This window comes from Pyrus communis, chromosome 11 (genome assembly GCF_041283825.1).
Source record: "Pyrus communis isolate YQ-2024b chromosome 11, ASM4128382v1, whole genome shotgun sequence".
Classification (NCBI taxonomy): Eukaryota; Viridiplantae; Streptophyta; class Magnoliopsida; order Rosales; family Rosaceae; genus Pyrus; species Pyrus communis.
This window is the reverse complement of record NC_142575.1, coordinates 31,194,419-31,265,525: the sequence shown is the minus strand read 5'-3', so window position 1 is coordinate 31,265,525 and position 71,107 is coordinate 31,194,419. Positions and strand designations below refer to the sequence as shown.

General features: G+C 36.8%; 7 protein-coding genes and 1 pseudogene across 7 annotated transcripts; 2 read left to right on the top strand and 6 right to left on the bottom strand.

Annotated features, from left to right (window-relative positions):
• Positions 1-14: 14 nt before the first annotated feature.
• LOC137741485 (aluminum-activated malate transporter 13-like) lies at positions 15-2,534 on the bottom strand. Its single transcript, XM_068481191.2, has 6 exons — positions 2,144-2,534; positions 1,892-2,038; positions 1,250-1,522; positions 1,033-1,139; positions 643-786; positions 15-523 (listed from the first exon to the last, which is right to left on the bottom strand). Exons 1-6 carry the CDS (start codon positions 2,439-2,441, stop codon positions 200-202), a joined length of 1,293 nt encoding a protein of 430 aa, XP_068337292.2. The 5' UTR covers positions 2,442-2,534; the 3' UTR covers positions 15-199.
• Positions 2,535-21,370: 18,836 nt separating this feature from the next.
• LOC137741627 (aluminum-activated malate transporter 13-like) lies at positions 21,371-23,732 on the bottom strand. Its single transcript, XM_068481323.2, has 6 exons — positions 23,351-23,732; positions 23,060-23,206; positions 22,480-22,752; positions 22,258-22,373; positions 21,942-22,085; positions 21,371-21,829 (listed from the first exon to the last, which is right to left on the bottom strand). Exons 1-6 carry the CDS (start codon positions 23,646-23,648, stop codon positions 21,506-21,508), a joined length of 1,302 nt encoding a protein of 433 aa, XP_068337424.2. The 5' UTR covers positions 23,649-23,732; the 3' UTR covers positions 21,371-21,505.
• A 13,562-nt stretch (positions 23,733-37,294) lies between these two features.
• On the top strand, positions 37,295-45,052 carry LOC137742722 (transcription factor BHLH42). Its single transcript, XM_068482661.2, has 7 exons — positions 37,295-38,004; positions 38,124-38,381; positions 41,122-41,218; positions 41,458-41,529; positions 41,925-42,486; positions 43,614-44,557; positions 44,660-45,052. The coding sequence occupies exons 1-7, from the start codon at positions 37,895-37,897 to the stop codon at positions 44,744-44,746; spliced, it is 2,130 nt and encodes a 709-aa protein (XP_068338762.2). The 5' UTR covers positions 37,295-37,894; the 3' UTR covers positions 44,747-45,052.
• Positions 45,053-45,439: 387 nt separating this feature from the next.
• Positions 45,440-50,123, bottom strand: UVH6 (RAD3-like DNA-binding helicase protein). The gene is given in 15 exon segments (XM_088680452.1): positions 45,440-45,856; positions 46,329-46,437; positions 46,551-46,627; positions 46,720-46,798; positions 46,955-47,041; positions 47,290-47,414; positions 47,542-47,722; positions 47,909-48,102; positions 48,427-48,629; positions 48,632-48,829; positions 48,931-49,016; positions 49,171-49,225; positions 49,228-49,320; positions 49,323-49,380; positions 49,513-50,123. Coding segments are annotated over 15 exon segments (2,226 nt in total). The 5' UTR covers positions 50,047-50,123; the 3' UTR covers positions 45,440-45,709.
• Positions 50,124-50,797: 674 nt separating this feature from the next.
• LOC137743911 (non-structural protein) lies at positions 50,798-52,921 on the bottom strand. Its single transcript, XM_068483839.2, has 5 exons — positions 52,239-52,921; positions 52,095-52,152; positions 51,563-52,006; positions 51,369-51,484; positions 50,798-51,107 (listed from the first exon to the last, which is right to left on the bottom strand). Exons 1-5 carry the CDS (start codon positions 52,334-52,336, stop codon positions 51,047-51,049), a joined length of 777 nt encoding a protein of 258 aa, XP_068339940.2. The 5' UTR covers positions 52,337-52,921; the 3' UTR covers positions 50,798-51,046.
• A 149-nt stretch (positions 52,922-53,070) lies between these two features.
• LOC137742613 (preprotein translocase subunit SCY2, chloroplastic) lies at positions 53,071-58,320 on the bottom strand. Its single transcript, XM_068482524.2, has 14 exons — positions 58,146-58,320; positions 57,443-57,955; positions 57,273-57,361; positions 57,029-57,108; positions 56,813-56,902; positions 56,402-56,493; positions 55,713-55,796; positions 55,400-55,541; positions 55,064-55,180; positions 54,812-54,941; positions 54,277-54,400; positions 54,052-54,158; positions 53,488-53,609; positions 53,071-53,395 (listed from the first exon to the last, which is right to left on the bottom strand). The coding sequence occupies exons 1-13, from the start codon at positions 58,207-58,209 to the stop codon at positions 53,520-53,522; spliced, it is 1,722 nt and encodes a 573-aa protein (XP_068338625.2). The 5' UTR covers positions 58,210-58,320; the 3' UTR covers positions 53,071-53,395; positions 53,488-53,519.
• A 692-nt stretch (positions 58,321-59,012) lies between these two features.
• On the bottom strand, positions 59,013-62,040 carry LOC137741384 (uncharacterized). The gene is made up of 5 exons (XM_068481103.2): positions 61,769-62,040; positions 61,526-61,576; positions 60,209-60,383; positions 59,955-60,044; positions 59,013-59,495 (listed from the first exon to the last, which is right to left on the bottom strand). The coding sequence occupies exons 1-5, from the start codon at positions 61,859-61,861 to the stop codon at positions 59,344-59,346; spliced, it is 561 nt and encodes a 186-aa protein (XP_068337204.2). The 5' UTR covers positions 61,862-62,040; the 3' UTR covers positions 59,013-59,343.
• A 5,521-nt stretch (positions 62,041-67,561) lies between these two features.
• On the top strand, positions 67,562-70,108 carry LOC148693281 (PKS-NRPS hybrid synthetase cheA-like; annotated as a pseudogene).
• Positions 70,109-71,107: the final 999 nt, after the last annotated feature.

Below are 71,107 nucleotides of genomic sequence, written 5' to 3'. Positions count from 1 at the left end.
AAGATCACATCATATGATAAAGTAATCATAGTTTCAGTTACTCGGTTAATTAATATATACCATACATCTAGCTAGCTACGCATCCTCTCCAAACTCCCATAATTTCAGAACATACGTGGAGTTTTGTAGGCCAAAAATGGGAAAATGTTTATGCACCATAGTTAAGAATATTAAAGTCTATATATAGGCATAGCTATAGCTATTTAGCATGAAAACCAGCAAGCTCTCCAAGTTCTTCAATCTCCTTCGCCAATTCTTCCAACTTTTCAATCATCTCTGTCAACAAGAAGACAAAGCTTGCAATTGCAAGTCCATCAACATTCTCTATTGGTCCAAACTTTGAAGGAGAAACAATCGAGCTCAGTTCTAGTCTCATTGACTTCAATTTGGGAATTATCACAGCCTCCCGGTTGCATCTTCTCATCTTCACAAGGCTCTCTCCAAGCTCTCTTAGGCTCCAAGCAAGTGTCAATCCTACAGCTTCACTAGGCTCTTCGATAGACTGCCTCAGACTCCACGACGGCTAAAATCACACATAATTTGAACCAGCTTAAGAATTTTTCTTGGAAAGAAGATGAACCAAAATTAATTCAAGCAAAGGCCAAGTGTGCATGTTATATATGTACATATGTACATGTGTACCTGTCTAGGAGATTGAAGACAACCTTTGAGGGAAATGACAATGGTAGCTAACTCTCGAAGAAGCTCTCCAACTTGTAGGTATTTTGTCCATGGGTACTTGAGACCAAACTTTCCATGCCATGGTTCCCATTTCGCAAAATTTGCCTGTCATACATAATTAATTATAGAACACCGTGAGCTCATGTTTTTGTTTATAAATTTAACAAGGATAGTGTTATTCGTATCATATTTGATGAACTACTTTTTTTTTTTTTAATTTTTTTTAATAAGAAGTGAATTACATACATGTGAGTTATATTATTCCATTAGTAGAGAGACCGTCAATAACTATATGCTGCACAAATAACAATATTGTTCTCGCTAAAATGTGTATGGAAGTATTATATATACCAGTGTCTCATCCTTTGACTTGGAGTTCAATACCGACTTGCAACTACTAGAAATGGAATCATCCTTCATATTTTCCTTGTCCAATCTGAAGTAATTCTCTAAGCATCCTGCAAATCAATCATTCAACAAATTAAGATGGTTAACTATTCACTTAATTAGATGGGTCATGCGTTTACTTTAATCACTAACACAACTTAGTGCATGCTTTAATTATTACCTTCAATTGAGTCAGCAAGGAGTTGAAATTTATGAGCTGTAGAGTCATGAAGTTCATCACTAGTCCATGTTGGGAAGACTAGCAAGCTTACGAATATGCATACTGCAAATCCCATTGCGATTGTTGAAAGACGATCACGAGCTATTTCCAACACTTTACCGGCACGTAAACCCGATACAATTACTAAGTTGAAGGTTAAGATGAAGATCAGGACTCCATAGTCGTATCTTTTCTTGATGCTAGGCACTAATCTAAAATATGTCGATATTGCACCTGAAATATAATATAATGTAAGATTTACTTAGTAAACAGTTTATCTTTTTTTGCTCTCATTCTTTCATTTTTCTTATTCAATAAAATTTTTGTTCATTTTGTCCAAAATTTCTAATATATATGTATGTATGTGTATGTAGTATTTGATCACAATTCATCATCAACCATTCAAATCCGCATAATGCACGGCACGTTGATAATGCGCCATAATCTTCTAGACTTATAGGGATGGAAGTTCCAAATTCTCTGGGACCAACTTTGTACAATATTAGACTATATATGCATTATAAAAGTTCTTTACGAAATTATATATGAGCATGACTCTTGAAAGATCAAAATTAATGGATGGCCTAACATTATATATCTTACCCATGACAAACACCCAACAGCCGATCATTACGGCGTTGCCCTTGCCCATTCCACCAACTTCTTGAGCAAAAGTTGCAGCTGAACACCCCAATACACCTCCTAAAATTGTACCCATTCCACGGTTTAAGCCCTTACTAAGTGTAGCACCTGAAAACAAAAAAATGTTACCATACACAATAACTTAATGAATTTTTTTTCGTTGGATAAAAAAGAGCGAAACTCTCCAATGTAACCCAGAAAAGTAGAGCAAACCTGCATAGAACTCAAAAATGACGACGACGGTCATGATAGCCCACATGGCATTCTCTCCAACTTGTTCATAGAGAGGGTCGAGAAGATAGAGAAGTGAAACCAAAACTAGGGCAACTCCAACCTTGATGCAGTGAAGCAGCTTTCTCATATCTTGCTTGCTTTTCTGATCAAGTACTCTAAGTGTAGGATTGGAAATAATTCCAAAAATAGAAAACTTCTGCCTCTCATCTTTGTCTTGAATATTTTTGGGAAGATCAAGCTCCACATCTGCCGGAATAGTTATCACGGTCGAACCCATAATCACTAATAAGAAATATTAATAGAAATATTCTCTTAGTTTATTTTTTCTTGTTTTAGACTAAATAATACAAATCACTCACTTTGTAGTTGTGAAACTTGGAAGGGAGATATCGTGTTTATATATACACGGCTTTCCCATGAAAAGTAGCCAAAGTGGGAACATATATGGTACCTATTGACCTAAAGTGGGCCTAGCTACCAGGGGTTTTACACTTAATTTAATAGAAACATTAAGAAGACTCTCTCAAAAATAGATTCTCTATAAATTCTTTACTACCACATGTTTATGGCCAAAATTATAGTCACCTTAGTGGAACACGCTTGCAGGCACGAGAGTACCTTCTATGCAAGGTGCAATGCCAATTCAGCATATAATATATATGGAGAGAATTGTCTTTTGGCAACAACATATTTCTACATGCAATATATATTGTGCCAATGCCAAATGAATTATTATCGCATTTTCATTGTGGTGGTTGATCACCAAGCTTAGTGCTCGCAGCTCACAAACATATATGCATGGTTCTTTACCAAAGAAAAAAAAGACATGCATGGTTGCAGTGCCATATCATGCAGGGTTGATCAACAAATCGTGAATACATGTAGACTTGACAGTAAAATTCATGTATTCATTTCACAAAAGAAAAAAACTCATGTATTATTTCAGAGTTATTATTTCTATGCATGAGTGTCTGTCATTGCATATATTATTATTTTATTTATAAAATTTATACTTATATGCATTTGAACAGTAAAATACTTAGAAAGTTAGGTTGGAATCAGAAAACGTGTGGCTGATCTTGTGATGAAGTATATTAATTGGATATCATAAATAAGGGGAGAAATAATGAACCAATTATTCTTAAAAAAATGTCTGAAAATGAGTAAAACAGGATAGAGAAACCGGAAAATCTGGAACATCTTAGATTTAAAAAAGGAAAAATTAGGTTGAAAAAAAAGAAGGAAAAATTAGATTTTCATCATCATTTTCATATTACATTAATTGAAACTTTATTGTTTTTTATTATTTATCATTAATTGAAAATTAGATTTTCATTAATTGAAAATTAGATTTTCATCATCATTTTCATATTACATTAATTGAAACTTTATTGTTTCATATTACATTAATTGAAACATATTAAAAAAAAAATTATATTATATTTTTTTTTCCTATAACTTCATAAGCCATTAAACAACATTAAATAACATTAAGTAACAGGAAACAACATTAAACAATGTTAAACAACATTAAATAACATTATACAACATTAAAAAAAAACATTCAATAACATGAAACTTAAACAACATTTTTTCCTATAAATTTAAGTCGTTGTAGTTTTTAAATTTAAGTTGTTGTAGTTTTTAAATTTAAGTTGTAGTTATAGTTTCTAAATTTAAGTTGTACTTTTTAAATTTAAGTTGTTGTAGTTTTTAAATTTAAATTATAGCTTTTAGATTTAAGTTGTAGTTTTAAACTAAATTGTTGTGGTTTTTAAATTTAAATAATAAATTACATTTGGCCCTATGACCCTTTAGCCCTCGGTTGTAGATGGTTTTTTGTCACAGGGATATGTTTAGCCCTACGGCCCTTTGGCCCTCGGTTGGAGATGGTAAGAAATATGGTGTCTACACTGTTCATTAAAATATTAATTTCTTGGAGGGTTGGCCCTTCTTCGGTTGGCGATGGCCTTAGTCTTACAATGGGCTAGCAATAATGTGATTCAAATTCGTCCTTAGCGAGAATCGAACTTAAGATCTCTCACTTACAAGTGAAGAAGAATATCACTAGACCGTTGTAGTAAGTGGCTATTACAGAAAATAATTAAGTGTTCAAGTTGTAATCCAAAATTTATATGAGATTATTAAAGAATTTTGAATTTTCGAAACCCTTTATTTTGAACTGTATCATTTAATAAACGTCCCTAAAAATTTGATTAATCAATTGTAGACAAAACTGAAATATCTTCTTGAATCGCATGGATTGAATTCATAAAGCCACTCAGTGTCTCTTTGATTATAACTATACTAGTACGAGTTCTCAAGGGACAAAACATATTTTGTTAACCTTTTGGACTATGACACCTCTTGACTAAAAATGGCAAGACAATGCGTGGAGCTCTTCCATTAAAGACTTGACCTCCACCAAATTAATTAAATCGTTATTGTCCAGCACTAGAGGAGAGTAATGAGTGAAAGAGGGAAGATGGGGGTAAAATTTGAAATGACCATGCGTTCAAAATTGAATTGATCATGTCCATTTTTCTTTTTTTAAGGTTGGAGGGTTTTCAAATTCTAGAACTAGCATGCTCATACTCATAAATCATCATTCTGCGTACCCACTCTCATCATTGAGCTGGCTAACCAGAGCCTTTAATTTACAACGTCATTTGAATGCACACTATCCTCTCTGTTGGATAATAAAATCTCACATCGAAAATTTAACAAAATGACATATATGAGAAATTTCACTCCTAATATCATCGAAGTTTTTTGTTATAATTAAAATCCTACACCTAGTAATAAGTGATTAAATTAGAGACAATATTGATGTTGATAGTGAACCATACGCTAGGCCTAAAATTTTTATCACTCATATAAATAATCTTAACATCCAACCACATATTATCACAGATGAATTGACTAGTGAACAAAAGGTAAAACTATATTTAGCTCTAATTAATTAAGTTTTGGAACCATATATAGTACGATTGGCGCTCTTAATTTAAAACTAGTTTTGTTGGAAAAGTTTGAACTTTGGTTGGAATAATGATGCATGCACCTTTGATATTTGTTCAAGTACGATTGTTGTACCTTCCACAAGAATCACTATCTATAAGATAATTGGACACGAATCCAACGCGGGGTTGAAGACGATTGACAAGTGATGATGGTCACAACCACTGATGAACTTTCTGTGATATTTTTATATTGTAATGTTAGTAGAAGTTTTAAGTTTGAATTCCTATGTTATATAATTTTTCTTGAAATCATGTCCCGAATTTGAATTCAAATTAACAAGAAATGTATGGCTTCCAATCATCACAAAGATTGATATATATTTCAAGGAATACACATCAGATATATCTTCATGTATTATGTATACATACTCGTGAATATCAAATTTACGGTATATACATCTTTGTGTTTATCGCTCTCATGTAATATAAGAATATAAACCTTATAATATAAGTTATTTCAAAGCTATTCAATTGAGTGAATATGAATCCTTAATCTTTTTTATTTTGGGCATGTTTCAATCACTTACATTGTATAAAACACAAAAAGAGCAAATAAGGAGGGGCTGGAAAAGCTTATTCGAACAACAATTTCGGGCTAGTTGCGGTAAATAGTCTTTTGGATTTTTGGTGTCTAATTTGGACTCACTTTTTCGGTATTCAATTTTGACGTTTTAACAACGTATAAGGGTTAAAAACAGATTTTATGTTATAAGGTGTTTTTAGGCCTTTTGTAATATCCATTTGCCTGTAGGGTTTTCCCTAAAACTATACAAACACCTTTAGGGTAGTATTTTCATTCATCTTTCATATGATTAATCAAAATTCGAGAATTTTTCTTAATTCTTTGGTGTTTCAGAATTCTATTAAAAAATGACCATTCGTAATCTCTTTTATCTATAACTTCTGATGCGTCAACAAAGCAATTAGGATTTGGGAGACATGATGAAGATACTTTAATAAGTTTTGGTGGCGACAGGGGACATGAACCAACCAAATTACCACTAGGCAAACAACTTTTTATCTTTTAAGTCCGTGCCGCGGAAACCATCAGCCGTACATTCATTTGAGTCGTACGTCAAACTCTTATCTCTTTCTTTGCCTTTTGTTCTGATTTCCTCTTACTGGTACATCGTCATCGGATGGAAAGAGATCCTTTCCAGAGATCCTTTCCATATCTCTTTTATTAAGATTATTGGATTAAGTAATCCGGATCTTTGAAATTTCATTCAACGATTCATCTGTTTTGATCCCTTAAAATCTATACTAACTTTTTATCTTCGGATGAAAGTTCAAAGGTCTGAATCACTTGATCCGGTGGCCAGTGACCTTGATGAAAAAGATCTAGGAAAGATCTCTTTTCTTATTGGATGATGCACTATCATCCACCTTATAAAGAAAGAAAGAAAGAAAGATAACCTAAGGTTATTTCTAGTATGCATGCACCGAGATCCTTGATCGCTCGATTTTCCTTTATGAAAATTTTGAGCACACATCTCATAATATTTGCTCCAGTGCATGTCATGTATTAGATGTATACAATTTTCGATTAGCTTAAGCAGTTTTTATTTAGTATTGAATCATGAAAAAGTAACTTGAAGTTAAATTAATTGATTATCAGGTTGTTATTTTCGTTTTTTTTTCTTGAAATAGAACTTGAATCTTAGGTTCAAATCTCTTAAGGGAACAGGAAAAAAGTTTGTTTTATCTCTTTTTTTTTTATAATCTTTTTTGGTTACTCCGTTGGAAGGAAACAATGGGAGTCTCTTCTCAGTATACTGTCCTCTGCAGTTCCTAACAAGACTTCAATCTTGGAAGGGAATCGAAGTCCAATCACAAAGCACTCGGGTTTCTTGGTGTTCAAGTTTGAAGACTTCAACTGCACCGTCGAATAATATAAATCACTGTTTCTAATATGTTTTAATTAATTTTTCCCGTGGATTTAATAATTATTTTGTTGAAATAAAACTCAAAGATGTCATGTGGAGAGTATGAAATTGCATTCTCTGGTGGGGGTTGATACTTCCAAGAAGGAGAGGAGGTGACGATGTGAATATGACTGTCGAAAGTGCATACAACCAGGGTCGGTTCAGAGATTTTGAGGTCCGAGGTCAAGTAAAAAAATGTGCTCTCACTTTATATAAAAAAAAATATTTGTTTTTACACGTAAGACATTGATAAAATTATATTTAGAAAAACACTTCAAACTCAATAATTTAGAAACACGGAAAAACTAATTTATTTTGTATAAAAAAAAGTAAACAAAAAAAACTTCAGGCTTACAAGCAGATAGATTATGAGTTTTGTTTTCCATCTGAACTTTTAAAGTGTTTTTATATAAATTGTGAGGTGTTTTTTCTTATTTACTAACCTAGTCAATATTAGACTAAAAAAATAATGATATTTTCGAGTCTTTAAAGATATGTATAAGTAATGAATGGGCATCAAATTAAACCTTTTGAATCTTGATGACATATTATATGATTTGCAAATTTGGTCTAAAAATTTAATCTGTGCATTATCCTTTGTTGAAGATTAGACTTGAATTGGAACAAATGTTTTAAAATAGCAACCCACATAGTTACTAGCTAGTAATTAAAAATAAGGGTAAATTACACTTTCATACCTCAGGTTTGGGGTCTATTTCAATTCCTTACAACATCTTCAAAACATTTCACTTTCATACCTTAAGTACTATTTTATTTCAAAATAATACCTCTGTTACATTTTATATCCATTGATCTGTTAAATGCTGACGTGGCAGCCACATATATGTCACATGGCTGCCAAATGTCTACCATGTGGCAAATAAAATAATTTTTTAATTTTTTTTAAAAAACCTGAATTTTCTCATAAAAAGAAAAAAAAATTGAAAAAAAGAAGAAGGTAAATTACACTTTTATACCTCAGGTTTGGGGTCTATTTCAATTCCTTACAACTTTTTAAAAACATTTCACTGTCATACCTTAAGTACTATTTTATTTCAAAATAACACATCTGTTAGATTTTCCATCCGTTGATCTGTTAAATGTTGACGTGGTTGCCACATATATGCCACGTGGTTGCCAAATGTCTGCCACGTGACAAATAAAATATTTTTTAAATTTTTTTGAAAAAACCTGAATTTTCTCAAAAAAAGAAAAAAAAATTGAAACCAGTGCCTTCCCCCGCCCCTCCCCCAGCAACACTAATCTAGAACCCAAAAACCTGCAAGAAGAAGAAGAAGAGGGAGAAATAAAAAAAAAAAAAAAAAAAAAAAAAAAGCCCCAGTTCGTCCCACCCCGAGCCACCCCTTTCTCCCATCCCCCATCGCCTCTCCCAAAAGTCCCCATCACCCACAAAAATTTCACCCGAGATTAGGTGGATCTACCACAAAACCAGTCCAAAAATCATCTCAAACTCAAAGTATTTTCAAAACCCACCCATACTGAAAATCACGAGATCCTTACTCCAGGGGGCGAGGAAGGGGGGAAGGTCACGCGGCGCCGGTGGGGGGGGGGGACTCCAGGGGGCGAGGAAGGGGGGAAGGTCACGCGGCGCCGGTGGGGGGGGGGGGAGGTCACTCGGGGCGAGGGAGGGGAAGGGAGGTGTGTTTTGGGGGGGGGGGGAGGGATAGGGATGTGGGTCGCTGGGGGGGGGGGGGCGTGGGAAGGATAGTGGGTTTCATTTTTTATTTTTTTGAGAAAATTCAGGTTTTTTTAAAAAAAAATAAAAAAATTATTTTTATTTGCCACGTGGCAAACATTTGGCAGTCACGTGACATATATGTGGCAGCTACGTCAGCATTTAACAGATCAATGGATAGAAAATGTAACGGAGGTATTATTTTGAAATAAATAGTACTTAAGGTATGAAAGTGAAATGTTTTGAAGATGTTGTAAGGAATTGAAATAGATCCTAAACCTAAGGTATGAAAGTGTAATTTACCCTTTTTTTTTCAATCTTTTTTTCTTGGGTAAATTACATTTTCATACCTCAGGTTTGGGGCCTATTTCAATTCCTTACAACATCTTCAAAACATTTCACTTTCATACCTTAAATACTATTTATTTCAAAATAATACCTCCATTACATTTTCCATCCATTGATCCATTAAGTGATGACGTGGCTGCCAAATGTCTGCCACGTGGCAAAAAAAAATTAATTTAAAAAAAAAAAAAACCTGAATCTTCTTAAAAAAAAAAAAAAAAAAAACCAAAAACAAAAGCTAAACCCGCAACCCCCATCGCTCCCTACCCCCCAACCCAACCTGCAACCTAGAAGAATAAGAGGAAAAGGGAAAGAAAAAAAAAAAAAAAAAAAAAAAAAAAAAAAACACGCATCTTTCATCTTCCTCCCCCTCCCATCTTCCTCGGGTCGGGGCTCTTTCATCTTCCTCGCTTATTTTGCCATGTGTTTTATGTCTTCTCCAATCTTCCTCAATTTTCTTTTCCGTTAAACCCAATAAAAGCCTCTGATCCTAAACCCTACCAAATCCCTTTAACTCCCTCCACACTCCCCCTCCCCAAACGACGCTGTCTTTCCTTATCCTGCTACAGTGGGACCTATGAATCCCTCCACTCTCACTTCCCAGCGCTCCATTCTCCGCTCGCCGTTCCTCAACCCCATCTCTCTCCCTGCCGCAACCTCTGTACAATCTCGAAGACGCCGTTTCAGGGTCTCATTTCCCAGGAACTCTGCCGCCCCCTCAGAACAATCAGCAGAAGCCGCCTCACCGTCGCCTCACGCTTTCTTCAGCGGCAAGAGAGAGCTCACCGGCGTACAGCCCGTTGTCGAGAAGCTGTCGTCACCTCTCCAGATAGTGACCTTAGCAATTATGTTCGCACGGAGCTGTGGCTGCTGGGTACAGGTTAGGTCTCCGGTTGAGGAAATCCCAAAACACAGCGTATGGTGGTGCAGCGGTGCTCGGAGCCACCGATGGGGTATCAATCTACACTTTGAACTCTTGCGCTCCCGAGGTCGCCGTCGTCGACTTGCACAATTACGTTGCTGGGTTGGACGACCCAAAAGCTGTTAAGAAGGAGGACATCGAAGGCATTGGGAGAAAGTGAGAATCAATGAGTGAAATTTTCTGCGGAGGAGGTGGATGATGGGTGCTAACAACGGATGGAAGATGATGAGGCTCCGACGCCCCCGGGGAGGGGAGCGGAGGTGCGGGGTTTGACGAGATCTGGGGAGGAGGGTGTGCGGGATCTGGGTTTTCTATTTTTTTTTTTTTCGGTTGAAGGTTTACGTATAGGGGTGTTTCGGTGGAGGGAGGGGGTGGGGTGATGAGATCTAGTTTTCTAACTTTTTTTTTTTTTTTTTTTTTTTTTCTGGGTTGCAGGGAAGAAGATGAAGATGGGGAAATGGGTTTGGGGGTTGTGGGGAGAAGAGAGGAGGATGAGGGGGATAAGGTTTCAGCTTTTTTTATTTTTTATTTTATTTTTTATAATATTTAGAAGATTTAGATTTATTAAAAAATAAAAAATAAAAATTGCCACGTGGCAGACATTTGGCAGCCACGTCAGTACTTAACGGATCAATGGATGGAAAATGTAACGAAGGTATTGTTTTGAAATAAAATAGTACTTAAGGTATGAAAGTGAAATGTTTTAAGATGTTGTAGGGAATTGAAATAGGTCCCAAACCTGAGGTATGAAAATGTAATTTACCCTTTTTTCTTTTTTTGAGAAAATTCAAGTTTTTTAAAAAAAATTAAAAAATTATTTTATTTGCCACATGGCAGACATTTGGCAGCCACGTCAGCATTTAACAGATGTCACATCCCGGCCCGGGGCGGATCACTTCCCGGGCCCACTCCACCACCGTAGCACGATATTGTCCGCTTTGGGCTTACCATTCCCTCACGGTTTTGTTTTTGGGAACTCACGAGCAACTTCCCAGTGGGTCACCCATCATGGGATTGCTCTAGCCCCCTTCTCGCTTAACTTCGGAGTTCCTACGGAACCCGAAGCCTGTGAGCTCCCAAAAGGCCTCGTGCTAGGTAGGGATGAGAATATACATTTAAGGATCACTCCCTTGGGCGATGTGGGATGTTAATATTGTCCGCTTTGGCATTCCCTGCCCTGGACTAGGTCGCAGACAGCAGGGCTACCGCACGGTTTTGTCTTTGCAAGCCACAGCTCCAAAAGGCCTCGTGCTAGGTAGGGATGGGAATATACATTTAAGGATCACTCCCTTGGGCGATGTGGGATGTTACAACAGATCAATGGATGGAAAATGTAACGGAGATATTATTTGGAAATAAAATAGTATTTAAGGTATGAGAGTGAAATGTTTTGAAGATGTTGTAAGGAATTGAAACCCCAAACCTGAAATATGAAAGTGTAATTTACCCTAAAAATAAATTAACAACCAAACAAAAATTCGTAAAAATTGAAAAAAAAATAAACATGCACATATCATTTCGAACTTAGGACCTCTCGTTAATTTTAACAAAAATCATTACTTCTAATTAAATTTCTAATCATTTAGCCAAATTTTATAAATTTAAACTATTATGAACCCTAAACCTGAAATATGAAAGTGTAATTTACCCTAAAAATAAATTAACAACCAAACAAAAATTCGTAAAAATTGAAAAAAAAATAAACATGCACATATCATTTCGAACTTAGGACCTCTCGTTAATTTTAACAAAAATCATTACTTCTAATTAAACTTCTAATCATTTAGCCAAATTTTATAAATTTAAACTATTATGAAAAGAAATTTGTAAAAATTGGAATTTAAATAAGCACACATGGTGTTTTGAACCCAAGATCTCCTCATTAATTTCAAACAACAAAATCACCGGTTCTAGTTAAATTTCTTCATCATTAAACCAAATTTTATAAATTTATATTCTTATAAAAACGTATATAAATATGTCCACACTAATAATTTTGGTAGTGGCCGGCCCTGCATACCACAGATCAATCGAAACTGTGATTGATTGGATTAGCAGCGAAGTGAACGTGAGCAAAACTTATGTCCTTTTTCGATCTTATGCTCCTGTGTATTTCAGGTTTTCCAGATCACTTCTCCCACTGATTTCATTGATATCAGTATTGTTTGCTGCTCGGTCACGCCAAGTTTCGGTTTGCTTTGCTCTTCAAAGGCTGTGTGTGTTTTTTCACATATTTCTATAGGCTTCACCACATACATGATACATCAATATCGTAGGCAGTTACACGTTACAGTACTCCAACGTTTGCTTCACGTGATATGTTCAAAGAATTTAGTTACCAAGTGTACAACTGAGCAACTAATAATAGGCTGTGGATGTAACAAATGCGGCAATTGGAACAACTGCTGGTGATTGCCACTTGGAAACTCTACCTGACTTGGCTTCATTGCCTGTCTTTAGGCGAAAGCCATTATATGGACATTTTGACGGGCCGAATGAGTCACATGTTAAGAAATTGAGACCAGATCGACATGCGTCCGTGTACTATACAGGACCTGAGAACAGACCAGCCTCTATCCGGTATCAAGACTGCACCCACTGGTGCCTACTGGGTGTCTCCGAACGAGCTTCTCTGTGCACTCTTCCTTGAACATGAATCCGTTCGTGCAGCTTCCCAAGTATGCCAGCATGGTAATCACCGAAAGGCTTACCGAGGGAAAATTAACAGAACATCTTGTTCAACCGTATTCTGCTCAAGAACCGGAGGGATTGTTATTAACAAGGGGAACATGAGAAAGGAGGTTGAAATGATATGAAATTTTGGACCTTTCGAGTCGTGATGACAGATTCGCTAGGCTAATACAGGCAAGGGGAATTCTTTGCATCAAATTTATCATTGCAAGACACTGAAGCTAGAAAAGCATGCCACGATTTGGGGAGCAAGTAGGCAGAGGTGATGGCATGCCGATGAAACTCTGTTTTGGTTATGTTATGAGCTCCACTAGTGTAAATATCGATTTTTATGTTTCCAACTTAAAAATTCAATAAAAACTACTTCTGTGACTAAATAAATGTTCGGTTCCTAATGACGGATCTGGATCCTCTCCTGAGCTAATGGAGAGGATCCTCCTCATCAATCATCGTGGACCGTTGGATTTTTATCCAACGGCTACAAACAGGAGGTCCCTCTAAAGTTATAATGATTGTAGCCGTTAGATAAAAATCCAACGGCCCATGATGTTGATGAGGAGGATCCTCTCCATTAGCTCAAGAGAGGATCCAAATCCCCTAATGACTTGTTACATTGTCCTTTTTGTTCACACAAGATATTATAAAAACTCAACTATCACGTTTTTTCACAAAAACTATGAGCTATAACCTCTATAACCCAAGGTTTTTGATCGGTTTTAAGAAAATCTACCAAAATCCGTCAAAAACATTTTCCCATGGTACTTTTGCCCTACAATTAGCTTCACAAATTCATGTTAGACCATTTTTCGTGTTAGGATTGTATTTTGCATAAGAACTGTAAGCTAACCCACAGGTTTTGATCGGTTTTGCTAAATTCTACAAAAACATCGAAAACTTGTTTTCCTGTTTCTTTTGTTCCACCCTTTACATCTTAAAATGCATGTTGATTTTTTTAAAGATGTTTTCGTTGACGAAAATCCGTTCTGGCTATATTTTAGGCCCTGCTACAAAGGCACATGCAAGTGCCGTTCTCATTTCTGGTTTCTTGATGGAATAAATGTGCCTAGCAAAGAACTAATGGTGCCTTGATTTGTTGAATACCAATCACTGCACCCATATATATCTTCATGTCCAACAACCACAAACGCAAAATTGCAATCTCCGAAGGGTAAAGACTGAATCATGAAAAGCTAGCTATCCCATTCATTCTTCACAAAAGGAAAATTTTTAGTACGCTGAAATTATATAATGTTATTGCAGCAGAGTAGCTAGTGGAAATCAAACTCATTGAACAGACAGTCTAGCTATAGTTAATGTGTTGAGGCTGATCGGTCCTTGCTGCACAATGACCAAGAACTGCTCAACCGCCCATCGCATTTTGACACGTCACTGACATGTCTGTATTTGCAGCACCAAGACAAGTAGTGTAAACTGGGGCTGTGATGTTTTGGTTACAAGAAACATGGCCGTGCGCAAACGCATTAGGGTAAGGAGATATGTTGTAGTAATCATAGTTCTTGTGTTCTGGTGCGGCAGTTTCCAATTCTTGAAGAACATAGGCTAGGCTTACAGCAAAAGGATCACCAGCTGTGTACAGCCCTCCGTTGCATAGAACGCTTGTCACGTTTGTGTTTGGAGTGCTTCTGGCTAGAGCGGGCCCTGAGGGTGTGCAAAAGATGCCACCGCACAGGCCCCCGATTGGGAAGGGTCCCCAAATTTTCATTACATGTATACAGATGCATATAAGATATATTAAATGCGAGTGATAATATTAATCATGGTTCTAGCGCTAGTGGATTGGCCCTTCTATTTCATGACCCATGAGGTGGGTTCAAATAGTAAATGCGGGTGATAATATTAATCATGATTCTAGCACCAATGGTTTGGCCCTTCTATTTCATGGCCCATGAGGTGTATCAAACTCAGGACCTTTAAAGATAAGGAAAAAACTCTGGGACAATCAAACAAATGTATTTTCCTTGCACTATCTTGTAATATTTTAATTTTATAGATAAATTGAAAAAATAAAAAAATAAAAAAGAAAATATGACATTAAAAAGATGAAGGGTATGCATCTAAGTTTTGCACATGGCCCCTAATTAAATACTTAGGGCTGGCCCTGCTTCTAACCACACTGCAGAAGAAAAACCCTACGAATCCGAATAGGGGTTAGGGTTACATCAAGTTTCATGAGATGAATGCCCATTTTTCCTCCATTTCTTCTTGTTGTGATGTCTCTTGATTTTATCCACTGTTCTAAAAATTTATGCCTAGGGCGCTAGGCGGCTGACCACCGCCTCGAGTAGTCCCTAGGCGTTTGAAGATTAAGAAAGTTTTCCTAGACCCCTTAGGCGTCCACCTCGTGCCCATCTATGCACCATCTAGGTCTTGACTCTCAGTTAGATAGAAAATCGATAACTTTCATTTTGCATTTTATTTTTTCTATAAAATGTAAGACTTTTTGAATACTTTGGTGAACACTCATTGTATACTTGTTCACCATGTTTTCAATATGTTCTAATACTTTATAACCTATATGTTATTTTATTTTGCAATTTATTTATACAATTATGTGTTTTTTAAGTATAAATAGGCCCATGAGGTGTATCAAACTCAGGACCTTTAAAGATAAGGAAAAAACTCTAGGCCAATCAAACAAACGTATTTTCCTTGCACTATCTTGTAATATTTTAATTTTATAGATAAATTGAAAAAATAAAAAAATAAAAAAGAAAATATGACATTAAAAAGATGAAGGATATGCATCTAAGTTTTGCACAGGGCCCTTAATTAAATACTCAGGGCTCGCCCTGCTTCTAACCACACTGCAGAAGAAAAACCCTACAAATCCAAATAGGGGTTAGGGTTACATCAAGTTTCATGAGATGAATGCCCATTTTTTCTCCATTTCTTCTTGTTGTGATGTCTCTTGATTTTATCCATTGTTCTAAAAATTTCTGCCTAGGCGCTAGGCAGCTGACCACCGCCTCGAGTAGTCCCTAGGCGTTTGAAGATTAAGAAAATGTGCCTAGACCCCTTAGGCATCCACCTTGTGCCCACCTAGGCACCATCTAGGTCTTGACTCTCACTTAGATAGAAAATCGATAACTTTCATTTTGCATTTTATTTTTTCTATAAAATGTAAGAGACTTTTTGAATACTTTGGTGAGCACTCATTGTATACTTGTTCCCCATGTTTTCAATATGTTCTAATACTTTATAACCTATATGTTATTTTATTTTGCAATTTATGTATACAATTATATGTTTTTAAAGTATAAATAGGCACTTATTTATACAATATATAATAAATTATTTATATCGGCCTAGTCCGCCTAAGGCCCCTCCTACTCGCCTAGGCGCTAGGCCTCAATCAACCGCTCGATTGGAGCATAGCGTCTTTTAGAACCTTTGTCACATCCCGGCCCAAGCCCCCACCACATCTCGGGCTCGACTCTATTGTAGCACGATATTGTCCACTTTGGGCCCTAACCACGCCCTCACAGTTTTGTTTATCGGAACTCACACGAGAACTTCCCAGTGGGTCACCCATCCTGGGAGTGCTCTCGCCCGAACTCGCTTAACTTTAGAATTCCGATGGAACCCAAAGCCAGTGAGCTCCCAAAAAGCATCGTGCTAGGTAGAGATGGGAATATACATATAAGGCTTACATGATCCACTCCCCTGAGCGATGTGGAATGTTACAACCTTGATCTTATCAGAGGTGAGGTTTTTCAACTTTGGATTATCTCCTTTTTTTATTGATCATCTTAATCATGATCACTACAGATAATAATGTTTCTCGGTAAGCATCCTTATTTTTATACTTTTTATTTGTCTTACGTGAATGGTCTTACGTTGATTATCCTATTGAATTGTTTATATATTTGTTTATCTACCAGATATTTCGCCTCAAATTATATGTATTGCTTCTGAAAACTGAATTTTATAAGAATCATGACATTATTCAGACCTGAGCATGGATGCCGGTTGGAGTGGTCATCATCCTATTTATCTTACCTTGGCCCGCAGCTTTGTGAAGGGACCTTGGTAGAGATTAAAGCCAAACCTATTGATCTATTTTGTAGATATTTTCTATGGTGTGATGATGAAATTAAGTTAGAAGAAAATTTTATGTGCATTGAGCTGTTGTATGCGATAACACATTTATAAGGTGTGAAATTTTACATTGGGCAAATCTTTAACCATTTCACCTCTTATATAATCGGACTACAAAACGTTCTTATAATTTATTTGCCAATAACAAGAATGATTTAAAACCTAGAGGTTAAACATGCTTTGGCAACTCTAGGTAAGACAGCGTTTGCTTTTTTAGGGTGATCATAACAAAAAAAGTTGACAAATAAGTCACCTTTACTTCACTTCAGTCCATAAAACTTGATTATATATGGATCCTAATGATCCTAGTCCTTATGAGTGTGTTGCCGTATAAAGATTTCTCGAGTACTAAGTTAGCTAGGCACAACATGTCTAGATCCAAATTCTCTTTATCTTTCCCACACAATATGCATGTATAAGATCAATCATAACATATAACGAAGTAATCTCTGCTAATTAGAGCTTATCTTTGGGGCTTAATTTTCTGATATCATTCTTCTAACCAAGGAGGAAAATATATAATGTACAAGAGTGTTTTATAAGGAAAGAAACATCAAATAACCTAATTACAATCTAATTACAAGGACTCAAATAGGTAACTAAACTAATTACAAAAGGTCAACTCTCTAACACTCCCCCTCAAGTTGGTGCATAAATGTCGTTCATGCCTAACTTGACAAGAGAGTTGTAGAACGCTTGACTTGCAACAACTTTAGTTAAGTTATCCGCAATTGATCCTCTGACTTTACAAACGGGAATTGAATAATATTCCCATCCAACTTCTCCTTAATGAAGTGTCTGTCAACTTCCTCGATCATGTTGAATTAGGTTGTGTGAGATATCGATAGCCGCTTTATTATCACAAAATAAATCCGAGGCTCAATTCGAAGCATACCCGAGTTCACCAAGTAACCTCTGAAGCCATAATATTTCACATACTCCTTTTGCCATACCCCTATATTCCGCCTCTGCACTTGATAAAGCAACCACTTTTTGTTTCTTACTCAGCCAAGTCACTAAGTTTCCTCCCACAAATGTAAAGTAACCAGATGTGGACCGACGATCAGTAGCGTTGATTGCCCAATCTGCATCGGTGTAACCCTCTATTCGGCAATGATCATTCTTGGAAAACATGATGCCTCTACCCGGTGAGGACTTCAGGTATCATAGGATACGTTCAACCGCACCCATATGTGCCTCACTTCGAGAATGCATAAATTGACTAACAACACTTACTGCGTACGCAATATCAGGCCTGGTGTGAGATAAATAAATTAACCTCCTAACTAACCTTTGATAACGATCTCTGTTAGTGGGAACTTGATTAGGGTGCACGACAAGATGATGATTATGGATTATGGGGATGTCAGCCAGTTTACAATCAAGCATTCTGGTTTCAGCTAATAAGTCTAGAACATATTTTCTTTGAGACAAAAATATACCCTGTTTAGATCGAGCTACTTCTATCCCCAAGAAATATTTCAAACCACCAAGATCTTTCATCTCAAACTCGGTTGCTAGGTAATCTTTGAGCCTTGAGATTTCCTCTTTGTCGTCACCTGTAACAATCATATCGTCCACATAGATGATAAGTGTCGTCAATTTCCCCATTCGACATTTCAAGAAAAGTGTATGATTAGAATTGCTCTGCCTTAACCTATATTTCCTCATAGTTGTCCGGAATCTACCAAACCATGCTCGAGGTAATTGCTTCAACCCATACAACGCCTTATTCAACTTGCACACTACTCCAGGTTGTAAAACAGATGCATAACCAGGAGGAATATCCATATATACTTCTTCCTTAAGATTACCATGAAAAAAAGCATTTTTCACATCAAATTGCTGTAATGGCCAATCTAAGTTGGTAGCCAATGAAAGCAATACTCTTATCGTATTAATCTTTGCTACCGGGGCAAATGTCTCTGTATAATCAACACCATACATCTAAGTGTATCCCTTGGCCACCAATCGTGCTTTGTATCGTTCAACAGGCCCATCAGCGTTGTACTTGGTGTACACACATCGACACCCAACTCTCTTATTTCCTCGGGGAAGCGGAACTAAATCCCACGTTTGATTTTTCTGAAGTGCAGTCATTTCTTCCTCCATTGCCTTGGTCCATCGATCATCAGATAGTGCCTCCTTTAATGAACTTGGTGTGCTATCATTGGATATTTATTGTACAAAAGCTTTGCCGGGTTTTGATAACTTATGTGATGACACATAGTTGGCAATGGGGTATTTAGAGCCTTTCGTTGTGTCCGGTGAATATCGATTGGGTGGCTTTCCCCTGTTGTGCCTAAAAGGTAATTGATAATTCGGAACAACGGTATCATCAATAGGGATAGTATAGCTTACCTCAGGAATATTCTCAGGAGTATGGTTATTTGGTGGTACTATATTTGGAGATGAGGGGGAGTAGTATCAATAGAAGTTTCAAGATCGGCAAGTGGCAGCACTGGTGCCATGGGTGAGGACGGCACTGTCGTGCTTACCGCTGGTTCTGTGGGCAGCGATGTTGCTTCTATTGGTTAGGCTGGCAGTGTAGCCACTGCAAGCTTGGCTAATAGTGGAAGCAGAAGATCAATGCTAGCAACCATGGTCCAAACTTGCTCGTTATGTAGTGTCTCCCCCTTAAGAGAAGGGTTGGAAGAAGCCAAAGTGTAATACATCTCAAACTCGAAAAAAGTAACATCCATGGTAGTATACATCCGATGTGAAGGAGGGTGGTAGCAATGGTACCCTTTCTGATGTAATCCATACCCTATAAAAATGCAACGGATAACACATGGGTCAAGTTTTTTCTGATAATTTTTATGTAGATGAACAAAGGCAACACATCCAAAAACTTGCGGTGGGAGCACTAAAACGGACGGTAGAGGCACGAATGTAGCAAGAACTTGCAAAGGTGTAAGAAAGTTCAACATTTTAGATGGCATGCGGTTGATAAGGTAAGTGGCAGTCTGAAGAGCAACATCCCAAAAGGAGCGGGGAACATTCGCCCCAATCAATAGCGATCGAGCCGTTTCTAATAGATGGCGATTTTTGCGCTCAGCCACCCCATTTTGTTGAGGAGTCTGAGGACAAGATCTTGTGGAGGATTCCGTGATTAGTTAAATAATGTGTAAAATCATTATTAACATATTCACCGCCATTATCAAAACGCAAAATCCAGATTGTAGTAGAATACTGTGTTTGAACCATGGTGTGGAATGTCTTAAACGCCAGAAACACATCACTTTTATGCTTAAGAAGGTATAACCATGTCATCCATGTGCAATCATATATGAAAGTTACAAACCACCTAATACCATAGTAATTGGAGATGGTCCCCAAACATCCGAATGAACAAGACCAAAAGGAATAACACTTTTATTAGAATTCAACGAATAAGAAACACGGTGACTCTTGGCAAGTATACAAGTGTCACATTTAAAGTCTGAAATCGAACAACCAACAAATAAATCCAGAAACATATGAAGTAAATAACTGAAAGACAGATGACCCAATCGATGACGCCATAACCATATCTGATGCCGCTTGTGATCAACAGCTCTTTGGGCGAGATTGACCCGTCCTGTTCTGACATCGTCCACAAAATAAAGATCCCCCCTCTTAGTACCACGACCAATTATCTCCTTCGTGAGAATATCCTGAATAAGACAAAACTTCGGATACAATAGTACACAACATTTCAATTGCTCAGTAGCTTAGCCAGGAGACATCAATTTATGCTTTAGTGAAGGTACAAGTAGTGTATGCGGCAAAGAGAGGGTAGGTGTGAGGCGTATAGTGCCAGCGCCAGTGCTAATTACCGGTGAGGTGACACTATTAGCATTAGTAATATTTCGTTGAAGTGAAACAGTATCACAAGCTAAATCAGTGAGGTCATAGGTCATATGGTATGTGGCACCGAAGTCAATGATCCAACCGGACTGAGGATCACCATTATTCATATTAAAAGCATAACCACAGTTACCTGAGGACTCCAGAGGCATGTCGGAAGAACTCGAAACAAGAGGAGGATTCATGGTAGGGTCGGTTAGGGTAGTAGTGTTTAGTATAAGGGTATGATCGGTTAGGATGAGGTTGTTTTTACCGTGGAGTGGTGGTAGGTTCTCCATGGGAGGGTCGAGTTTGCTTGAGGGAACGGGCATAGTAGAAATCCTAGGATCTCTGCTATGATACCATGCTAATTAGAACTTATCTTTGGGGCTTAATTTTCTGATATCATTCTTCTCACCAAGGAGGAAAATATATAATGTACAAGAGTGATTTACAAGAAAAGAAACATCAAATAACCTAATTACAATCTGATTACAAAGACTCAAATAGGTAACTAAACTGATTACAAAAGGTCAACTCTCCAACAATCTCAACCATCTATTATATGAAAATCTGTCATAGTTTCAGTTACACGGCTGATTAATATATATATATATATATATATATATATATATATATATATATATATATATATACGTAAATCTAGGTAGCTACGCATCCTCTCCAAAGTCCCATAATTTCAGAACATACATGGAGTTTTTTAGGACAAAATTTGGAAAATGGTTATGTACCACAGTTAAGAATATTAAAGTATATATATAGACTTAGCTATAGCTATTTAGTATGAAAACCAGCAAGCTCTCCAAGTTCTTCAATCTCCCTTGCCAATTCTTCCACCTTTTCAACCATCTCTGTCAACAAGAAGACAAAGCTTGCAATTGCAAGTCCATCAACATTCTCTATTGGTCCAAACTTGGAAGGAGAAACAATGGAGCTCAGCTCTAGTCTCATTGACTTCAATTTGGGCACTATCACAGACTCCCGGTTGCATCTTCTCATCTTCACAAGGCTCTCTCCAAGCTCTCTTAGGCTCCATGCAAGTGTCAACCCTACAGCTTCACAGGGTTCTTCGATCGACTGCCTCAGACTCGACGATGGCTAAAATCACACATAATTTGAACCAGCTTGAGAATTTTTCTTCGAAAGAAGATGAACCAAAATTAATTTAAGCAAATGCCAAAGAGTGCATGTTATATATGTATATATGTACCTGTCTAGGAGATTGAAGACAACCTTTTAGGGAAATGACAATGGTAGCTAGCTCTCGAAGGAGCTCTCCAACTTGCAGGTATTTTGTCCAGGGGTAGTTGAGACCAAACTTTCCATGCCATGGTTCCCACTTCGCAAAATTTGCCTGACATACATAATATATTATAGAACACTGTGAGCACACTTTTTTGCTTATAATTTATACAAGAATAATATTATTTATTCATATTTGATGAACCACTATTTTTAATAAGAAGTGGATTACTATGCGGTACATACAACGCTCCCGATAAAATGTGCATGAAATAGTATTATACCAGTGTCTCATCCTTGGACTTGGAGTGCAACACCGACTTGCATCTACTAGAAATGGACCTAGGCTGGTCATCCTTTATATTTTCCTTGTCCAATCTGAAGTAATTCTCCAAGCATCCTGCAAATCAATTATGGGCGCACAATGGTTAATTTTTTACTTAATTAAATGGTTCATTCGTTTACTTTAATCACCAACTCAAATTAATACATGCTTTAACTATTACCTTCAATTGAATCTGCAAGGAGTTGAAATTTATGAGCTGTGGAGTCATGAAGTTCATCACTAGCCCATGTTGGGAAGACTAGCAAGCTTATGAATATGCATACTGCAAATCCCATTCCGATCGTTGAAAGACGATTACGAGCTAATTCCAACACTTTTTCGGCACGTAAACCCGATACGATTACTAGATTGAAGGTCAGGATGAAGATCATGACTCCATAGTCATATCTTTTCTTGATACTTGGCACTAATCTAAAATATGTCGCAGATGTACCTGAAATATAATAAAATGTAAGATTTACGTAGTTACTAGTTTATCTTCTCTGCCCTCATTTTTTTTCTTATTCAATAAGATTTCTACCGTCCAAAATGTCATATATATATATATATATATATATATGATGACAATTCGTCATCAACTACCATTTAAAATCTATAGTAATGCATGGCACGTGGATAATGCGCCATGATCCTCTAGGTTAAGATGGAAGTTCCAAATTCTTTGGGGGGCAACTTTGTACAATATTAGACTACGCATTATAAAAGTTACGTCACGACATTATAGCCGAGCACTATCTTACCGATGACAAACACCGAAGAACCGATAATCACGGCGTTGCCCTTGCCCATTCTACCAACTTCTCGAGCAAAAGTTGCCGCTGAACACCCCAATACACCTCCTAAAATTGTTCCGAATCCACGGTTTAAGCCCTTACTAAGTGTAGCACCTGAAAAAAAAAATTGTTACCATACTTAATTATTAAATGTACACAAAGTTAATTAAAACATGAATTAGTAACTTAATGACATTTTTTTTTGTTGCATAAAGAAGAGCAAAACATTCCAAAGTAACCCGGAAAAGTAGAGTGAACCTGCATAAAACTCAAAAATGACGATGACGGTCATTATAGCCCACATGGCATTCTCTCCAACTTGCTCATAGAGAGGATCCAGAAGATAGAGAAGTGAAACCAAAACTAGGGCAACTCCAACCTTGATGCTGTGAAGCAGCTTTCTCATATCTTGCTTGCTTTTCTGATCAAGTACTCTAAGTGTAAGATTGGAAATAATTCCAAAAATAGAAAACTTCTGCCTCTCATCTTTGTCTTGAATATTTTTGGGACGAGCAAGCTCCCCATCTGCCGGAATAGTTATCACGGTTGAACCCATAAATCACTATAAGAAATATTAATAGAAATATTCTGTTAGTTTTTTTTTCTTGTTTTAGCTAGACAAAATGACGCACTTTGTAGTTGTGAAATTTGGAAGGGAGATATCGTGTTTATATATACACGACTCTCCCTAGAAAAGTAGCCAAAGTGGGAACATATATTATATGGTACCTATTAACCTAAAGTGGACCTAGCTAGCAGGGGTGTTGCACTTCAATTTAAAGGCAGTGCCCTATAAATTTGTGACGTGCCTCAAAACCAACATTGACTGTACGTGCGCATTTATCAGAAGTAGGGTTTTGAACTCTTGAATGAAATTATTAAAATTATAGTCACCTTAGTGGAGCACGCTTGCAGGCACGAGAGTCCCTTCTATGCAATGTGCCAATGCCAATTCAGTATATAATATATATATATATATATATATATATATATATATATATATATATATATGGAGAATTGTCTTTTCGCAACAACATTTTTCTATGCGCAATATTGTGCCAATGCCGCAGATAAATTGTTATCGCATTTTCATCGTTGTGGTTGACCACCAAGCTTAGTGCTCACAACTTGCAAACATGCGAAGGTTTTCAGTGTCGCGTATCATGCAAGGTTGATCAACAAATCATTGATACATGTAGGCTTGATAATATACTTAATGTATTCAGAGTTAATTACATCCGTGAGCGAGTGACTGTTTTTTTTTTTTTTTTTTTTTTTGGATAAAATATATTCTTGTTTGCATTTGTACAATAAAATACTTAAGAAAGGTTGGAATAAGAAAACGCGTGGCAGATCGTGTGATAAAGTATATTAATCGGATATCACAAATTAGGGGAGAAATAACCAATCAATTCTTCTTTAAAAAAGATGTCTGAAAACAAATAAAAAAGGATATAAAATCTGGAATATCTTTTTTTTTTTTTTTTTAATACATAGATATTTTTACACTAAGAGGAGGTGTGTTCGGTTAAGCCACACAATCGACAACTCAATTTGGTATCGAATTCGTCATCTATGAAATTCAAATCTATAGACATCTCACTTTCAAATAAAAAAAAAAATACCATCATACCGTAATATTAAGCGACGAAAATCTGAAATATCTTAGATTTAAAAATGCTAAAAACGTACACTGACGCCTATTAAGTCACCCAGTGATGATCAAATAGAAAATGACACCACGTTTTACTCATAGTGGAGATGCCACGCTCTATTTTCTATGGTTCTTATAGCATTTTCTTGGTAAACATCTTTTTATGTTGGCCATAGACGATTTCGTTGGCTGTTACGTGATCATGTTGGCTAGCTTCTCCTAAGATGATTTTGTTTTTGGAACAAATGATATTATCTACATTAAAGGGATGGGGAAGTGGGATAAGCTTTAAAATGGACTAACAATAATGTGGTTCAAATTCGCCTTCGGCAAGAATCGAACCTAAAATCTCTCACTTACAAGTGAAGAGGAATATTATTAAATCGTAGTACTAACCACTAGACCACAGTACTAAGTGACTTCTTCTAATATGATTTGTTTCCCTTCAAAATTAACAGAAAGTTGGGAACTATTTGTTGGAGAAAGTTAAGGTTCCACCATAAAACTAATTGGCAATATGGGGAATAACCCAACCTCTTAAAGTCATTCCAAGGTTTCTCCTTCACCAATGTGGAATAACCCAACCTCTTAAAGTCATTCCAAGGTTTCTCTTTCACCAATGTGAAACTCTTTTTACCTTCATAGCCTCACATGCCCCTTCACGTGTGGTGAATTTTCAAGCCAAACACCTAGACAACACGAATTGGGTGACGTGGAGCATGTGTGGCCATTGAACTTCACACATGGGCCAACCTGCTCTGATATCCTGAAGAAAGTAGAGGTTTCACCATAAAACCAATTAGCAATACACGTGGACAACACAACTCAGATGATGTGAAACATGTGTGGCCGTTGAGCTCCGATGATGTGGAACACGTGTGGCCATTGAACTTTATACATAGGACAACCTACTCTGATACCATGAAAAAAAAGTTGAGGTTCTACTATACAATCGATTTGCAATATTGGGAGTAGCCCAACCTCTTATAAGCCCTTGCAAGGTTTCTTCTTTCACCAATGTGGGACTCTTTTTACCTTCACATCCTCACATATGTTATAGTTTATATGTTTTTAGTTACATTGGTGGTTTTGAACTCTGTGGACATAGTCCACGTATATTCTGCATTCTTCATATATGAAATCATATGAATTAAGAGTATTGAAGAACCATCAATCACTACGATTAATTTTCATAAAGGATGTTGTGCAATTGATAATTATATGTATACGTGGTGCATGACTCTGCACGCATGTATTCTAAGAAAGAGGCAAGAAATGAGAAGCACAAACCAATAAATTGGGCTGAAAAAGAAAGGATGAACTAATGAAACTATGAATAAAAAGCTTAGAAATTAAATTAAGAAAGTAATGACCTAATTTTAGTTAGATAACATGAACATGACCTTATGCCTAAGCTTGACAGCATACATTTCAACTGTCAACAATTTGCTTACGTTGAGCTAGCCAGGAATTTTTAATTTCTGAATCTGTTCTTATACTTAATTACAGGATAAATTAGCATCATCCTGATCAAATTAATGCATATACAGATGTGCATGTACTCTTAATTCTTTTAAATGGATCTTTCAGTGAACAACCACCTGCGTAGGATAGAGCATCAATTAATAAACGTCACTAATTAAAATTTTGATTAAGCAACTGTAGACAAAAACGAAACAACTTCTTGAATCGCATGGACTGGATTCATAGAGCCACTCAGTCTCTCTTTGATTATAACTATAGTACTAGTACAAGTTCTAAATAAAGTTTCAAATCAAATTTTGTTAACTTGTTGGACCAGGGAACCTTACATTTTCTTGGCTAAAAATGGCAAGACAATGCGCCATACGTGGAGCTCTTCCATTAAAGATTTGACCTCCACCAAATTAATTAAAAATCTTTCTGTCGTCCAGCACTAAAAAAGAGTAATGAGTGAGGCAGGGAAGATGGGGTAAAATTTGTAAATGATCATGAGTCATGTGCATTTTTTTTTTCTTTTTTTAGATTAGAGGGGTTTCGAATCCTAGATCTAGCATACTTATACTCATCATTCTACCCAGCCTCACAACTTAGCTTGCTTATACAAGGTCATTTGAATACACACTATCCTTCTTGTTGGAGAATAGAATCTCACATCGAAAATATAACAAAATGACTTGTATATGAGAAAATTCTACTCTTAGACCTGGTTTGGTACTGAGGTGATTCTGAAAAAAGCTAGTATCAAAAAAAGCTGGGAGTTGTTTTTGTGTTTGGTAAACATTCAGCTTCAGCTTTTTTTCACAGTTTTGGGTGAAAAAAAAGCCAAAAACAAGAAGCTGCAAAACCCAGCTTTGAAAAATCGGTTTTTTTTTTCACATCTATTTTACATAAAAGTTTACCAAACACTATAATACTGTTTTTTTTTTTCCAAAAGCACTTTTACAAAAAAGTTTACCAAACACACTGCTGTTTTTTTCACAGCCGCTTATTCTCACAGCACAGCAGAATCAGCTTTTTTTCAAAGCACAGCAATACCAAACCAGCCCTTAATATCATCGAGACTTTTTGTGATAAAAGCCTACACATAGTAATTGGTGATCAAATTTAGAGACAAAATTGATAATGTTGGTAGTGAATCATATGTTGGGCCTAAAAAATTTATACTCATATATACATATTTTTAACATCCAACCATATATTAGCACAATCAATTGACTAATGAACAAAAGGTAAAACCTAGATTTAGGTCTAATTAATTAAGTTTTGGAATAATAGACCATAGCACGATTGGCGCTCTTAATTTAAAACTACTTTTGTTGGAGAATTCGAATCTTGGTTGGAAAAATGATGCATGCACCTATCATCTTTGTTCAAGTACGATTAGTACCTTCCACAACAAAGCTCTATCTATGAGCTAATTGGACACGAATCCAACGCGGGGTTGAAAAATATTTACGAATGATGATGGTCACAACCACTAATGAAATTTAATTTTAAGTGTCATACGTAAGACCATCCAAATATATAATTTAAGTCTTTCTTGTGATACTTTTATTTTGTAATGTTGGTAGAGATTTCAAGTTTAAATTCCTCTTTTTATAGAAATATAAAGAAAATTGAAGTCAGTGTTCCAAATTTGTCTTCAAATTAACAAGGAATATAGGCTATAGCTTCCAATCATCAAAGATTAATATATATGTTAAGTTTTGAACCTTGAGCACTATTTATAGGCATAAAAACATAACATGAACTGTTGTGAAGCAAAACATTAAGTAATACAAATCAGAACATATCTTCGTGTATACATCCTCGTGAATAATTAATTTATGGTGAATACATCTTTGTGTTTGTCGCTCTCATGTAATATAAGAATGTAAACCTCATAATATGTAAATTATTTGGAGTGAATATGAATCCCTAATCTTTTTTACATAGGGCATATTTCAGCCATGTACATTGTATACAACACAAAAAGAGCAAATGATGAGCGGCTAGAAAAGCTTATCGAACAGCAAGTTCGGGCTAGTTGCGGTGAATATTGTTTTCAAGGTTTTCGGTATCTGATTTGGCCTCATGATACATTTTCGGTGTTTAATTTTGATGTTTTAACAACGTTTAAAGGTTAGAATAGCTCTAAAGTTTTAGGAGTGTTTTCAAAACTTTTGTAATCTTGAATTAGTTTTTTTTTTCATTTGCATTTAGGATTTTTCCTATGACTACATAAACAACTTTAGGGTTTTTTTTTCATTCATCTTTTATATTATTAATCAAATTTTGAAAACGTTTCTTAATTCTCTAATGTTCCAGAATACTATTAAAAAATGACCGTTCGGGACCCTTGAAATGAGTGGATAACCATAACTTACCACTATTTGTCTCCCTTTAAAAAAATAAAATAAATAAATAAAAAATGACCATTTGGGTTTGTTTTTTGGGAACTTCAAAAAGCTTATGGTACTGTTCACTTTAACAAAAAACCACATTTTTACACTAAAAAGTCAATTATAGTACTATTCACTTTACCTTTTACATTGTTCTTATTGTTAAACTCAAAGTTTTTAAACTCTTTTCATTATTTTTTTTTATTTTTATATATAACTTCCGATGTGTCAGCAAAGTAATTAGGATTTGGGATAAATCATGAAGAGTTAAACTATTTTAATAAGCTTTGGTAGCGACAGGGGACATATACCTAAACCTACCAACTTAACAATAGGCAAACAACTTTTTATCTTTTAAGTCCGTGCCACGGAAACCATCACCCGTACATTCGTTTGACTTGTATCACTGTATGTCAAACTCGTCTCTTTCTTTCGCCTTTTGTTCTGATTTCCTCTTACTTTTACATCGTTATTGGATGATGCACTATATCGATAATCATCCACCTTATGGCCCACGCTCTCGGACTTAGAAAAGAAACAAATAAAGTTAACCTAAGGTTATTTCTAGTATGCACGCAGCGAGATTCTTGATCATTCAATTTTTTGTTAAAAATTCTTGAGTACACATCTAATAATATGTTACTCTAATGCATGTCATTCATCGGATGTATAGAATTTTCAATTTGAGCTCAAAAGGTTTCGTGTTAGGTAGAGATCCACCGTAGCACGATATTGTTCACTTTGAATTTGATCACGCTGAACTCGCTTAACTTCAGAGTTCCGATGAACTTCGAAGCCAGTGAGCTCCCAAAAGGTCTCGTGCTAGGTAGAGATAGGAATATACATATAAGGCTTACAAAATCATCATCCATGGACGATGTGGGATCTTACAACGCCCCAACCAATGCATGGGCTTTATTTCAGGCCTCAAGGGAAGTCTAATGGTGGTGGTAATTAGAGGAAAACATTTCAGGATTTGAGGAATTTACACACGAACCCGCCGCACCCACCGTGCGGGTTTCTCATTTTTAAGGTCGAATTCCATCAAACTTTGGGTGGAATGAAAAGAGGGAAGGTCTTAAAGTGTTTCCCAAGTGGGTAGGTGGTTTGATTTGCCGGAAAATCAATGGAAAAGGCCCGAGAAGGGGCTACACGGGTCGGGTCCGAAGGTTATGCGGGTCGGCCCACCCCCCTTTTTTTTATCCTTTTCTTTTTCTTCTTCTCTCCTTTCCCCTTCTTTTTTTCTTTCTGATTGGTCCTCCCCTTTTTCTCCTTTCTTCCTTCTCTCCTTTCTTATTCTTTACTTTTCATCCCAGTCGTCCATCTCTCCTATTGCTTTCATCCCAGCCACACACATGGCATAACTCTTTGCTCCAGATTTTCTGGAGCCTTCTAAAATAAAGTAAAATTACCAAAATATTCCTGACTTTAAACGTTAATAACTTTTTCATTATAACTTCGTTTCACGAACGGTTTGCGCCTACACGTTCGTGAGATTGAGTTCTATTCAAAAATATAAATTGTGACCTCAAAAGGTCTACAGATTTTAAATAATTAATCTCCAAACTTCAAACTTCGTAACTAGCTTAATTTAAAACTAAATTCAAATAAATTAATATAAATTCTCGATTCTTTCCTCATATTCATAATTATGAATATCCAATTCATATATTTAAAATTTTTTTCCCACGTTATTACAGGTCTATGGATGCAAATGGGTCTTGTCCCCCACCGCTTTGACTCTTAGCTTCACGCTTCCCCCAGATCCGGGTTATGCCTTGCTCAAGGCCATTTTCCTGCCTCAGGGTATGGCGCGTGATCTGTGCTTGGAATTGCAGTTGTTGGTGGGTTGGAGCCACGTTTCGTCACCCTGCTTTGGTGTTGTGGACTTGTCGAAATCCCCGCTTGAATTAGAGCACAGCACCTCCATGGTGGTGCTGCTTTGGTTTGGGCATGCAAATATTGCGGTGGCTCTGTTTGGGCTTCTTGTCGGTGGTCACATTTGGAACCTTTGTCGCATGCGGTTCATTGTTTCTGCTCTGTTGGATTTGTGGATGTCAACCAGACCCGTCTTGTGTTGTGGCACCGCTATAGTCCTTGCCTGAGGGTCCTATCTTTCCATCGTACGGTGTCCATTTTGTGGTTCCATTAGTTTATTTTAGCCTAGTTTAGTTTAATTTTAGTTAGTTTAGTTTTGAGCTAGTTTAGTCTAGCTTAATTGTCTCACCTAGTGAGTGTTGTGGCCGCGCCACAACGATAGCTATATTTGGCTTTTGCTTTAAGCGTTGTATTATGTGGTCTCGTCTACTAATGATGACTTCATGTGGTCTCACTCACAAGATGACTTTATGTGACCGCACTATTTGGCGGCAACTATTTGCAATCACCTATACAAATCTGTTATATGTTGTTTCTATGACAAGTTTGTATGGGTGTTGTAGGAAGTTCTCGTACATGTGGTAGCTGCTTAGGGGTTTACCATTATTATCTCATTTAAGCAAATTAATCTCCAAATCTTTTTTTTTATTTTTTTATTTTTATTTTTATTTTTTTTTGTTACTAGAGGATTGTACCCAATTGATGCTTATGTATTGCTCTCGGTTGAGTAATGAAATACCAAATATTGTTGCTTGTCAAAAAAACTATCTAACGCATTGAACTTATAAATAAAGGTTGATAATGTTGATTACGTACCAGATTAAAACTCCATTCACTATAAATTTTGAGTATGTTTATGCCTTTAATTTCTTTCGCCGTTGAAGTTGTTTTTACGCCTTCTAAAAGATCATGAAGGCTTGAATAATGGACACAATGCTTTGTCTAACACCAAATCAGAAGCTTCAATCTAGTGCTTAAGAATCACACACGATGATGGTTAGGGAGATACTGAAATGCTTATGTGGGTTTTCCCTATCTTCAAAAGAGTGACTAGTAGCCGCCAGCTGATCTTTAAAAAAAAAAAAACTACTTAATTTGATATGACCAAGTTACTTGTCAAAACATTTTTCAGAATCATGCCCTAAAAGTGGAAGGTAAATAATTTTTCATGGTCCATTTATTTTTTAAAAGGTTTAACTGAGATAATGGGTTGGTACCAAATTCGTACCGAAAGATGAGCTCCTTATATACTTTTGGCTAAGGCAATATAAATTTCTAAATCATAATGATTGATGGTAGGAAAAATTAATCACTCGGTGATGAACATTATGAAAATGCAATAGTGGTCAAAATATATTATCATTATATAGCAAGTGGTCATTTTTCACAGTCATAGAAATATGTTGAGCTTTTGCATGACGGTGTAGATTTAAACCTCGTTGTTAGCTAATCTAACAAAATCTATTAGTTGACAAAAAAAAAAAAATTATCATTACATAGATCATTCACACATCATATTCCAAACATAACGTTCCCCTCAACTTTATAGTTTAATTATTTTTTAGTTTATTTAATTAAAAAATTATTTGAATTAAAAGAAATTAAATCGTGATCGTATTCACTTACAAAAGTATGCATGAAAAAAAAAATCACTTTGTATTAGAAAGAAAATAATGTTGTGAAACTAATTATAAAAGTGGGTGCAGAGAGGGGACGACAAAGAGAGAGAGAATGACTCATGTGTATGAGAATTGTGTCCTCATCCATTGACCTTGTACCTTTATTTATACTAATCATGATAAGCTCTTTTTCTTGCATTGCAAGTAATACAAACCTATGAAGATTTGATCTTCAAATGACATTCTTAATTAATAATACACAATCACATTCTTAATAAAAATTCTATTCACAATAAATAACATTTCTTAAATTATAACTAAATAATTTTCATAAACAACATTTAAAAAAAAAAAATTATAACTACTTATTGACATGATGATATGATGTTAGGTAGAGAAAGTGTGCATATCAGGAGTTTGCCAAATCACAAATAGTGATATAAGCAGTAACAGATATATTCCACCACAATTTTCAAGTGCATGTCACACATTTATGATAAATAGTGATATAAGCAGTAACAGATATATTCATATCATATATTCCACCACAACTTTCAAGTTCCACCACAACATTCAAGTGCATGTCACACACTTATGATAAATAGTGATATAAGCAGTAACAGATATATTCATATCATATATTCCAAAACAACTTTCAAGTGCATGTCACACACTTATGATTAATCATTGATCCTACATTAATTATTTAAGAAAACCATATTTTCTAGTCCCAAAAGCATCACTAGTCTAGAAGCAACGTGACTCTTCCTAACTAAATACTATATGCAGCCTTAATTAACCCATTAACCATATCAGCCGTTTTTAATGTGTCAGGAACACGACCCAATATAGCAATTGTCATAATACAATTGATTGGAAGTTAAAAAAAAAAAAAAAAAAAAAATCTAATCAACTATATTATTACACTTGTGTACTAAGCCATGTTCTCAGCAGACTAAAAAAAATCTTCCCAAAATTTGTGCGGGCCACAAAAGTTTGGTCGCGGTCTCCTTAAATTTATATATCAATATATGTAGGATAGGACATCAGATAGGAACAAGGTCGAAAAATTGTAATTAGAGGACATATTATAAGTGGAGAGTCCACTAATACCCCTCCTCCATTTCGGTGGAGTACTCGATCCTTTGCCTCCCCTCCACACAATGATATTATTTAAAATTATCTATATTTGTTTGTTTCTTGGAATGTTCTCTTCTTTGTTTTTCTTTGAGACTTCTCGATGTTGAATTAATTGAACTATGTTACAGTCAATTGGCTACGTATAGAGATATGATTTAAGATCGTTGATTCTTGGAGAATTCATGTTTAATCTATAGTAACATCTTCATAGGTGGAGTTAGAATTTCACCCCGAAGAGAAGAGGCGGAGGAGGGTGGAGGGCGGAGGAGGAAGAGAGGAGGAGGGGGTGTGGTAAACGAGAAATCATCCTTAAAACATAAACCGAGAAAAGAACTATATGATTTCCTTAAAACATAAAACGAGAAAATAACTATATTTAATCATGTATGAAAATTAGAGTTCCATCTCAAACCCTACTAATATTTTATTGAAAATTTCATATTTTTGTTCCTAATTTCATACAAGCAAAGAAATTTCGTAACAAAGTAAACACATTCTTTACTTTTTATGTTTTTAGGGATGGGCCACCTCCAGTTTGGCTTTGCCTCCGCTATCGAACATCGTCACATAAACAACACATAGAAAGAATGAAAGAAATATCTCATCGAGGTAATTGTATTTGCTTTGATAGGTATGCTTTTCAAGAATGGCGGCAAACAAAGACACGAATTGCATGCCGTAATGGAAAAATATGGGTGCACATATTTTTAGACAAATTTGTTATAGTATGACCTACAGAAACATGTATGAGTTCAAAAAAGGATCTCCTGAATATTGGATAGCATGAACAATGTACCTTAACAAAGCTTAAAGTACTTAGTACAACGAGCATTTATGTAAAAGACCAAACAAAATAACATTGTATCACGTACTCGAACAAAGTTCTACGTCTCTCGAGCCCAGGTTTGACATGATTAAATAGTTTTTCGGGCCCGGACCAACAATAGTAAAGTTGGGCTTAGGACCGGCCATTAGTTCGGAGTCTTCAGAACTATATGCCTTGCTTGGCAATTGGGCAAATGTTAATTTGGCCCAGTTACATATAACCATTTCAATCTTCTCACTAAAAAGTTAGACCTCCTTTAAGGCTTTTTAGCCAAAATGGTTCATAAGATTTTCATAACACATAACTTTGGTCCTTAAGATTTAAAATTAATAGAAGTAGTCCCTGTGATTGTCCACCATCCATTATTTTAGTCATTCCATTAAAAAACTCCTTTAAGTGGTCCCTAAGCTTTTTAACGAAATGATCAAAATTATGAATGGTGGACAATATCAGGGACCAAAGTTATGTGTTATGCAAATCTCAAGAACCTAAATTATGTGTTTTGCAAATCTCAGGGACCAAAGTTATGTGTTATACGCTAACAGAGCTTTTTAACGGAATGACCAAAATAATAGATGATAGACAATCTCAGAGACCACTTCTATTAATTTTAAATCTCAGGAACCAAAATGATGTGTTATGCAAATCTCAGAGACCATTTGACTAAAAAACCCCTCCATTAATTTATAGTACAAAACTAATATAGAATACTATATGGTGTGAATTAAGACATATGGTGGTGGAGGAGTGGAAGTACAAGACAATACTAACTACCCGTTTTGGAGGGAGATTCTAGCGACCTCACGTGGATCATCTCAGTTCTCTTTCTTATCATGTAATGATGTTTGATGATCAAACTTGTCTACTTTCTAAATTACCATTTAAAAACAAATCATAAACAGTTTAGTGAAAAACATGGTAAATTTGTCGATTTATTGGATAACCATTAGATGAATAAACGATTTTAGATTCAGTTAATGTTTGCTTGGATGATATTAAATGGTGAATTGGAAAATAGACAACACTTGATTTAATATGACCCTTCATGGACCACGCCTATTATAAAATGAAAACTAATGAAAAAAAACTTGAAAAGTTCCCTATTATAAATCTTGCCCAACCCAACTGCTACAGAAATGCATTGATTAGTACTCCTAGTTCAAGGAGAATGTTTCAATATGTCCAGAACACGAAGCAGAAGTCATTATACAATTAGAAGAATAATTTTTTCAAGTGTCCCTCAATTTATATAATGATATGTGATGTTCTGCCTTGTATTTCCAGCACACTAAAAAATCTCTCTGATTCAAGTACATGTCATAGAGACATGATATTTGAACGGCTACCAATCTGCGAGAAATTGAGACTTGCAATAAAGACGCATGCACTTGTGGTTCTTAATTAACCATGCATGCCCTTGAAAATAACATATACCAAATTTTGAGAGATTCATGTCTCAAGAACAACCACAGAGAGTGTATTGTTAGAAAGGTAATACACATACTCTTAGCCTCTGTTTAACTCACTGTTGCAAGTGCTCTCACTCGCCACTTTCCAACATGGAGGGCTTGTCGTTCCTCCGGAGAACCAAAACAAGCCCGAAGGGCCGGTAGGTAGACCATATCATAAAAATGGAACGAGATTTGCATTAGCTGCTGCTTGTTGATGAAGTTAATTCCCAGGCCTATGATCACAGAGTGACACAGAACCTGGAAAATTGTTTAAGCTAATACCCTGAATACTAGCAAATGCAATATGACATAGGCAGGTTGGAGCTCTTTCTCCAAGTAATGTCCGTGGTGTTTTGGATAAAGAAATATTAGTTTCTCTTGGGATCTTGCAAAGCTTCTATAATTCTGGTTCTTTGGCATCCTCCTCGGTGTCCTAGGATCAAAGTAAATACAAAAGTGCTTGCTAAGGGTATCTCATCAGGTTATGCAGCTTAAAGTGTTTTCCGTGACTAATGCGGATTGTGGGGTGATTTATTGGTGATTTCTTCCAGAGCATGGTTAATCATGTTGTCATCCTTGTTTTTAAGTTGGCTCAACCGCATGCTTAGCCAAATATTTGTCTTGAAAGTGGACTCTTCCGGTGTGATTCTTTGTTTTGTTTATGGCTCTTTTTCTCCTCCTTGGTCGCTTCAGCCTCATTGCAAAACTTGTCTTTCCCTATTGTAACACATGGTCTTTTGTTGTTCACATATACTTCGAGAAAGCAATATATGCTTGCTGACAAAAAAAGGAAAACAAAAAAAGAGACAACTTAATAATGTTTAAATAAAAACAAAGTACAAATATAACATAAATAAAATCTCAATCAAATTGAAAAAAAATATAGAAGTACTAGACACACTGATTATGTTAACTAGCTAGGATTTCCGTTTTTATAAAATTAAATTAAAGACAACGACCTGGGAAAGAAAAAACAAAACCCTAGTGACTAATGTCTTGAATTTGACTAATGTGTTGAATTTCACCGGATTAATTAGTTGGAGTTTATATATATAGATAGGAAGGAAAGAGAAAACTAAAATAGGAAAATAGCAATTTCTCTCTTGTATCTTTATGTGGTGACATTTCTAATTCTAAAAAAGTCTTACTTCAGGATCAATTTTGCTTTTAGAATTTTAGTGTATTTAAAATATAGTCACATAATCTCCTTATATAATGACACGATTTATTTTTTATGAATATATATACTTCATAAACAAGATATGTTAATTATATCATTCATTTTTATTATAACACGTGAAATGATATATTACGTAACGTTCGAAGCTTATAAAAATTTCTTGCGACTTTGGAATGAAACTTTAGTATGCCATGTACGTAACACATTTTGACAAGTGGATGTGGAAATATTGGTAGCTTCAACTTTCACATGCATATTCTAAACTGAAATAACTCCAACGCCCAGTCTTTGGCCACCTACTCCCTTCTCTCTCCTCTGATCACATTAAAAAAGGTCCACTCAATTTTGCAATCATATGAAGTCACGCGCGCAGGCTCAGCACAACTAACAAATTCAGGAGAAGCAGGCACAGCATGACTCAGTACTGTCTGGTAGACCGACCAGTCAAAACCCCCCACAACATCGCCAAACCCTTTTTCACTCATGCTCTAACTCTTCCCATCAACCATATCCAACGACCCTTCGTATTTCCACTGAATTTTTAACATCATCGCCTTGTTTACAAAAGAAAACAACTTATATAACACAGTTATATTTTTGTACTGATAACAAACGTTAAGTAGAGAAAAATTTACATAAATCCTTGTATGGTCTTAGCTAATAATATGCTTGTGCGATATAACTCCTTAAAAAAGATAAGGGCCGATGCCATTTCTTGGGATGCAACTAACGGATCTTCCTCAAAGTCATCATCTACCGCTTTTCACTCTTCTTCTTAACTCCTCTCTCTCTCTCTCTCTCTCTCACCTGCAGGTCTGCTTTAATATTCTCCTCACCGTCTCTTCTCTCCTTTAAGTCCTCCAACTTTCTCTTTCCCCTTTCTGTATGTACTCATCATATGTTAGTTTCAAACATCAAAGCTGTTTGATCATTAGCTAGCTCTGCAAATCCACCTCCTCCTTTCTGCTGCCTTCTCACTTACCAATCAAACCCAAATCCCCAAAAGTACAACTCCTTTATTCTTCTTCTCTCTTAATCCTTAATTTTTGCTTAATCTAGATGTTATTTCAGAGGGAGAGTTAGGGAAAAAAAGGTAGCTAACTTAAGCTCAACTCTCTCTCTCTCTCTCTCTCTCTCTATCTCTCTCTAATTAAGATTAGTAGAGGTCGAGAGAAGGTCAGGTGGCCAAAAATGGCTGCACCGCCGCCAAGCAGCAGCCGCCTCCGTGGTATGTTGCAGGCCTCAGTCCAATATGTCCAATGGACTTACAGTCTCTTCTGGCAAATCTGTCCCCAACAAGGGTACGCCTACCTAACCCAGATGCCCTACCATACCTTCAATTTCATTTCATTTCATTTCATTTCATTTCAAGTCACTAATTCTTCAAGAAGATTCATTAATAAATTGTAATATACATCAGGATCTTAGTATGGTCAGATGGGTACTATAATGGAGCCATCAAGACGAGGAAGACGGTGCAACCAATGGAAGTGAGTGCCGAGGAGGCATCTCTCCAGAGGAGCCAGCAACTCAGAGAACTCTACGACTCTTTGTCCGCTGGAGAGACAAACCAGCCCCCAGCACGCCGCCCTTGCGCTTCCTTGTCCCCGGAGGACTTAACCGAATCCGAATGGTTCTACTTGATGTGTGTCTCATTCTCCTTTCCCCCCGGCGTCGGGTAAGCAAATAATAGCACTTCATCAATTATGCTTCTGTTTAATTACTTGGCTTGCATTGATTTCCATGCTCTCCTCCTTCCCTGCAAGCTTCTTTAATTTTCAATAATCCCATGGCAAATATTATTGCCTTTGTGGTGTAAGTTTAATGCAGACTCTGCAACTATTACTAGGAAAAAAAAAAACTATGGTACTGTGAATATTCAACGCTTTTATTAATTGTTTCACACTGCTGTTATGTCGCATACATAAAAAGTAAAATTTAGTTAAAATATTTCCTTGATTTACACGATATAATGAAAAACCCTACCAATGTTGCTATTATTAACTCACATTGGTTTTATCCTCATCTTCTTTCATTCCCAAAAGCTTAAGATATAACTCGAGTATTGTGATTAGGGATGAAAGTAAATTTACTATTTTGATGTACGGATAACAACTCTGTATACACTTTCCTCTAACACATACATAATACATATTTAGAGGTATTGTCGATCAGTACTAACAACTACCGCAAATAAAATCTTCGATTATCTAAAAAGGGCTCACTTTCCGGTATCATACGTATTGTGGTAGATGGATTTAATAATTGGTATAGTTGCATGAGTACAAACACTGGCCTACGTATTGAGCCTCCCATCTAACATTTCAATATTTTTGGTTGATACTTGCCGATGACATTTATGATATATGACAAATACTCTTAAATTTGCTTTCTATATATAGACTATAGGGCACTATGTAAGTGTGTAATCAGGCAATAAGACAAGTGTGGTAAATGTGGGTGAGCCAAAATGTCCGGAACTGTATTTCTTCAAAAGATGAAAAATTATTTAGCTACACGAGTAAGGCTGTGGGTAGGTGCGAAAGAGTGCATCTTGGCACATGGGGTTCTCCGGAGAGAAAGTATCATCACTTCCAATACATTGAGTCACTGACAACAACACCACCATCCTCCAATGTCTGTCAGTCTACAACTTTGCAAACCCAAACAAGTTCTTTATAACAGAAGTACCCTGTTGTTAGTTTGGTGATATATTGTTTGTTTGTTCTTGCTTTGTCTCTTTGTGTACATGTGTCATACGTATAAACTGTATACATACAGATATAAATGATATGTCTGTATGTCAATTTTTGATAATACGTGATACGTATACGAGTCCCTCCCTGTCAAAACCGCTAAACCTTAAAGTAAAACGAAATTCTTGTTAAAGAAGTTGCTTCTATATATACAAGTGGTGATTTCCACACACATCATTTTACCTTTCGTACATCCTTGTTATTTTTTATTTTTTGATCTTCTTCAATTCGTTCGATCCACAGCCGAAATTTAAGAGTGTGTAGAAAGTAAAAAAATGTGTGAATATCACCATCCTATATATAGTTTGTGCTAATTAACCAAACTTTAATTTTATTGATGTTGTTTTGTGTTTGTTATGTGAATAAAGCATTTGATCATTGTGATATTCTTCTTGCTTTTTTATATAACTACACTACTTATGGAATTCTAGTCTGTTGAGAAGTTAATGAAGGGCAGTTTGCATAGGTACATTTGTTAAATTTTTTACAATTTGAGATCGGAAACTACTTAATTTAGAAACTGGTGGGGGAATATATTCTGGGACTCTGCAAAGAGATTTGGCAATTTATTGATGGAGTGAAAGTAATTATATATAAATTAATTTTTTTTACCATTGAGCTAATTAGCTGGAGAGAGATTTTTCAATTTGTCGGACACACAGCTCGATAAACCAAGTACAATAATATAATTGGTGGAAAACTAGAAAAAAAAATTTCAACCAATTGTATTATGGCACTTGGTATATAAAATTGTGCCAGCACATTTGAAAACTTTCTCCATACTCTCATCACTATATTATTCACCTGCTTCCATGGAATGGAAGCTACTAGTTTGGGATAACATACAACCAAATGTGTTCACCAATGCCAGCACACAGCTAAAAGTCTCTCTCTGTGTGGAGTAGGTCAAATAATGTATCGGCCGGGCCCGTACTGTTATGCCCCTTCTTAAACTCCACTGGATGTAAAACAACATGCTTTTTCAAAAAATGAGTTACATTATATATAGATATAATGTAATTACTGCAGCTCTCTAATTCTAGGTCATGAGCTTTAGAGATGCCTTTCGGCACCCACCACATGCAGTAGCACTCGACTTAGTTTGCTTGTACATGTCGGTATTTCTATCATTTAAATGGTCAAGATCCATAAAATAGCTAAAACCCCTATTAAATAATTAAAAGTGTTTATTATAATGTTCGACGGAAAAGGTTAGAAACACTTATGAGTTAGAAAAGCAATCGATAGTGCTTTTTATGAGCAGATGCTTCATTGAAAATAGCACTTCAAATACTTTTAAAAAAGTTTCTAGGATTTTATTAAAACATTCAATGTGTTTGTAATAGGAGTTCTTCCAATCGAGTCCCAATCAGAAGTGGCTATGAGCATAAGTGATGTTCAGGAAAAACATTTCCAAACAAGACCTAAACCTAGCAGCAACATGCATCCCACGTCCTATATATATATATATATATATATATATATATATATATATATATATATATAGTCTGTCCATTTATTTGCACAATTACATGTGTAACTTCCTTTTCATCTCTCAAAGCTTTGTGTGAGGATATATAGCTAGCTTTATACTACATGATCATGATAGGATAATAATTAAAAGAATGATTAAGAAAGATTTTGATATGTGTGCGAACGTAGGTTGCCAGGGAAAGCATACGCAAGGAGGCAGCATGTATGGCTCACCGGTGCAAACGAGGTCGATAGCAAAACCTTTTCCAGAGCTATTTTGGCAAAGGTACCATCTATACACTAAACAAAGCCAACCTCTATCTTCCTTTGTGCAGCTTTATAAATACAACAATGCTCTGTAAAAAAATATCAAATTCGATTATTGTAAATTAAAGTAGTTTAGGATGCCGTGCTTGAAAATGAAAACTAAGTACCATAATGCTGCCTTTCCATATAAGTTTTATTGAGATTATGTTTTCACGTATTATGCATTACTAAATTGTATTTCTTTGCATGATTCTACAGAGTGCTCGTATACAGACCGTGGTGTGCATTCCTCTTCTAGATGGCGTCGTAGAATTTGGCACCACAGAGAGGGTACGTAACACTTTTCGTTTTGGTCATATTAAAAGGTGGGGTAATGACAAAGAAACTAAATTGTAGACAAAAAATTTATAAACTAAATTACTTGAAAATTAATAATTATTACTATATTTAGGGAAATTTTGAAATAGGTCCAATTTTATAGACTACCTTTTGAAATAGGTACAATTTTTAGTGACTTTTAACTTTTAAAATAGGTCCAATTTTTAGTTACTTTGGACCCATATCAAAAAATCCCTATTTAACTACTTATTTTTAATTGGTAACATCATTTAGATTACAAATTTTATCTTCCTGCCATTTGCCCTACCATTAGTCTAAGGTCAATTATTTATGCATGTTTAATTTGTATTAATTATTGTATTATTGTACGTATTAATGTAATGTAGGTTCCAGAAGACCACGCCTTAGTCGAACACGTCAAAACCTTCTTCGTTGACCACCACCACCCTCCGCCACCAAAACCCGCCCTCTCCGAGCACTCCACATCCAACCCCGCCACCTCATCCGATCACCCACATTTCCACTCTCCGCACCTTCTCCAGACCATGTGCACCAACCCTCCTCTCAACGCCGCCCAAGAAGACGAAGAGGACGAAGAAGAAGATGATAATCAGGAGGAGGACGACGGAGGAGACGAGTCCGACTCCGAAGCTGAAACGGGTCGCAATGGTGGAGCCGTTGTTCCCGCCGCAAACCCTCCTCAGGTTTTGGCCGCGGTAGCCGAGCCAAGCGAGCTCATGCAACTCGAGATGTCCGAAGACATCCGGCTGGGCTCCCCGGACGATGCCTCAAATAACCTGGACTCTGATTTCCACTTGTTAGCTGTGAGTCAGTCTAGGAACCCAGCGGATCAGCAGAGACAAGCTGACTCGTATCGAGCCGAGTCGACCAGGCGGTGTCCGTCAGTACAAGAGCCGCTGAGCAGTGGCCTTCAACCGCCGCACACAGGTACTACAAAACTTGGTTATTAATTGGTATACTCTTCTTTTGTTTTGATTTTTTTTTCAATTCTTAATCTTATAAATTAAAAATTAAAATCAATAATATTATCTGATATTGGTTTCCTTAAAAATGCGAGTTAGATTTGTGATTATACAATATGGTTTCATAACTTCAAGGTTTCTATGCACATGGCCATGCCCCTTTTATTTATACACCGTCAAATTTACATACATTTACAGTGTTCATTCTAAATACATATTTATTTTAAAATATATAAATACCTAAACGAAACACCATTAAATTATGTTATTACGTTTTTTTTTTTTTTTTTTTGTTAATATAGTAAATTAAACATCTCAATCTCATGATACATATCCTATTGTATACAGTAAATAAACAATAATATTATGTAGCCATATTGAGAGGAGAAATTTTAAGTAGACTCACTCAAGATGAGATTCTCTATCACTTTATAATTTAACATTAATTCTCGTATCAATATTATAAAATATTATATTAAAAATATAAATTAGCAAAGAATTTACGAAAAATTCTAACTCTTCTTGGCATATGTCTTCAGAGAAATTAATGTCTCGTAACTTGTAGTCTCGCAGTTGTCATATCAACATGTACATTTTTTCCTTCTTGAAATTAGCAAGGCAGACTATTATTTGCTTATTTTTGCTTTGGTGTAAACTACAACGTAGGGTTTCTTTTCTTATTACTTGGAGTTGGAGATAGGTCAACTTCTCAAACGTGTAGGTCCTGCTTTTCCCGTCCAAAACTGAGCTTTCCACTTGCTGCAGCGATCCCTGAAAACATCTTCGCTTCTCGGGATTCTACTAGATGGTTTGAAAAAGATAAAACCCTAATTCAAAAGTACAACCTGCATGCGTGATTTTTCTAGCCAGCCACGTGAAAAACCTGGCCAATTTGTTCGTTAGATTTCATATTATATTTTGATGATTAGCTAATTTTCCACCAACCAACGTAAAGTTCAATGCTAATTGTTGAATTAAGTACTTCTTGATTAAGCTTTTAACCTAATCATTATTATAATTCGTAACTAATTGTTAGTTAGTATTTTCTTGACAAAATTATTGCAACCTAATTTGTTTGGTGTGTTTATGCAGGACCCCTAGCTTTAGAGGAGTTGACACATGATGACGACACACATTACTCGGAGACGGTCTCCACCATACTGCAGGGACAAGCAACTCGGTGGACAGATTCATCGTCCACCAACTACACAGCTTGCTTGACTCAGTCGGCTTTCGCCAAGTGGTCGAGCCGGGTTGATCACCACTTCCTCATGCCGGTTGAAGGCACGTCCCAATGGCTCTTGAAATATATTTTATTTAGTGTACCATTCCTCCACTCAAAATATCGCGACGAAAACTCGCCAAAATCTCAAGAGGGCGAAGGCTCGACGCGGTTGAGGAAAGGGACCCCACAAGACGAGCTCAGTGCCAATCATGTGTTAGCGGAACGACGTCGTAGAGAGAAGCTTAATGAGAGGTTTATTATACTAAGGTCCCTAGTGCCTTTTGTGACAAAAATGGACAAGGCTTCGATATTAGGGGACACAATCGAGTATGTGAAGCAACTGCGTAACAAAATTCAGGATCTCGAGGCACGTAACATGCTGATGGAGGAAGATCAACGATCGAGATCATCCGGGGAAATGCAAAGGTCCAGTAGTTGTAAAGAGTTGCGAAGTGGGCTCACGGTAGTGGAGCGGACCCAAGGAGTTCCACCGGGGTCCGATAAAAGGAAGTTGAGGATTGTGGAGGGAAGCGGCGGTGTCGCCATTGGTAAGGCTAAAGTAATGGAGGACTCACCGCCTCCATCGCCCCCGCCACCACCTCAGCCAGAACCTTCACCGACACCTATGGTGACGGGGACTTCTCTAGAGGTGTCGATAATCGAGAGTGATGGGCTGTTGGAGCTCCAATGCCCGTATAGAGAAGGGTTATTGCTTGATGTGATGCAAACACTTAGGGAGCTAAGAATTGAGACCACGGTGGTCCAGTCCTCATTGAATAACGGATTCTTCGTAGCTGAACTAAGAGCCAAGGTACGTAATTTAGATAGTTTATCACCATGCATATTAGTTCATTTGTATTAGTTAATGAGATTTTTTTTCTGATTTTTTATACATTTTGAATTATTTTTTCAGGTGAAGGATAACGTGAGTGGCAAGAAAGTAAGTATAACGGAAGTGAAGAGGGTGATAAATCAAATTATACCCCAATCTGACTCTTAATATGTTATTAGTTGTGGCGAAATCTGCAGGACCATTTAGGGTTTGTGTACGTAAATATAGAATTTCGAAGGGGGAAAATGTGGAAAACAAAATAATTCTGATTCCATATTTCCAAGTAGCTCTAGGTAGCAAGCATCATCAGTACTACTTGCTGTACATTGTACTGTATTAAGTAGAACATTTTTTTTTTCTTTTTTCTAATTTGTGTTTATTGTTTATTCCCTTGTATTGTAATCTAACAGTGTATTGTTTCCGAGACATTCAGCATAATCTAAAACAAGAGCTCCAAAATCATTCTATCTTTCATGTTTTGTTGTCGTTGCGAAGTCCTTTGAATTACATTCATTGTCAAATTATAGTCATCTTATGCATTAAATGTGTATAATTCGTTGCCAAAGTTGGTTAAGAACACTTTCCCTTGCATTCAAGGTCCCAATTTGAATTCCCCTTCTAATCAAATGATCTAAAACCGAAGCTATTACTAGCACTCAAAAAACATCATTCTACATCTTTCCAAGAACATCATTACACGATGAGTGAATGATTGTCCTGGAGTGCCGATGATAGCATCCTACAAATATCCGTAAGTCATGCAAAAAGGAAATTCATTAGGAAACCAATCAGCGGAGAAATGACGATAATTAGAACACTTAAACCCATGGCCATGGTAAACATCTAATAACTATTCAAAACTGAGGTCCAAAAATGCAGCTCTACCTATATAATTGAGGTTCAAAGACAAACTACAAGCAAAAAATCTACAAGACTGAATTCGTACAACATATTTCAATCCTGAAACCCGGAAAATTGAATTTGAGTGAAATTTTTATCGAAAGGCTGTGCCATGCTCCGGTAAGTAACTGCTCAGATCACCGATAACAAAATCTCCTAAGTTGGCCAAACTCCTCCTTGTAGGACTGATAATTAGCTAATGAAGAACCAATAGCACACAAACCGCGACACTCACTTTGCTTTCAGGCAGAGTCCTAAACGCAGCAAATCATTAGCAATGCTTTCGCCCATCTTCTCTATGTCTTGTTGGGATAAAAGGGTTTTCTTACCGCTGCCGCCACCAACCTTATCATATGGTTGAGCCATCTTCCTAAGGAACTGTTTTCAAGATAAGAGAAGATTAACATGCTAGATACCAAAAGGTTAATCGCAAGTGAGCCAAGAGCTTTAACAAGATGAAAGTTCGATTTTATCATCATGACACAGCTGGGTGATTCTGGCAAAAAAAAAGAAGTAAAAACGCTAAGGTATTTTCAGTTTTTTTTCTGACTCAGTTGAAGAAGTAGCTATCAGACTTCATCAGACCAAAAAATATGTGTTTCAACGCTTCGGTTTTGATCCTTCTAGTTTATTCTCTTTGGATCCCAAAATCATCTAGCACAGTTGTAAAGGGATGGGGATAGAAGTATGGAACCTAATTATTTACTAGGTCACAACAGACTGGTAAATCAGTTGATGAATGACTCGAAAGGAAAACCACAAATACAAAGTATGATAGATATGCTTATTTCAGGCAAATCAATGACCATACTAAGATAGTGGAAATATGTGATAACAAATAAGGACAAACCTCTCGTGCTATATGCAGAGCCATGTCCGTGCTCAAGTTCAGATGTGCATCATGTAAATGCGACAGTATCCATCCAGGCAATTTGGATCGCTTGTCATGACGGATATATCTGAAGTTGAAGTCAAGCACCCAAAAATCAGTGCCTAAATTTTAACTAGACCTTCAAGTTGTGAATTCACAATATTGTAATTCAATTGATAAAAAAAAAAAAAACACACAAACCTTTTGTCAGCAAAAATCATCATGCCATAGTCCGCTTTTGACCGGATGACTCGGCCTACACATTGAGCTGCTTGTCTCTGCATCATACAGAACCCAAAAAGTTCAGAAAACATGTCTTAAAAAACAAACAAATATTTCTTAGATGATACGAAAGGCACTGCAGTGATACCAAGGCATCAAATGTCAAAAAGTCTCCCTCCTTTATTTGAAAGGTATCCCACAAATATTCCAGCCGTGCAAGCAAAATCCTGTGAGAAAAAATACGTCAAGCCCCCAGACGTAGCATTTGTTTCAGTCCAACAAAACCCCCAAACACAAAAATTTAAAACATGCAGAAAATTTGATTCGAAATTCCCTTCTTCACTTAATAAAACAAAAGAGATTTAAGAAAAAAATGAACTCACTTGCTTAATGTGTACTGGAAAGGAATGCCAAACATGATCACCAATCGTCCATAATGTCGATCAAAGTCTATTCCTTCAGCTACTTTCCTCTGAGAAAGTACAGACATAATTTTACTCATTACAGAGAACTGTGTCACCCATCAATTGTAATATTGAAAGTTCTGAATTGCATGTGGAAAGAAACAATGGATAGCTTTCTAAATATGACAGAGTACACAAACAGCAAAAGGGTACTCCATCTTTTATTTTTTTTCTTTTTGAGTGAAGAAATGCACTCCCACATTTTTGTTTTAATTGCATATTAATAATAAGAAATTCTGAATGTTTTATAATACCTGGCAACAGACAAGAAGACAGCACCCCTCCCACAGTCACAAGCCTTACGGTAATTGTCGAGAGCCAAAGTAGTCTCTACCACATCTTGGGTCTCGATGGTAACAAGCTTATGCTGCATTATTTCCTGTGGCAATAATGGGAGCAGTAAGCATCTTTCTGAAAAACTAACTTCATTGAAAACTTGGAGAAGAGGACAAAGGAAAAGTCCATAGATACCCAGGAAAAGCAAGAGACATAGATAGTGGAGTTACCTTCAAAATTCCATTTTCATTCCAGCTATTGACTATCATATCCATATAAGAGTAACAGACGAAAAAACATACAACCTCATCTGGAACAGCAGAAACCATCTCCAGCAGCAACCTCCCATAGTTCCTTACCACGCCAAGATCACTTCTCATATCATATTTGGTACTTACCGGAAGCTGATCACTGAAAGAATATACGTGAGCAACCTTTAGATACAACCTAATATGAGTAAGTGCTAAATATAATAGGCAATTTATGATCTGATAAGAACAACATGGTTAGTAAAGTACTCAAGTTTACAACTCCCCTACTATAATGAATCAAGAGAAATGAAATGTAAGCACAAAAAACACTTTTCTGATGTTATACCTTCCGCGGGTGAGAACCATTGGGCCTATGCAATCTCTTGTTAATGACATAGTAAAACTTCGACTGATGACAGGATGGAAATTAAGAAGATGGGGGTAGAGATCAATTGGGCTCAAGGTTCCAGATGTAATCACAACTGATTGAAATCGATCAAATACAGGCTTTATGGCAAGTGAAGCATCATGACAGCAAAGCTGGAATACCAAATATGAAAAGACTAGATTATAACTGAATAAGTCTTCAGTCCATCCATTACCGAAGCAATATAAGTAGATCAAGTAAAGGCAGACAGACTCATTATAGTAAATATGCAAGGAAACATATTGCAGGAAGATTTTATAAAACCATTGCATCATTAATTTCATTAGCTTGGACATAAAATTTTATAAATTGTTGAAAGTGGTGTAATATATTTTTAGTTTTTAACCAATTTTTCAATTTTCAGAAATCATTCAATGTTCATTTTATTAAAAAATAAAAAAAAGTAATTTGAAAAGAATGAATAACACAAAACTAACCTGTAAAACAGGATCAGGAATGTGTGGCATTCTCTCGTCAAATGGTTCAATTATAATAGAGAATCCACGAGTGTATGTCCCCACAAGTGTCGCAAAGTCGCAAATCGTTTGAATGTGTAAGAATTCATCTGTGTCAGTAATTTCTAATGTCATCATTAGTGAGTGTAGGCGATCATAACAAAACTTCAGAGTTTTCTGGTCAATCCAGCTTCTGAACTGAAAATGGCAACAAAACTGACCGGGCCTTCCTTCTCAACGTTCTCGGTTTCAAGACGGACTTCCAGATGATTGACCAATCTTCATAACACATGCACAAAATGGTCCGCTTTACAAATATTTCCGGGCACAGCCTCCTTCAAAATATCATCAGGTAGAGCAGGATTTTGAAGTCAAGTATCTGTGACTGCATACACAGAAGAAATAATAGTTATGAGAACTTGGGAAATCATCAAACAAAAATATTTAAGTTTCAATGGAAGAAAATCAAGGGAATGAGCAATCAACATACTGGGTAGGTTCCTCCTTATGCCAAACCCTCAACTAGCCGGTTCTATTCTTTACGCAATCTATCTGCATCAGTGGCCTTGAACCTACCTACCATGTCAAGCAAATGAATGAAAATCTGTATTAAATGTAAGGGCACTAGCTAAGAAAGCTTGAAACAAGCCTATCTCGAAATAATCTTAGCCAGTTTTTAAACAAACCATGATTGAATATAAAGAGACGGATAAATGAAGCACCTACCTTTCAATTTCATGCTGCATCTTGCTAAGATTCCTCCTGGCACCCTCAATTGTACACTAAGCGCTTCAATACACACATTATCGATATTATGAGCCTCATCAAACACCACAACAGACTCCTTTTTCATTTCCTTGGAAATAATCCCAGCCACTTTGGATCAATCATGTACTAGGGGCACCACCCTCTCTGCTTCCCATACGCCCTCAAATCCTAATTTTTCACACAAAACAAACCAACCCAATTGCAATCACTCCAATCCGGATCGAAAACATAAACAAAGAAACAAAATTTTCAAAACCCAATTCAAAGAAACAAAATTTATCAAAAACCCAATTAAGCAACACTTGCAATATAAACCCCAGGAGGCAAAACAGCTCCAGACCCAGCTTTCTCGTACTCCTCATAAAACTCACAAGTCGGCACATTTGGGTTTTCCGCCGCCAAGTTCCTGACCCAGCTGGCAGTCAATTTCCGGCAAGCCGCATCCACAGAATCCCGATTCTTCGCCGCCAACACGGTCGAATTAACACACAGATTCTTCCTCGACGAGTGCCCGAACGCCAAGATCTGGGCCTGCGGACCCAGATGCTTGACCTGGTAATTGTGGAGGAGCTTGAGCTCGGCTAGCGTCTTCTCCATTTCGTGAACCGTGCGGGTGCAGTAGATTAGCTTGACGGGGTTTTGGGGTTTGGAGAGAGTGTAGGAGGTGATGAGAGAGAGGAGGGCGATAGTTTTGCCGGTGCCGGTGGGCATCTCGAGGAGGCAATGGCCCTTGGCGTCGAGGGCGCGCTTGAGCTCGAGCATGTAGGTGTATTGCTCCGGGTATAAGTGGTCGTACGGGAAGTAGACCGTCACGTCTTCGACCTGGAACTTCATGGTGTTAGTGAGGTTTTGGGTTTTGGCACTGACTGAGACCGAGAGGGACGGTGGCTATGGTTTTTTTGTAGACGTTGGGTTAGAAGTCGGCTTGTAGCCAACTGTTTACAGGGTGGGGGATTATATCCGATTTTCGATAAAGATGAATTTAAGCAAAGGTTAAGTTTAAGCTCACTCTAACATGTTAGTGTAGACAATATTATTTGTTCATAAAAAATAAAACAAATTGAGTTGTAAGATGGGCTTCAATCTATATGTTTTATAAACTCTTTCAATAGTAAATATCGGTCCAATCAAGAGGAACGATATATATGGAATGAGTATACTATCACCGTGGTCTTAATCTTGTGTAACACATATCATTGTTTATTAACTCAAGATGTAACAGTCAAGGTGTATCTGTTTCATGTCAGACGCTCTCCAAAGTTGGGCTTTTTCATGGTAGAGTGAGTGGACGAGATTACAATTCGGCAAAGTTTCTAGAGAATGACTAACAATGCAATATGAAAATTCTAAAACATTTGCAACGTGTTCGTCGGCCGGGATGTCACGGTGGTGTCTCGGGAGGTAGACAAGTCCTCTAAGTTTTTGGTTCAGACCCTGACTTAGAGTGTCAACCAAAACTACACGGAAAGAGAAAAAAACTTGAGGGTTTTCTTTTATAGAAGGGTCCCCCTTTGTATTTCTTCGAATGCAATCCCAAGAACTTGAACGCGACACTAAACGCTCTTAACCAACTTGAGTCACAAGCTACTCACTACTTGTACGATAACAAACCAAGAGTTACCATTACCATAAGTTTCGTTAACTGCACGTTAGAAACAAGGTTGCTAATCAAGTTACATTATACAGTCAAGGTTTGAGAGAATCTAAAACACAATGTTTCGAACCGCATAGTATGCACAATCCAGTCTACCATGGATTCGAGGCCCGAATGGCTAAACTTGACCGGTTTGGAACCGGCGAACACCACTGGTTTGCACAACGACCACGTCGGGGGCTATTCTCCGTCAGTTGGTGTGTTACATTCCAGACCCTTTATTACATGCCGGCATTGAAACCTGTAACATCAAACAAGAAACAGCACAAAACTCAGACACATTCAAATATATGAACTGCAAAAAGTACAAGGAAAAAAAAAAACGAAGATTATAGCACCGAAACTTGCCTATCCCGGGGTGTGTACCCCTTGTTCAGTTGTTCCTATAGCACACATAACGTTATGTGTGTTATGGGAACAAAAGGGGATATGGCCCTCAAGGATTGGCAAATATTTTACATTTGAGGGTGTTCAAAGCCTATTTTTTCGCAGACCGGCGTACCATATAAAATCATTTGGAGTAGACTCAACCACACCATCAGAGCTGCCACTTTGAGAAGAAGCATCCGTTTTCGGATCTTGGGTTTTGCTCTTGATCTTTAGTTTCAGAGGCACAATCTGCAATTAAGAAAATGCACAAGTGAGTTGTAAGCTAATTGGTAGATAATGGAAGCTGAATTGTTAATAGCAAACGACCTTGTTGCTGTATCGGAAATCACGCTTTGGAAGAAAATGGAGAGGCAGATTGAAAGAAGCCGGAGCCTTCACCAGCAGAAACAGCTTGGAAGGCCCTGAATAAGCAGCACACCCAGCACCCTTTGCAATCAGCCCCCGAATCGCTTTTCTACAAAGCACTTCCGACGCCCTGCTTTTCGCAAAGTCAAGTTCGGAAACAGCAGTTCCGCTCGAAAAACTCAGCTCATAGACGTGCTGAGGTCGGAGCGGACTCCCTCCGACTATCAGAATCGCGTCTCGGAACTCATGAACCTTGCTGATCATCTGCTTCAGAGCAGTTTGGAGGTCGGAAACCTGACGCATCAGCTTTTCGAATCTCCGAATCCCGCGCTTCGCCTCCCGCATTTCGCCGGCGTGCTTCCTCCGGAGCGACGGCTTCACCTCGTTTTGCTGAACCGCCATTTCCTGAAAATTCACAGATTCTCATTCAGGGCAAAGCATTCGAATTCGGATCCGAAAAAACGCAAAATTCAAGAGATTTAAAGTCTCGTACCAAATCCTTGTACTCAGAACAGAGCGAATCGAATTCCAGAGTGATATCCTGCAACATTCTGTGCAGGAAATTGGGGATTTTCAGAAGAAAAAAAAAAAGGATCGAAATGATTAGGGATTTGGGAAAATGGGGGCAAGTACTTACGCAGGGATTTGCTGGTGCATGTAAAGCACGAAACCGGAGATTTCGTTAATGGCGTGGAAGATCACAGAGCCGTCCAGAGAGTCGGCGGCGATCTCCATCTCTCCGATCCCCGAGAGAGCCAAGACGAACTACCTGAAATTTCAAATGGAATCGGGTACCATACGGCCCAGAAGAAGATGATACGGGTCGAGTCACATAAACCCGTATCCAGTTGCTACGTTGGCGGCAAATTTTTTTAAAAGTTATGTGGTCAAATATTTGTGTGGACCAATGTGAAAATATTTTTGGGGTAAAACTAATATTATCTACACACATCTTTTTACTTTTCATAAATCTCGCTTAATTTTCAGCCGTTGAATCGAATGAACTAAAAATTATTAAAGAACAGAAATTAGCAAAAAGTGTATAAGAAGTTAAAATAAATACTTATACGTATCAATTTACAAAAAATTCAATGTCAAATTGTTGACCTTGGAACTTAAATTTACAATCTCATAACTTCAAAATACTTAATTTCATAACTCAATTCTTCAAACTTCTAATCTCATAACTCCGAGATGTATAGTAAAATACTAAAACATAAAATTATATATTTTGCTTTTGTATATAATACTATACATATTACGTGTTATTTTTTATGTTTTATGACAAGTAATTTAGTTCGGTTAACTTACAATTTGTGAAAATCAAAAGCCCATACTAAACCGGGTATTTCAATTTGGTTCAGTTTTATTGACCAAATAAAAAGAAAATCAAACCAATTCACCCCCTACTTTTGATCTACCGATTAAATAAATCAAACGAAAAAAACGACAAAATTAAACGGGTGTGATGGGAGAAAAAGAACCTAGTTACCATTCGACACAGAAGAACATCACAAGATAAAAACCAGTGTCTATATATACAAAAGATAGGGTATCTTATATCGGCGATACAAACCAGTATTGGTCTACAGTGCACTCAACTAAACCCTGCCATCGACGCGTTACCATTTGATGCAGAAACCATGCCGGCTATAAGTCTTCGCTTCGTGGCCAATGAATGAAGCATTAGATGCTACTCAAAGTCAGGACTACATACCACTTGCACCATATTGCGATGCCATAACCGTTTCTGGTTTCTGCTGGAGGTGTTTCATCAGTCTAAGGATTCCAACGCTGCCAAATTGAAGGGAGAGAAAAAGTTGTCGTTAGTGTCACCTTCTACGCAGAAATTCTTTATCGGTTTTTGGGTTATAGGAGACCATCACCTGAAGACGAGAAGGCACAGCCTATTTGGGAGTTATACACCATACCGGCTTAAGGCTTTGCTTAAACTCGGCATTACATTATATGCCTGATATGATCTTCTAAGTTCAATAATAGAACCCACCTGCACAATCAATAGTCAGAACTACTTGCAAGAGTTGCGTACAATATAACGCGGTAGTGCAAACCCTTCAACACAGTAGACTTTAGTACATCAGGTTTTTTTTTTTTTTTTTTTTTTTCGCACAGGAAAGCTAGCATCAAAACATATACCGTCAAGTTTATGCAAGAAAAACTTATTAATCAAATAAACACAGTCGGTTTATGGTGTATTTGGGTAAACTAAAGCTGAGGAAAGTAAAGCCGGGTTAGAATCTGTACGTGTATAGTAAACAAATAAAGACCCTAAAGATATTTAACGTCCTCCAACTATTCATTCAAACGCCAGAACTTTTTTACAGTTACACTGAGTTAATGATCAACACAAAGGTACACAAACAAACACAAACAAAAGCATGCTATAGCAGTGGATAAAGTGGCATACTCAGAATTGGTATTGTACTTACTATTATGAGGACTGATGTCAACCCGATTGCAAACCCCGCATTGATATTGCGTAAATAATGGTCGATTATGCTTGATGTTGTTGCCAAGATACTTAACAATAGCCCCCCTGCAGAATTTCCACCATAGGAAAGAAAAAGGCAAGCAAAAATAAATTCAATGGGGGCCAATAACAAAGGACCTAAGTTAATAAATAACAGGAAGACACAATGAAAGGAGAATTATACCCCAGAAACGTGTCGATGCCTGAATCTTTGAGAGGTACTCAATTGTAGCCTTCCCAGGTTTTATGTTTGGTATCCTGGCACCCATCTTATTTAAGTAATCAGCAATTTCCTTGGGCAAGTTGGCCTGGACAAGCATTATTGATTAAAAACACTAGCAAACTTTTTAACATACGAGATTAACATAATTTCTATTCACATCTAAATGTACAAATATCATTGTTACTATGGATTTTTGAACCAAGAATGCTAAACTCCTAAGCCATAATAGACTCTGCTAGCGTTGAAACTACTGACAACCGCATACCATATTTTTCAAATTCAGACATCTAAGCACAATAATGCACAAGTATAGAAACATAAAGACGAGAAATTTAATGCACACAAAGAGAGATATAAAAAAAATGCTTTACAACTATATCCTTATTAGTTGGGTTTTAAATTACTCTTTTGCTGTATTGTAGCCTGCAGATTGAAGAACGAACAGAAAGCAAGGTGATTCTAGAATGATTATATATAATGTTAAGAGAAAACTTACAATGTCAAATATATTGAATAAGAACACAAAAAATGCATATATTGAGTAGTACACCCAGGGCCCTGCCCCAATGGTATTTTCGGGGTTCAATATCTCCTTAACATGCTCCCAGAAAGATGAACCAAGAATACTGCCAACAAACCACATTATCAGAAAGTTGTAAGTTCAACTTCAAAATGGGAAAGCCAAAGTGTAATTAAGGAAGCTTTCGGGGTCGGCCAGGAAATGATGCCACCAAATAAAAAACTTTACCTTGCAAGAATGCTGGGAAATGCCAAGAGATAAGTAATGGTGAGAACAGGCTGCATTCCTGATGGGTTAATGGTAAAAGGGATATAGGGCTCCACTTCGGTAATAGGTGAGTCATCTCTGCCCAAAACACAAAAGCCCAGAAAATAGTGTCAGCCAACAGAAATAAAAATAAAGGCTTCTACTCAGCTTTTAATCGACAATGAGATCAGTCTACAAGCAATAACGGCTAAGAACAGCCATCTTTATAATCAACCACACCATGTATAGAGAGAAGTACGCACTACACAGTCACTTTCTTTAAGAATGATCACAGCCCATCCAAATGGGTTGTATTACCTTGCAGCAGAAGCAAGCTTAAAACCATAGTACTGCAGCTTTATCTTCCTGCACCCTTCAGTCACCACAACTGCCCACATAGTGACTATGGTGAAAACGCCCAACACTGCAAATAAGTAAGGCCCCCAACTAACAGAACTTCCTGAAATACATAAAAAAAACATGAATCACTAAACTTTAAATCTTCAAGTTAAATGACATCTGACAGAATACTATTGATAGGATGAGCAAAGTTACAGAATTAAATGCATCTGATTGGATATTAATTGGGCCCAACAAAGGGCAAACTAATGGAATTCATTAAATCACATACCTGAGAGCTGAGACAGCATTTTGTATAACGTCTCTGTGTAGCCAGTCAATATTTGTACACAAATAATTAGAGATGAACCTTGACCTGAAATATAAACTACCAGTCAGAGAAGATAGAGAGTATAATCCCATACACAATAAGACAAAAAAATGAACAAACAATTTTTAACGTTGTTTGAAACTTGAAAGTACTTTGGGCATTTACAGAAATAAAAAGTGACCGTTGGAATGATACTATGATCTTAAGACCTCACATATGTAATAACAGTCACCATCAGTGAAAAATCAAGTATTCCACAAGGACTCGTGAATGCTTACTATGAGAGAAGATGCACAAGGTAGTCAAAACCTCATCAAAGAGGACGAACAGAATTATGTATTATTAATTCACAGGAAAAACCTTATGAGGTATGGAAACTTTTGAAGCCAAATCTCCTAATTGTGGACATATCTTCTACTACAAGGCATGAGATTTGTGTGGAACAATTGTGTGTATATAAAATTAAACTATGTAAAAACTTTTCCTAAATCCAGTATCCAAAAATGATAACCATAGTGACTGGAGAAAATGAAAGTATAATCCTTCTTTGAAAAAAAGGGGCTCGGAAAAAGACAACAGGACAGAATTATGGGGAATATTAGCACAATGTTACAATACCAACCAAGTAACCAACAAATCAAGTATAGTACCAAATCCAGATTCTGAGATGGTATCACAAATCCACGTCATTGTCATCGCTCCACAGACCAATAACATACTTGTCACCATCACATGCTTGACCCTGCAAAATTCCATACCATAATCATACTCCCCCAATAGATAAATATCATCTTGAAAAGTTCCACCTCATAAATACAGCTTACCAACTAAAACAACAACAGATCTACAAGTTAAGAGTATCATATATGGTGAAAAATGTAAATGATAACGAGAACACCAGATTATTATTGAATAGAATAGAAAAAGAACCATGCTAACTGCTAAGGGCATGGTGGAAGAGAGAACCTAGGCAGCTACATCTATAAGAACTTGTGAGTAGACCCAAGATATATTCAAAATCACAATCATTGTTGAAAATAACAATAGATATGCTGCATTACCTGTAGCTAGCCGCATAGATTGAATATGGAAGCGAATAACAAGCAAGTATGATAGCTTCCACTATTGCAAAGCCGAAAGATAGCCACCATCTTGAATAAACGGAAACATGAAACATGTTCAAAATCTTGAGAGACAAATCTGGTGTGAAAGTAAGTCACAAACAAATTATGCAACAAAAACTTGGCTCACTGCTTGAGATGAATAACTAGACACACATATAACTCTTAATCTTCTCATGACCATCTAAGCCTTCCTTCCGCAGCTTTACCAGGGAGGGAACAACATGACATAGTACCTGTACATCGATTTTGAGATTTTCAATATATAACTATATTCTATTACATGCCAACTTTCCTCACAAGATTAAACACATTAAACATATATCCGTTTACTTTTATTGGTTTCAAATTTGTCTGTTAGGTTAACATAAACCAAACTAGCGGACGGAAAGAATTAAACCTGCATTATGATCGATGCTATGATTTGAGGACTGATTCCAAGCTGAAAGAAAGACATTTTAAGCTCCGCTGCAAAATTGCCAAGTTCATCTGGCAGAAAACAACATGAACAATCATCACATAATTACAAAAATGACCATACACATGGAGGAAGAACGGTCAATTACTCACCAACAGATCCCGACACAAAGCTTAGGTAATCTTGAGGGATCAACCTTCTATCAAATCCAGGCAGAGGGATAAAATAACCGACACGACTAATCACAATTAGCACAGCTGTTACAAACAGCCTCCTCCTAATCTCGCTCTTGAAGAACGACTCAGCAGCATTATTAACCACTGAACTCAGGCGCACGAAATTCAGAAACCGGTTTCTAAACGTCATAGGCCTGGCCTTCTCATCCTTTAAGCTCTCAACCTCGTTCTGTTTCGAAATTTCCGTCCCGTCACTCCCACTCAACGGATTAACTTCAACCTTTAGAGACTCTGGAGGCGTGGCCTCAACATTTGTATAATTATTTAGGAACCGCTTCGAAAACTTAGTGGAGACTCTTCTGTTCACTCTGGACAATAAGGGCCTGTTTGGCAACATGAAATTTCTAGGGTTTGTCCTAAGGGAAACATAGCTACTATTCCTAACAATTGGCAAACAACAAACTTGAATTTCACAACCCGAAACTGCACCTGCAAGTAAATGACCAGAAAATCTCCATCAGAAACTTCATCCGAAGCTACAAAATTCAACACGGAAACATTTTCGATACACAGCTACGCGTTACTGGATTAAATTGACCAAGAGACTACTAAACCTAACAATACTCCAAATTTTCCATGATTTTCCAGAGTTTTCTCGGGAAACAAACAGGAAACCGACCTCGAGATTTTGCGGGCGAGAGTTTGGGATGGAAGCGTTGCGAGCTGAGAAGAGTGGCTTCCATGGCGGGACTGATAGAGCAACACGGAGCAGCGGGACTGTTCAGTTCAGTTGAGCTGGGAAACGGCTCATCTTTAAGGTGGGGGAATAATCCTCTGCTTTACTCGCTCGTTTTGCACTATTGACATGATATTCTTATTGGCCCATTGTTAGGTCGGCGAAGGTCCATCCGTCGTGGCAAGGCATGATTGGGATTAGTGTTTCAAAGGGATTTTGGATCCCATTCGGATCCAAATTGTAGGGATTCTACGAATCCTCACATCTTAATCATTTATCGTGCATCGTAAATAATATTTGACGAAAAATGATCGTATGATATACGATAAACAGTTAAGATATAAGGATTCCTAGGTTTCTCACGATCGTAAGAGGATCATCTTCAAATTTTACTACAATAATGTTTTTTTTCTATGGACGCAAAACGGCCCGTTTTGCCATTCTTTACTCTAGTATTCTACAATGTGTGTTCAAACCATAGAAGAGATTCGAATTTGAACGGAGGGAATAAGCAGACTTCAAGCATAAGCCTTTCCCATATATTAATTTATATTGCTACTCGCGATTGAATTATGAATGCAATTTTCGCTTGATCAAAAGGACATACATGACTCAACATTCAGGGTGGCCTAATGGTTAGAGACAAAGTTTATGCCCGTATTTTATACAACACATCTTCATTTCGATTCATGGCGCAATGGGCTAGAAGAAGGCTGAAATACTTCTGTGAATCTTTCCAACCCCCAAAAGAGTGGATTGTCGTAACGAAACCATTAACTGGTCCATACAAGACTAACGGGCCACTAGCTATAAATTTTATTTTCTAATTTTGATTATTGAAAGATTTGCAAGATCATTTTAAATTCAAAAGAATTACATATAATTAGGCTAGTTCGGGACCGGCTTCTTTTAAAATAATTTCGGTAATGTCAAACTAGCCCATAAGCAATTACAATTTATCAAAGCACTTGTCTAAAAATGGAAGCATTTAGCTGTTTATTTAAGCTTACATTACATGATCAAAGATCGATCATTCAACAGAGCTAGCCGTACACATCAATCGTAGAGCTACGAGAGCCTTATCCTTATACGATGATATAGTTTCTTGTATATGTGTAATAATCGTTGTTCGTATTCGCCATTAGTAAGTCCATTCCTTTGGAAGAAACAACTCTGGTGAAGAATTCGGATTTTGGGAAATAATGTAGCATTGAGTAGACGAAACATCCTTATTTCCATTCCTGTTTTGAGCTACCAAGTAGTCTTCACTTTTCCACTTATGTTCTTTAGAATCTGAAGTTAGAATCCCGAATTTCTTAGCAGCATAAAATAAAACAACAAAAGATACTTCAATCAAATTAAGTAAAATATGATATATCAACTATGCGGGCGGATCCCTGACAACATTTTTTTACACACATTTTTTTGTGGCCGGCCCACTCTGTAATATATTTTAACGATCCAAAATCACCTGAATATGAAACTATATGACAGTTGGATTTTGAGTTTAGGATTTCTTTATAAAATTGTATTCATTCATTTTTTTCACTACAAATGAATGTCTTAATGGTTTTGGATTTGTCTAATATTTTGTAAGAATGATTTATGAATGATGTTTTAAAAGATAGACGGTTTGGATCGTTAAAATACATTACAAAGTGGGCCAAAACGTGTCAAAAGTTATTAAAAAATTGGTGACACGGATCAGCTGCCATCAACTGCATATATGTTTGTATGGATCGTATAACTAACCTTGTCGAGGTGAAATTTGCAGGCCTAGTGCATGCACGTTGAGGTTCAGAGCTTGAACCACACGAGAGGGCAGCAGAACGGGAGCACAAGCTGCATGCAAAGCAAGCATTAACAAGGGTATTTCGATTTTCGTCGTTTGATTTTGGTCATTTGAAGACGCTCATTATTCACGTACATACCTTAATCAAAATTAAGAATAATATACCCAAAAAAATGACCAAATTAAAATCGAATCCGAAATTAGGGTTACCTACCTGGTTTTTTACTTCTGATGAAGTGGGTGCCTGCCCGTTGTGGAAGAAAAACGCCAGTGCCACATGCCTTTTGACTAGAATCCAGGAAGATGGCTTGCATTCCAGGTCCTCCGGATGACCAATTCACATTGACTTTTGGTCTATGATATGGTCTCATCGAGCTAGATTTCGAATCCTGCAATTCGCACATTATCTTTTAGTCAAACGAATTATATATGTATATACGAGTATACAATAGTACTACTGCATTCAAGCTCGAGATAGATATTTTGAGTAAAAAACAACACCAAAAGACTTAATTTGTTTACTTAATGGCTTGTTTAGAAATGTTTTTAAAATGGCCGAAAGCTCTTTTAGAACCAATGTCAAGTGAATCCTTGAAAAATACTGTATTGCGTCATGCAACAAGCATATAAATGGTATTTTTTGTAGGAAACACTTTAAACGCTTTTGGAACCAAATAATATTTTCTCTAAAAACGCTTTTAATCATTTTAAATAGTCCCAAACAAGCCCTTATTAATTTCGATACACTAATTTTGAAATATTTTACTTAATGCCTAAGCCATGTATCGACAATTTTTCGAAGAAACCTTCATAGATTCCTTGATCACAACTCTAAATTAATGACTCCCCCAAAACACTACTTCAACAAAAAATTTCCAAATAACTTTCTCTTTCTAAGATCAAACTATACCTTAAAGTTAATTAGTTGCATTGTTAGGGAAAAAAAGAGAGTTAATTAGTTGCAAAAATAAGAGGGAGTAAACTAACAATAAAAATGATTAGGTAGACCAGTTTCATAAGACCTAAACGTGACAGTTGAGTAATATATTATGTAGCCTCATGAGTAGGTAATCGTTAATTGTCAAAAATTTTAAAAAAATTAATTAATTTTTTTTAAAAGGTTTGTCCCACTAATATTTTCGTATGGGAAATGTTTTAATTATTTTTATTTATGGAAAACGACCGACTCAAGAATAAATTTCGTCGGAAAATGGTGTTTTTTTTTTTTTTTTTTTTTTTTTTTTTTTTTTTTTTTTTGTAGTGGTAGGAACCAAAATCTTCAAAATCAATCTTCGAAAGTAATCATTTTCAATTCTCTATCAATGGTACCGTTTGACATTTGTGCAAAAACTTTTATTTTGTCGGTTATTAAACTATTTAAGCCTATATGTAAAACCCGTGAATTGCAGGAATGAAAAAATGACTAGAGCAAATGAAAGAAACTAATAACCAATTCCGCACACGTCAAAACCTATCCGATCACCATTGATGGAGAGAAAAGAAAACGAAAGTGATGGCAGAGAGTACGTACCAATTGATCACTGTGGTAGTGGTGGTGTTTTACATGGAGCCTCGAATACGCCTGCAAATTATAGGATAAATCAAATTTTAATAAATTCGGAACAGTGATGGAAACAAAACTAGAAAATATTAAATTCTGTATTTGGAGCAAGAAGAGATATCGCTCAATAATACCATTATCGTTTCGCCGATCAAAAAGAGAGTGAAAAAATATGAGAGAGAGAGAGAGAGAGAGAGAGAGAGAGAGAGAAACCTTTGTGTCACATATTGCTTCATCCAAAACTTGTGACGGCAGCCACAACATTCCTTCTTCGAAACCAACCTCTCCTTCCTCATGAGCAGCCATGGAAATATACAGACAGAAAAACAAGAGAGAGAAAGAGAGAGAGATAGGGTTTTATTTCACTTTAGAGAGGGAGAGAGAAAGGGTTGAGAGTTGTGATTTGAGTTCCAACTTCTAACCTGTAACGCAACTAAATACTCTCCCTCCCACTCCCTCTCTCTCCTCGCAGGAAACAGAACCAAACTTTAGAGAGAGAAAATCATCATATTTCATAGCCAAATAGGAGTCTTTCACGTGGAGAAAATTAAAAATTAAAAATTATTTATTTATTTTCTCTGTCCTCATCTACAATAATAAAGCGCGTATAAATTTGTTTCCTTATCGGATATTAAAAACACACGTCGTTATTTGACCCTTTGTTTACAACTAGAATTACGGTGGAAACCAGGTTACGTTTTTCCAATTATGTGTGATGTGAAAAATGCTGGATGTTTGGCTTATTTAGAAGTGCTTTTAAAATAATTAAAAGTGTTTCTAGTAAAATTATTTTTAGAACCAAATATTTAGTAAAAATGCAAGTAAATTTTGAAAAAGAACACTTAAATTGCTTCCTGCAAGAAGTACATAAGCGGTGTTTTTAAAATTCAAAAATATTTTTTTAAAAGCGCTTTTAATCATTTCAAAAGCACTTGCAAACGAGCCTTGAATTTTTCTTAATTGCTACTTTTGACATTGCAATCTTTAAAGTGATCGATAATACGTGATATAATGACTGAATTAGTAATTTGATAATAACTAGGAACTTTCATACCGAGAGATTACACTTGATTAAAAAGAGCCTTAACTCATGATTGAAAATTTGAAAAGTTACCAGTTTAATTCTCTTTATGTAACTGAAGCTTATTAATAGGAATTTACTTTCGTATTAAACTCATGTTGTATTGTTGTTGATTGATTTCTTCTTCTAGATTCAAATCCGAAATGATTTTTCTTAGCCTACCACTTTACCAGATGGATAATATAAGTCAAAGTCCATATGGTTACTATCCCTTGTTTTATTTTTTCAATCAAGGTCAACCATATATCAATTAATCATGGAGTTTGTGAACAAAAATTTTCTAAAATCAACGATCTAAAATTAGAAATGCAAGGGCCTAAAGGTAATTTTGTACTAGGAAAAAGGGCTGGCCAGTAGCCAAATATATTAATAATTATATTTTTTTTTTTCAAAATAAATGTCAAACTTTTGTTCTAGTGGTTTTATCATAATAAAGGGGTATTTCGGTAAATTGAGTGTGCATAATGGACGTGGACGTGGAAGTGGGTTGGGTTGGGTTGGGTAGACCCCTCTTCCTATTTAGTCTTTGCAGTTATTCTTCAGGTAACGCTCTGATGTTGGCTGGCTGGGGCTGGCTGACTTTATAGACTTGTTTTAGTACAGTTAGTTAGAATAATGTTCCCGTCTCATTGCAGTCTGATTAAAATCTAATTCTCCCTAGATGACTTAAGATTACATTGCAAAAATTGTGGGAATTTAAAATGAAACTTTAGGGGCAGGTGACCCTCTACCACAATGGTGGAGAAGAATGTTGTCATTGCACCACGGCGTGGATTCGAACTTTGTTGGCTCTCTAATCTAACATCTAACCTAACAAATATATAGTTTGATCCAAAAAAAAAAAATGAACTTTAAAGAATGTCAAACAATCATTTAAACGAATGAATATAAAAGTTTCTCTGATATTTAACTTATATGTCAGAAATATCGATAAAACCTATCAATTTTATCCACCAAGAGAAAGTCTTCCATTTTTTAATAAGCCATATGTATGAAGATGTAGTGGGGAGGGAGGTGCAAGTGCCTATTTTTCTTAACCACCTTACCAACGCTACCAAATCAAGTATGGTTTAGGAAAGGAGGGTCCCACATTTTGATACATAAGCAAGATGTTAAAAGTTAACTTATAAGTGAGAGATTTTAGATTCAATTCTCGCCAAAGGCGAATTTGAACCATATTATTGCTAGCCCATCCCCTCCCCTTAACGTAAATAATATCGTATGTTCAAAAAAAAATGCTAAGTTTTGCAGATATCATCATAATCGTTCTATGGTAATTACTTGGAACCAAGCTTTGGTATACGTCACTTTTAAAACGCATCAAGGTAGAATTAAACGTATATATGTAATGTAAAAATGGACCAGCTGACTCACAGAAACATTTAGGAAGGCAAAAGTGGGGACTTATATATTTAATTTTAGATTAGTTGGTCTTGTATCCGCCTCTTATACCTAAGTTTGCATGAAATAGTTTGGAATATCGTATTTAAATTAAAAAGGTAAATTTTTGAGTCAGTTTCTTGAAATGAAAATTTTCTATTTTATACAAGGAGCAATAAGCTCAAATGATTCATTGTACATGTTCATCTTATATTAACATTTAATGTAGCCATTTTTTCGGCTTTGAGAAAAACGAAATCTGGACATATATATATATTGTACGAAATCAAACTCTTAGCCTAACCATCTCGGGGTTAGGTAGTTATTTTGATATCGTGCATCTTCATACATATATTATTGCTCATCACCCTTAAGCGGTGGTAATCATCATGGTTACATTAATTGCAATTAGACGAGTTCAACTTTCAAAATTTATGTAATAGATATAATTAGATCACAATCATCTGACAACAATCAATATAGTAGTGATGCCCGCCACTACTTTGGGGTGACAATCAAAAATACATCTTTGTTTTCAATAATTTAGGGGAGGGGGTTTCAAATCCGATATACATGAATAGAAACTCAATAACCTATCCACTAAAATATTGAATGAAAGGACTGTTGATATATTTTTCGTTCAAATAAGAATCCAACCAAATAAAAATGTAGGTCTACTCCAAACCCACAAGTAATGAAAAAGATTAGGATAATCTGGAATTGTAAAGTGCTTGTGAGTCAGAACCAGTTCAGGTCAACACAACTGGCAATTCAGTTGGGTTTGGCAAGTCAAGGCAGACTTATAAGAGCTTCTACTAATAAAAGCTTCTAATAATTACATATTCTTTAGTTCTAAAAAAAAAAAATTAAAATTAATAAAAATAATCTCTCCTATTTCTCCTCTGCCATGGAAATGGTTGTGATATTGACACATCATTAACTACTTTCCCACAATTTTTTTTTTTTAATTTTTTAATACTTAATTGGTATCTTACTATTTAATCTTGGGGTGTGATATTCACACACCCTATTTTACATCTCACACACCTTTCTAATTTTCAACCGTCGGATCGGATGAATTAAAAAAGATCAACAAACAGAAATTAACAAGAGGTGTGTGAGAAGTAATTTGGGGTGTGTGGATAGCACACCCCTTAATCTTTCATATATATCCTTACTTTTTAACTTTTGAAAGTTATTTTTTAGTTTTGATTTTTACACTTAGAAAGAATCAACACTCAAGATAAACTCCCAAACTGCTCCCCTTCCTATGTGCCTCCGTTTCCCTGTCCTCTATGCGTCCATTCATTCCTTCCATGAAAAGCCAATATGTGACAGCCCGTCCCGGATTTTTCGTATCGTAGGGGTAAAATGACGATTTTGCCCCTAGTATGTTTGTTTCGTTGTGTGGTCGTTTTTTGAATTTGGCTGGCTGTTTTTGGGACCACACACGCACCGACACACTTTCATCCCCATCTTCTTCCTGTCCCGAGTCCCTTTCTCTCTCCCTTTCCCTACTTCTTCGTACAGACAACACCAAAACCATTGGAAACGTGGTAGATCGAGGAAACAAACTACATATTTATACTCATGAGGTTCTTAGGAGTCCAACCATACCCATTTCAGGTAAGGGAACCCTCGTTTTCACGTCGAACTCGTGATCCCCAATTTGGTCACTGTTCATGCACACGTAAATTCTTGTGTTTTTGGGATTTTCAGGCTTGTAGGAAGCTTGGTGAGGTCCTTAGGAGGCTCGGGGTGGTTCGTTTGAAGATTTTGGACGTCGGGTTTGTGAGTTGCAGGTTTGGCCGGAGTTGGTGGAGTTTTTTCGACGAGATTCCATTGGTTTTTAGTGCTTGAAAGTGGTAAGGATTTGTTCCTCTAGTTGTAAGCTTCATTTTGGTACCAATTTCGTGAAATTTGGGTGAAAATGAGGGAGATATTAAGTTTAGAATTTTTCCCAGTTTTCCGGCGACGGCGACGGCGTCAGAGTTTGGCCAGAGAAGACGACGGAATATTCCTAACGGCATTAACGAAATCTCTCAGACTTAACAGAATATTCTTGACGGCGTTAAATGACGCCATCAGTGTGCCAGACACGTGCCTGCGCGTAGGCGGCGCGTGTATCCGTGCCTTGGCCAGCGCGTGGGGGCACGTGCGGTGTCAGAAAATTATTTTAAAAATATGAGGATATTCGTGAGGTTGTGTAAATCACGTTGGTGTATTCATACACCCCATTTAAGCATTGTATGAGAAGTTTTTACCTAGTTAGGATTATGTGCTTTAAAATTAACGTTTTTATAGTTGTTTCGCATATAGGTGAGATCTATCCCGAGGATGAGCACAGTCACTCGAGGCAAGGGAGTTATGACGCTTCTACATACCAGTGAGTGGGCTTTTGGTTTTCCGTATATACCTATATACTTGTGATTTTCCCAGAAAATGAAATTAAACGTTTATATGTTTTATATGCCATGCATTACGTTTACCCGTTAATTATGCATTATTAGTGGAATATATAAATATGTATGGTGCTGCGGACGCACAGGTAAGTGCCAGGTAGGTTATGGTTTATGTTTATGTTTAGTAGTGATTTGAGATGCATAGAGAGCTCATAACTTGCACCTCCGTCCCGCCCAGAGTAGGGCACAGTCCTTCATGTGATGTTCACCTCCCGCACCACACGCTCATCTTGGATCCAAGTTAGGTGCACAGTCCTGTCGTACAGACCACTGTAGGTGGTTCCGACTCGTAGGTGACCCGCGATTATTCGCCCAGTCTTCACGTGATCGTAGCACTTGAGCGTACTTATTTTACACCCAGTCCTGTCGTATAGGCTACTTTAGGTGGTTCCGACTCGTGTGCAGGTATAGTTAGTGAGTTGTGGACTTGAGCTCTAGATTCAGCCGTACAGGTCACGTTAGGTGACTTCGACTGACAGATTTCATGGCGTTGATTTGACATTACCTGAGTACTTGCATTTCTATGTTGAGGCATTCGACGTGGCATATTTCCGAGCATGAGTTATATATATATGCATATTCTATTTTCTGGGAAACTATACAGGTTTTACGGCAAGGGGTTAGAACTTTTGTTATTGAAATGATTTTGAAAAGCTTTGTTTTTACCCACTCACGTTTTCTATTTTGCGCCCCTCTAGGTTCTAGTTTAGATAGCTCTGTTAGTGGCTCTCGAGGGATTCACGGTATATCTGATAGATTATCACCAGTGTATGACCACCTTTGGGTGTGTTTATTTAGTGTTTGTTTCTCCAGACTGCACTAGGACTTCTGTGCTCTGAATGATTGTATTAACACTTGCGTTTGCATATGTATGTTATTTACGCAGCGTTTAGCTTGGTTTTTATTTATTCGTACTTTTATTATTCTTAGCTTCCTCACTGTACACATGGTTACGTCATTCTCACGTGACGGCCAGCATGCCCTGACTTCGATCGGGGCGTGTCACAATCTATTACCCTTCTTTATTACTTCTTGTGAAAAACCACAACGGATGACTTGATAATAACAGATGAAGAGCTCCAGATGGACATTGAGTTGCATAACATATTGGATATGGCATGCAAGGAGGATAACATGGATGAAATTTCAGAATGCATTCCTCATCTTAACACTTTTGATGGTAAGTTTCTAAAGTATTTTCTCAAATTATTAAGATTGATTTTGAAATTTAAGGTTTTTGTTCTCTTCTTGTGTTAGGTTTTATCTCAATTTGTGTTTTAGGTTTATTTTTTTCTTTCCCTACTTTGTGGTTCAAATGTCAATCGAATGAATGAATACTGGTGTAGTTTTAATTTTTAGAGAAGATTTTCAAATTATGGATCAGAAAATTAAAAAATTGATTTATGTTGGTTTTGGGGAAATTAATTTTCTATTGGAATGCTGTTTCTATTGGTCCCCAATACACTTTACCTGGAATTAGGTTTAATGATGTGGTTTTACCTAGGCTCCATGACCATATGGAATTATTGGGTGCCTAATCTCAATGTGCAAAAATCAATGTAAAGAGTCGTTTTGCAGCGAGTCTGCTGCCAGTAAATACCTACACATTGTTCAATAATTCTTGTCTATGGATGCATATTGAATCCATTTACTGCACTAGTTTGTCAATCAATACAATTCCATAGGTTAGGATGATAAGGATTCCTAACGCCACCCATATAAAAATTAAGAAAGGAAATTTTAGGAGTTTCAATTTTCAACACATCCTTTTATTGTTGTTTTGTTTTCATGCAAAATGAGAAAGAAGAGGATTATGTGTGGGCTCTAAAAATGTTTAGTAAGATTTTGGGAGTTAATAATCATCCTATGGTGATTATAACGGATAGGGAGTTGGCATTGATGAATGCTATATGCATTGTCTTTCTAAGTACTTCCAATCTTTTTTGCGTGTGGCATATTGAGAAAAATATACTTGCAAATTGTAAGGCTCATTTTGAGGAAGAAGTTGACTGGATTGATTTCATTTCCTCTTGGACAATTTTAATCCAATCTCCTAATGAAACATCATTCAATGAAGCTTGGAGTCGTTTTGAAGTTAAGTACGAGGAGAAGAAATTTGTTTTGAAATATATTCTTAGTACTTGGCTTCCATATAAAGAAAACTTTGTAAGTGCATGGTCTGAGAAAGTTACCCACTTTGGTAATCGTTTACTTTAAGCACCGAAGGTGCACATGCAACGCTAAAAAAATATCTTCAAGTTTCAACTGGAAGTCTTCGCGAGGTAAAAGAAAAAATATGTCTTGCTATTGAAAATCAATTTCAAGAAATCAAAACTCAACTTTCAATTGAAAAAGTTAGAGTTTCACACAAGTTTCGGCTTCCCTTCTTCAAAGACGTTGTTACTCATGTATCTAGATTTGCATTGAATGAGTTATATAATTAATTTGAAGCATCAAGTTCTTGTGATCTTCCATCTTAATGTAAGGGTCATTTTCTCAAGAAAATGGGTCTTCTTTGTGCTCACATTGTGACATCCCACATCGCCCAGGGGAGTGATCCTTATATGTATATTATCATCCCTACCTAGCACGAGGCCTTTTGGGAGCTCATTGGCTTCGGGTTCTATGGGAACTCTGAAGTTAAGCGAGTAGCGCGTGATAGCATTCCCAGGATGGGTGACCCATCGTGAAGTTCCCAAAAAAAAAACCGTGAGGGCGTGGTCGGGGCCCAAAGCGGACAATATCGTGCTACGGTGGTGGAGCGGGCCATGGAAGTGGTCCGCCCCGGGCCGGGATGTGACAATTTGGTATCAGAGCCTAACCCTGGCCGTGAGTGTGCCGACGAGGATGTCGGGCCCTTAAAGGGGGTAGATTGTGACATCTCACATCGCCCAGGGGAGTGATCCTTATATGTATATTCTCATCCCTACCTAGCACGAGGCCTTTTGGGAGCTCATTGGCTTCGAGTTCCATGGGAACTCCGAAGTTAAGCGAGTAGCGCGCGAGAGCATTCCCAGGATGGGTGACCTATCAGGAAGTTCTCGTATGAGTTCCCAAAAACAAAACCGTGAGGGCGTGGTCGGGGCCCAAAGCGGACAATATCGTGCTACGATGGTGGAGTGGGCCCGGGAAGTGGTCCCCCCCCCCCCCCGGGACGGGATGTGAAACACATAATTAGAGAGATGAATATTGAAGTCTTGCAACTAAATGACATACATCCACAATGGAGGATTGATAGAAGATTGTTTGTCAATGATGGTCATGTAAGCTTGGACAATGAACAAGATCAAATAAGCGGCCTTCTAGTGGAGTTTAAAGATAAGTATGAAAAGTTACCTCTTGCTCAAAAAAAGGATACCAAAAGGCAACTTTGTGAATTTCTTGATACTTCTCTTCCATTAACTCTTAAGCCTAATGTTAAACCTCACAAAGGTCGTCCAATGGGGTCTAAAAATAGAAAAGAATCAAGCTCTACAAAGCGTGGTCTTTCAAAGTTTAAAATAGTGGAGAATGCTCAGAAACATGCTCGACATGTATGTCATTTTTTTTATTTATCTTTTAATATTGTCTACTGTGGTCATGATTATTTATATATACGTATAACTGAATGTTCATTGTTTATAGGTGTGAGGAGCATAATGATTTTCCAAAGAAACTTTTTTGTTAACTTCGTCCCAAAGGGCATGCTTCTGTGCCAGAACGAAAGAGTCTGTCAAAGTTAGATCTTCTTTCATGATCAATTCTTTGAATAGCGGGTGGTCGATTGGGAGTCATTTTTGGAAGGCTGCTCTAGCTATCGAGTTGTTGCATCCAACTATCTTTGCCTTCCCTGCTTTGAACCTCTTCACATAGTCGTGAAACGACTCCTTTGGGTTCTTCTTGACGTTGAACAAGTGGTAGGACTTTTTCTTGATCGAGCAATATGGTGCATATTCTTTGGTGAAAACCAAAGAAAATTCGTCGAAACTCTGGATGGATTGTGGTGGCAGGGTGCAGAACTAATTTTGCGTCGCACCTTGTAGAGTGGTGGCGAATATCTTGCACATGAGATTGTCATTGTTTTGATAAAGTATCATTGTGCTTCGGTAATGTTTCAAATGTCTCTCTGGGTCTCCATCTCATTTGAAGGATGTGAAATATGGCATGCTAAAATTGCGTAAAGGCTCTGCCTGCTTGATCCGGTCTATGAAGAGTTACCTGCTTATGTTGGTTATGTCTCTTAGTAATGCCTCGTTGGTGATCTTGTTGTGTTGGAAATTGCGCAATCGCTCGGTCAAGAGTCTCTATACTTCTTCCTGAATTTGCCTTTGATGGGGGTAGCTGAGCTCTCGGTTGCCCCTAGTCGTGACTTGCTGGTATAGGTTGCTCTTCCATGTGTTTGGCTAGTCTATGTCGCGGATGCGGTGCATGTGATGTGTTCCTAGCAGGCGAATGAGTTCTTCACAAGCTGTCGGTTAAACTTAAGCAAGATTGAGTAATTACTTCTCTCGGTCCGTCGTGCGACCAACTCCGATGTGAGGTGGATGATGCTCCTTGCGGGCTTAGCCGCGAATGAACACTTCGCCTAGAAGGTTACTCATGTTGACTATCAGAGTGTGACCCCAACCCTAAATGTATGTTCGTCCGTTG

Bases quoted from the DNA above. Each gene is read 5' to 3' on its own strand.
- LOC137741485 (XM_068481191.2), bottom strand. From the start codon at position 2,441: ATGGGTTCGACCGTGATAACTATTCCGGCAGATGTGGAGCTTGATCTT. The intron at 1,140-1,249 runs GTAATAATTAAA...ATTGATTTGCAG, and splicing joins CCTTGCTGACTCAATTGAAG to GATGCTTAGAGAATTACTTC. The intron at 787-1,032 runs GTATATATAATA...TATGTATGACAG, and splicing joins AGTCAAAGGATGAGACACTG to GCAAATTTTGCGAAATGGGA.
- LOC137741627 (XM_068481323.2), bottom strand. From the start codon at position 23,648: ATGGGTTCAACCGTGATAACTATTCCGGCAGATGGGGAGCTTGCTCGT. The intron at 22,374-22,479 runs GTAATAGTTAAA...ATTGATTTGCAG, and splicing joins CCTTGCAGATTCAATTGAAG to GATGCTTGGAGAATTACTTC. The intron at 22,086-22,257 runs GTATAATACTAT...TATGTATGTCAG, and splicing joins AGTCCAAGGATGAGACACTG to GCAAATTTTGCGAAGTGGGA.
- LOC137742722 (XM_068482661.2), top strand. From the start codon at position 37,895: ATGGCTGCACCGCCGCCAAGCAGCAGCCGCCTCCGTGGTATGTTGCAG. The intron at 38,382-41,121 runs GTAAGCAAATAA...GTGCGAACGTAG, and splicing joins TCCTTTCCCCCCGGCGTCGG to GTTGCCAGGGAAAGCATACG. The intron at 42,487-43,613 runs GTACTACAAAAC...GTGTTTATGCAG, and splicing joins CCTTCAACCGCCGCACACAG to GACCCCTAGCTTTAGAGGAG.
- LOC137743911 (XM_068483839.2), bottom strand. From the start codon at position 52,336: ATGGAGATCGCCGCCGACTCTCTGGACGGCTCTGTGATCTTCCACGCC. The intron at 52,007-52,094 runs GTACGAGACTTT...GTGAATTTTCAG, and splicing joins GTTCTGAGTACAAGGATTTG to GAAATGGCGGTTCAGCAAAA. The intron at 51,485-51,562 runs GTCGTTTGCTAT...TCTTAATTGCAG, and splicing joins ATTTCCGATACAGCAACAAG to ATTGTGCCTCTGAAACTAAA.
- LOC137742613 (XM_068482524.2), bottom strand. From the start codon at position 58,209: ATGGAAGCCACTCTTCTCAGCTCGCAACGCTTCCATCCCAAACTCTCG. The intron at 56,494-56,812 runs GTAATGCAGCAT...GGAATTTTGCAG, and splicing joins ATCTATGCGGCTAGCTACAG to GGTCAAGCATGTGATGGTGA. The intron at 53,610-54,051 runs GTAAGTACAATA...TTGATTGTGCAG, and splicing joins TGACATCAGTCCTCATAATA to GTGGGTTCTATTATTGAACT.
- LOC137741384 (XM_068481103.2), bottom strand. From the start codon at position 61,861: ATGGCTGCTCATGAGGAAGGAGAGGTTGGTTTCGAAGAAGGAATGTTG. The intron at 61,577-61,768 runs GTTTCTCTCTCT...TATAATTTGCAG, and splicing joins AAGCAATATGTGACACAAAG to GCGTATTCGAGGCTCCATGT. The intron at 60,045-60,208 runs GTAGGTAACCCT...CTTTGCATGCAG, and splicing joins CATCAGAAGTAAAAAACCAG to CTTGTGCTCCCGTTCTGCTG.